General features: G+C 43.6%; 2 protein-coding genes across 4 annotated transcripts; one reads left to right on the top strand and one right to left on the bottom strand.

Moving 5' to 3' along the window:
* Positions 1 to 10,087: 10,087 nt before the first annotated feature.
* On the top strand, positions 10,088 to 30,917 carry RAP1A (RAP1A, member of RAS oncogene family; the record flags this gene model as incomplete). The annotated part of the gene is given in 7 exon segments (NM_001261638.1): positions 10,088 to 10,171; positions 14,641 to 14,709; positions 16,742 to 16,798; positions 21,759 to 21,899; positions 22,775 to 22,918; positions 27,585 to 27,700; positions 30,849 to 30,917. Coding segments are annotated over 6 exon segments (555 nt in total). The 3' UTR covers positions 27,672 to 27,700; positions 30,849 to 30,917.
* Positions 30,918 to 40,815: 9,898 nt separating this feature from the next.
* Positions 40,816 to 57,324, bottom strand: INKA2 (inka box actin regulator 2). 3 transcript variants are annotated; one of them, XM_015148291.3, is made up of 3 exons: positions 57,122 to 57,324; positions 48,261 to 48,461; positions 40,816 to 45,743 (listed from the first exon to the last, which is right to left on the bottom strand). In XM_015148291.3, exon 3 carries the CDS (start codon positions 45,741 to 45,743, stop codon positions 44,907 to 44,909), a length of 837 nt encoding a protein of 278 aa, XP_015003777.1. In that variant the 5' UTR covers positions 48,261 to 48,461; positions 57,122 to 57,324; the 3' UTR covers positions 40,816 to 44,906. The 3 variants fall into 3 exon arrangements, with proteins under 3 accessions (XP_015003777.1, XP_015003773.1, XP_028686240.1); XM_015148287.3 differs by lacking the exon at positions 48,261 to 48,461; XM_028830407.2 differs by lacking the exons at positions 48,261 to 48,461; positions 57,122 to 57,324 and adding an exon at positions 56,755 to 57,112.
* Positions 57,325 to 71,718: the final 14,394 nt, after the last annotated feature.

The raw sequence follows: 71,718 nt of genomic DNA, 5'->3' as shown, positions 1-71,718 counted from the left end.
TTTAGAGAAGAACATAAATGACCTGATGGAGTTGAAAAACACAGCACAAGAACTTCATATAGCATACACAAATATCAATAGCTGAATCGATCAAGTGGAAGAAAGGATATCAGAGATTGAAGATTAACTTAATGAAATAAAGCATGAAGACAAGATTAGAGAAGACAGAATGAAAAGGAACGTACAAAGCCTCCAAGAAATATGAGACTATGTGAAAAGGCCAAACCAACAATTGATTGGTGTACCTGAAAGTGACGGGAAGAATGGAACCAAGTTGGAAAATGCTCTTCAGGATATTATCCAGGAGAACTTCCCCAACCTAGCAAGGCAGGCCAATATTCAAATTCAGGAAATACAGAGAATGCCAAAAGATACTCCTCGAGAAGAGCAACCCTAAGACACATAATCGTCAGATTCAACAAGGTTGAAACCAAGGAAAAAACGTTAAGGGCAGCCAGAGAGAAAGATCAGGTTACCCACAAAGGGAAGCCCATCAGAATAACAGCAGATCTCTCAGCAGAAACCCTACAAGCCGGAAGAGAGTGGGGGCCTATATTCAGCATTCTTAAAAAAGAATTTTCAACCCAGAATTTCATATCCAGCCAAACTAAGCTTCATAAGTGAAGGAGAAATAAAATCCTTTACAGACAAGTAAAGGGTGAGGGATTTTGTCACCACCAGGCCTGCCTTACAAGAGGCCCTGAAGGAAGCACTAAATATGGAAAGCAAAAACCGGTACCAGCCACTGCAAAAACCATACCAAAATATAAAGACCAATAATGACACCATGAAGAAACTGCATCAACTAATGTGCAAAATAACCAGATCAAATTCACACATAACAATATTAACCTTAAATATGAATGGGCTAAATGCCCCAGTTAAAAAACCACAGACTGGCAAATTGGATAAAGAGTCAAGACCCATCAGTGTGCTGTATTCAGGAGACCCATCTCATGTGCAGAGACACACATAGGCCCAAGATAAAGGGATGGAGGAATATTTACCAAGCAAATGGAAAGCAAGAAAAAAAAAAAAACCAGGCGTTGCAATCCTAGTCTCTGATAAAACATACTTTAAACCAACAAAGATAAAAAAAAAAAAAAAAAAAAAAAAAAGACAATGGCATTACATAGTGGTAAAGGGATCTATGCAACAAGAAGAGCTAACTATCCTAAATATATATATGGACCCAATACAGGAGCACCCAGATTCATAAAGCAAGTTCTTAGAGACCTACAAAGAGACTTAGACTCCCACACAATAATAGTGGGAGACTTTAACCACCCCACTGTCAATATTAGATCAATGAGACAGAAAATTAACAAGGGTATTCTGAACTTGAACCCAGCTCTGGACCAAGCAGACCTAATAGACATCTACAGAACCCTCCACCCTAAATCAACAGAATATATGTTCTTCTCAGCACCACATAGCACTTATTCTAAAATTGACCACATACTTGGAAGCGAAACACTCCTCAGCAAATGTAAAGGAATAGAAATCATAACAGTCTCAGACCACAGTGCAATCAAATTAGAACTCAGGATTAAGAAACTCACTCAAAACGGCACAACTACATGGAAACTGAACAACCTACTCCTTTTTTTTTTTTTTTTTTTTTTTTGAGACGGAGTCTCGCTCTGTCCCCCAGGCTGGAGTGCAGTGTCCGGATCTCAGCTCACTGCAATTTCCACCTCCCGGGTTCACGCCATTCTCCTGCCTCAGCCTCCCGAGTAGCTGGGACTACAGGCGCCCGTCACTGCTCCCGGCTAATTTTCGTATTTTTTTAGTAGAGACGGGGTTTCACGTGTTAGCCAGGATGGTCTCGATCTCCTGAACTCGTGATCCGCCCGTCTCGGCCTCCCAAAGTGCTGGGATTACAGGCTTGAGCCACCGCGCCCGGCTGAACAACCTACTCCTGAATGACTACTGGGTAAATCACAAAATTAAGGCAGAAATAAATAAGTTCTTTAAAATCAATGAGAACAAAGACACAATGTACCAGAATCTCTGGGACAGAGACACAGCTAAAGCAGTGTTTAGAGGGAAATTTATAGCACTACATGCCCACAGGAGAAAGCAGGAAAGGTCTAATATCAACACCCTAACATCACAATTAAAAGAACTAGAGAAGCAAGAGCAAACAAATTCAAAAGCTAGCAGAAGACAAGAAATAACTAAGATCAGAGCAGAACTGAAGGAGATAGAGACACAAAAAAACCCTTCAAAAAATCAGTGAATCCAGGAGCTGGTTTTTTGAAGATTAACAAAATACATTGCTAGCCAGACTAATAAAGAAGGAAAAAGAGAAGAATCAAATAGACACAATAGAAAGTGATAAAGGGGATATCACCACTGATCCCACAATAGTACAAACTACCACCAGAGAATATAAACACCTCAATGCAAATAAACTAGAAAATCTAGAAGAAATGGATAAATTCCTGGACACATACACCCTCCCAAGACTAAACCAGGAAGAAGTCAAATCCCTGAATAGACCAATAACAAGTTCTGAAATTGAGGCAGTAATTAATAGCTTACCAGCCAAAAGAAGTCCAGGACCAGGTGGATTCACAGCCGAATTCTACCACAGGTACAAAGAGGAGCTGGTACCATTCCTTCTGAAACTATTCCAAACAACAGAAAAAGAGCAGCTCCTCCCTAACTCATTTTATGAGGCCAGCATCATCCTGATACCAAAGCCTGGCAGAGACACAACAAAAAAAGAAAATTTCAGGCCAATATCCCTGATGAACATTGATGCGAAAATCCTCAGTAAAATATTGGCAAACCAAATCCAGCAGCATATCAAAAACCTTATTCACCACAATCAAGTCGGCTTTATCCCTGGGATGCAAGGCTGGTTCAACATATGCAAATCAGTAAATGTAATCCATTACATAAACAGAACCAATGACAAAAAACACATTATTATCTCAATAGATGCAGAAAAGGCCTTTGATAAAATCCACCCCTTCATGCTAAAAACACTCAATAAACTAAGTGTTGATGGAACATATCCCAAAATAATAAGAGCTATTTATGACACACCCACAGCCAATATCATACTGAATGGGCAAAAACTGGAAGCATTCCCTTTGAAAACTGGCACAAAACAAGGATGCCCTCTCACCACTCCTGTTCAACATAGTATTGGAAGTTCTGGCCAGGGCAATCAGGCAAGACAAAGAAATAAAGGGTATTCAGATAGGAAGAGAGGAAGTCAAATTGTCTCTGCAGATGAGATGATTGTATATTTAGAAAACTCCGTTGTCTCAGCCCAAAAACTCCTTAAGCTGATAAGCAACTTCAGCAAAGTCTCAGGATACAAAATCAATGTGCAAAAATCACAAGCATTCCTATACACCAATAATAGACAAACAGCAAAATCATGAGTGAACTCCCATTCACAGTTGCTACCAAGAGAATAAAATACCTAGGAATACAACTTAGAAGGCATGTGAAGGACCTTTTCAAGGAGAACTACAAACCACTGCACAAGGAAATAAGAGAGGACACAAACAAATGGAAAGACATTCCATGCTCATGGATAGGAAGAATCAGTATCCCAAAGTAATTTATAGATTCAACGCTATCCCCATCAAGCTACCATTGAGTTTCTTCACAGAATTAGAAAAAAACTGCTTCAAATTTCATATGGAACCAAAAAACAGCCCATATAGCCAAGACAGTGCTAAGCAAAAAGAACAAAGCTGGAGGTATCACACTGACTTCAAACTATACTATGGGGCTACAGCAACCAAACCAGCATGGTACTGGTACCAAAACAGATATGTAGAGCAATGGAACAGAACAGAGGCCTCAGAAATAACACCACACATCTACAACCATCTGATCTTTGACAAACCTGACAAAAACAAACAATGGAGAAAGGATTCCTTATTTAATAAATGATGTTGGGAAAACTGGCTAGTCATATGCAGAAAACTGAAACTGGACTCCTTTATTACACCTTATACAAAATTTAAGATGGATTAAAGACTTAAACGTGAGACCTACAACCATTAAAAACCCGAGAAGAAAACCTAGGCAATACTATTCAGGACATAGGCATGGGCAGTCTTCATGACTAAAACACCAAAATCTATGGCAACGAAAGCCAAAATCCCATAAATGGGATCTAATGAAACCAAAGAGCTTCTGCACAGCAAAAGAAACTATCAGCAGAGTGAACAGGTAACCTACAGAATGGGAGAAAATTTTTGCAACCCATCCGACAAAGGGCTAATATCCAGAATCTACAAGGAACTTAAACAAATTTACAAGAAAAAAACCAACCTCATCAAAAAGTGGGCAAATGATATGAACAGACACTTCTCAAAAGAAGATATTTATGCAGCCAGCAAACATATGAAAAAAAGCTCATCATCACTGGTCGTTAGAGAAATGCAAATCAAAACCACAATGAAATACCATCTCATGCCAGTTAGAATAGTGATCATTAAAAAGTCAGGAAACAACAGATGTTGGAGAGGATGCGGAGAAATAGGAACACTTTTACATTTTTGGTAGGAGTGTAAATTAGTTCAACCATTGTGGAAGACAGTGTGGTGATTCCTCAAGGATCTAGAACCAGAAATACCATTTAACCCAGCAATCCCATTACCGGGTATATGCCCAAAGGATTATAAATCATTCTACTATTAGGACACATGCACCTGTATGTTTATTGCAGCACTATTCACAATAGAAAAGACTTGGAACCAACCCCAAATGCCCATCAGTGATAGACTGGATAAAGAAAATGTGGCATATATACACCATGGAATACTATGCAGCCATGAAAAAGAACGAGTTCATGTCCTTTGCAGGGCAGTGGATGAAGCTGGAAACCATCATTCTCAGCAAACTAACACAGGAACAGAAAACCAAACACTGCATGTTCTCACTCATAAGTGGGAGTTGAACAGTGAGAACACATGGACACAGGGATGGGAAGGTCACATGCCAGGACCTATCGGGGGGTGGGGGTAAGGGGAGGCATGGCTTTAGGAGAAATACCTAATGTAGATGACGGGTTGATAAGTGCAGCAAACCACCATGGCACACGTATACCTATGTAACAAACCTGCACTTTCTGCACATGTATTCCAGAATTTAAAGTATAACAAAATAAAGTGATTATTGATATTGTTGGAAAAAAAAAAAAAAAGGTAAAAGTGTTGGCTGGGCATGGTGGTTCACACCTATAATTTCAGCACTTTGGGAGGCCGAAGCGTCTTGAGCCTTACTTGATGGCCTCTTCGATTATGTTGCCCAGGCTAGTCTCAAACTCCTGGGCACAAGTGATTCTCACTTTTGGGAATCTGAATCGTTTGAGACTAGCCTGCGCAACATAGTGAGATCCCGTCCCTGCAAAAGAGAGAAAAAGAAAAAAGAAAATTACCCAGTTGTGGTGGTGCATGTCTGTAGTCCCAGCTACTCAGGAGGCTGAGGCAGAAGGATCACTTACTTGAGCAAGGGAGGTGGAGACTGCAGTGAGTTGTGATTGTGCCGCTGCATTCCAGCCTGAGCAAAGAGTGAGACCCTGTCTCAAGAAAAAAATAAAAGTTAGAGTTTATAAAGAAGACTTGAAACCAAAAAGTTTGAGAACTGAACTAAAGTAACCTAAAATGGTAACTGTTTAGAGTAGGTAGGGATTCTTAATCCAGGGTTCCCAATACTCTCATAGAAAGAAAAAATATTTGTATCTTTTTTTTTTTCCACTAATCTCTGAATGAAATTTAGTATTTCTTTCTATTTTGAATGCAGGCAACAAAACACAGCAGTAATATTAGCAGTAATTGTGACTTTGTTACCAATAGATGTTTTTTCCTGTATCCATATTTAAAGATTGTTTCTTGAAGCAACATATAGTTAGGTCTTACTTTTTTATATTGCCTTTGAATTGGAATGTTTAGACAATTTGCATTTAATGTAATGATGTGATTTCCTTTCAATTCTGCCATCTTGCCTTTTGTATTGATCCCAATTTTTTCTTTGCTATTTTTTGCTTATTTGTTTGCATTTTTCATACATTCTTTTTGATTGAGTTGAATTTTTTTTTTTTTACATGGGATCTCGCTCTGTTGTCCAGACTGGAGTGCAGTGGCATAATCTCAGCTCACTGCAACCTCCGTCTCCCGGGTTCAAGCAGTTCTCCTGCCTCAGCCTCCCACATAGCTGGGATTACAGGCGCCTGCCACCATGCCCGGCTACTTTTTATATTTTTAGTAGAGATGGGGTTTTGCCATGTTGGCCAGGCTTGTCTGGGACTTCTGACCTCAGGTGATCCATCCACCTCAGCCTCCCAAAGTGCTGGGATTATAGGCGTGAGCCACCACGCCCAGCCTGAGTTGAATTTTGTTTGTTTGTTTTTAGTGGTTGCTCAGGGACTTACAATATACTTCTTTAACATATGACAATTTACTTCAAAATGTGCTGTATTACTTCAGATATAATCTAAGGACCTTCAGTATTCTCTTTCTCTCTCTTCTACTATTGTAATATATTTTACTTCTACATGTAAACCCAGTGATTATTATCATTTTTGCTCTAAGTGGTGAAATTACTCTTGTGGCTGGGTGTGCTGGCTCATACCTGTAATCCCAGCACTTTGGGAGGCCAAGGTGGGAGGAGCCTTTGAGCCCAGGAGTTTGAGACCAGCCTAGGTAACATAGTGAGACCCTTTGTCTACAAAAAAAGTTAGAAACGTTAGCCAGGTGTGGTGGTGCACTCCTGTAGTGCCAGCTGCTCAGGAGGCTGAGGTGGGAAGATTGCCTGAGCCTAGGAATTTGAGGCTGCAGTGAGCTACAGTCGTACCACTGTACTCCTTGTACTCCAGCCTGGGCAACAGAGTGAGACCCTGTCCCCCGAAAAAAAAAAAAAAATTCTTCATGATTTAAATGTATGCTGGTGAACTTTTTGCCTCCAGCTTTTTTTTTTCCCGCCCCCACCAGGAGGATGAAGTCTGGGAAAAATCTTTTACTTCCATTTCTTCAACATATATTCATTGTATTTATTTTTCTAGGTTGACCGGATTTTTCTTTGTTTTATAGTTCCATTTTCTTGTCTTGCATAGCTTCACAAGAAGTCTGTGTGTGTGTGTGTATTTTTTTTTTTTTTTTTTTTTTTGAGATGGAGTCTCACTCTGTTGCCCAGGCTGCAGTGCTGTGGCTCAATCTCTCGGCTCACTGTAACCACTGCCTCCTGGGTTCAAGCGATTCTCCTGCCTCCGCCTCCCGAGTAGCTGGGACTACAGGCTCATGCCACCACGCCCAGCTAATTTTTTGTATTTTAGTAGAGACGGGGTTTCACCGTGTTGCCCAGGCTGGTCGCAAACTCCTGAGCTCAGACTATCCGCCCACCTCGGCTCCCAAAGTGCTGGGATTACAGGCGTGAGCCATCGTGCCTGGCTGAAGTCTGTATATTTTAACTTTGTTTCTATGTAAATTTTTTTCTTCTGGCTTCTTGTAAGATTTTCTGTTTTTGACAGCTTTTCGGGAATTTGATTATTCTGCCTCATTTTGGTTTTCTTTGTGTTTATACTCCTTCAGGAGGCGGGCTCATTGAGTTACTTGGATGTGTAGATGTGTCTTTTTTTTTTTTTTTTTTGAGACAGGGTCTCTGTCACTCAGGCTGGAGTGCAGTGGGACAATCGCAGCTCACTGCAACCTCTGCCTTCTGAGTTCAAGGGGTCCTCCTACCTCAACCTCCCAAGTAGCTGGGACCACAGGCACATGCTACCACACTCAGCTAATTTTTTGTATTTTTGGTAGAGATGAAGTTTCACCATATTATCCAGGCTGGTCTCTAACTCCTGGCCTCAAGTGATCTGCCTATCTTGGCCTCCGAAAGTGCTGGGATTACAGGCATAAGCCACTGCACCTGGCCAGATATATCAGTTTTATCAAATTTTGAAAATGTCATTATTTCTTCAAATGCTACCCCTGCTCGCCATTCCAGTTACATATATATTATACTGCTTGATGGCTTGATATTGCCCTGTAGTTCTTGTCTTTTTCTTTTCTTTCTTATTACACCCCTAGTCCTTCTACCCTTGCTTCTTTGTTCCCTCTCTCCTGTCTCCCTTTCCCCTTCTCTTCTTTCCCCTTATTCTCATCACATTTTAGCTGCGTTTAAATTTGGGTATTTTCTATTACTGTGTCTTCAGATCCCCTGTACTTTCCTTCTGTGGTATTTAATATATTGTTAATACCCTCCAGTGATATTCCTGTTTCACATACTGTTTTTGAATACTGTAAGTTCTTTTTTTTGAGACGGAGTCTCGCTGTGTCGCCCAGGCTGGAGTGCAGTGGCACGATCTTGGCTCACTGCAAGCTCCACCTCCCGGGTTCATGCCATTCTCCTGCCTCAGCCTCCTGAGTAGCTGGGACTGCAGATGCCTGCCACCACGCCTGGCTAATATTTTGTATTTTTAGTAGAGACGGGGTTTCACTGTGTTAGCCGGGATGGTCTTGATCTCCTGACCTCGTGATCCACCCGCCTCCCAAAGTGCTGGGATTACAGGCATGAGCCACTGCGCCCAGCCTGAATACTCTAAGTTCTTTTTGGTTCTAATTATGTGTACCATTTTCTTCCTCATTTTTTTTTCTTTAAATTTTTGAGCATATTTATAATTGTTTTAGAGTCCTCATTGGCTAATTTCATCATCTTGTTTCTGGGATGGTTTCAGCTGATTTATTTCACTCTGGTTTCAGGTCACATTTTCTTTCTTCACGTTTCTATTAATTTTTTATTGGATACTGGACATTGTTAATTTTATATGATTGAGTGGTGGAATTTTTTTTTCTGCTTCTTTTAAAGAATCTTGGACTTTGTTTAGACAAGTGGTTGAGTTACACATGGACCAACTCCATCCTTTTGAGCCTTGTTTTAAGCTTTGTTAGGAAGCATCTAGAATATCATTTACTCTAGAGCTTATTTAGCTCTGCTACTAAGATAAGAGTCTTTTGAGGTTTCTAGTGAATTCTTAGTTTTTCAACAAGGAAGACTTCTAGTCAGAACCATATGACTCTGGGAATTGTTCCACCTGTAAATCTCTATTTATTCTTTGCCTTACTTTTTGAAGTTAGTCTGTGTGCTGGGCTTAGTGCTTAGCCAGACTCAAGTGAATCCTTATGCCGATTTCTGGAATTTTATATGCTTAGCTTCCACTTCTCTGGCACACTTCTAAGCTCTGCTTGAGTTCTTTCTCCCTTCACCATAGTCTGAAAAGTGCCTCTAGGCAGAAAGCCAGGGCAGGTTAGGTCTCACTTCATTTCTTTTGCATCTCAGAAATCACAGTCCTACACTGCTTGTTATCCAATATCTAAAAAGAGTTTTATATTTTTTTGTTCACTGTTCTGGCTGTTATTGTGAGTTGAAAAGTCTGTTTCTAGTTATTCCACCATGGCCATTGAAAATTATTTCCTGTCTTTATACCTTTTAAGATAACCATGGAGATAAAAAATAAAGTTTATGTTCCTTTTATTTTCTCTGGCCATTTGGGCCTTATGTCGTGTATTGCTAATAACTGCCTATAGTGTTTAGCAATTTCATCTGATCTCTTGTTCACATCTTTAATTATTTTCAAGATGACACTTTAAATGGTTCAGCTATAATACAATAATGAACAAAATAGTGTAGAATTACTGTAGAATATTTTAAGCAAGTAAAATAGCCTGTACATTATATTAAAGCTCATGAGTGAATATTTTTTAAAAGTACATAAGTTGTTTAAATGATAGCTTTGCAAAGAATTAGGTTTATCATTGTAGTCATAAGATTATCAACTGTTGGATTTAATCATCTTGTTTTTAATCAAAGATTCTTAGAAGTAATATGAACATAATTGATGCCTAGTCAAAGATGATCTTCAGTGAATTAAAATGTCTGAAAGTAATCCTATAAACTTATGTTAAAATCTGTATGGATTTTTGCCATGTAGCTTCTGTTGTCCATTTGATAGTCTTACAAGGAAAAAACAAAACAAACTCCTATATTTGATGTAGCAGTTGTACGTTATTAGGCTGTTAGTATGTTTCTTAATCTTTGATTTTTTTGTTTGTTTGTTTTTCAGATCGTCAGTATTTAAACAGATCACATCATGCGTGAGTACAAGCTAGTGGTCCTTGGTTCAGGAGGCGTTGGGAAGTCTGCTCTGGTAAGTTAGCCACCTAACTGTAACTGATTAGTATAATACAAGAAGAATTTTGATATTTCCTTGCTTTCAGACTTCTAGACACCAAAGAGAAAAAGTGGCATTATTATATATCTGGTATCTGCCCCACAAAGGACGGGAAATCATTTAATAACCACAGATATACACTTTTATAATGTTGGCTCATTTATTCTTACATTTATCAATTATTTATTGACTGTCTTACATGGCAAGCACCAGTGTTTATGATTCAGAGAGGAGTAAGATTGTTCTCATTTTTAAGGAATTTACATTGTAGTGGGGGAAACTGATTATTACAGATTCTATTGGGATAATTCCTCACCTGCTTCCACTCTAGACTTACATGGAATGAAGGTCATTTTTTGTGTTCATGCTGTTTTTATTTAGTAAATAGTTACTGAGCTTCTACAATGTCAGATTCTAGGGTCACAGGAGTGAACAAAAACAGTCATAGTTTCTCATGGAGCTTGCATTGTAGTGGAGGAGATGTGATAAATACACAATTAAACAAAGAACTCCTTGGTTATACTTGTGAGAGAGATACTCTGAAAAAAAAATACGGATTAATTTAGAAGAAAGGCAGAGTGGATGTGGGAGACAAATTGGGAGTTAATACAGTATACCAGATCATTGTTTATGGAACCTTGGATTAAAACCATGGCAGTGAAGAAGAGAGAAGAGAAGTAGATGTTTGAGGATTGAGTAAGTGGTAGAACTGACGTAAGTTGGTGCTAGATTGATACGGGGACTAGGAGAGAAGGAGCTGTCAAGGATGGCTCCCAGGTTTCTAGTTTGAGCTACTATTATGGATGGATTAAAAAAAGAAGGGAAACAGTGGAGAATGAGCAGTGAGAGTCCAAATCAAAGAGTCAAGCCAGATTTTATGTTTGTGACATGTTGAAGTAATAAAAGAGAGAGACCGGTGATATGACTTTGGGTGCCATCAATATGGTGATGATATTTAATTTCATGAGAGTTACATTACTGTTAGGTGTGTAAATTAGTGCCTTTGTCGAGAATGTTTGAGAATATCTGTCATTTTTAATGGCATATAACTTTCAATTCAAAGATTCCTTTTCTAAAAATGTAGCCCACATATAAGTTCACATGTGCAAAATGGCGTGGTCAGGGAACATTGCAACATTCTTTACAGTGACCAAGTGACCAGAGTCTGGAAACAACCTAAATGTGTTCCATTAAGGGGCTAGTTAAGTAAATTTTAATACATTTTCAGAGTAGAATACAGCCATTAGAAAGAATGCAATAGCTCTATATATACCAATATGTAATGATATCCAAGATGTATTACAGAGAAAAAAGGTACTAAACAGTGTAGACTATAATTTGTGTTTTATATTAAAAAAAGTGTAGGCTGAGGGCAGATAGCTGTAAAATCATAGAGTATCTCTGCAAGGTTAAATAAGCTATGGGTAATATCAGTTACTTTCTTGGGAGTGGGACTGGATAGCTGGGAACAAGGGTGGTAGATAAGCTTAGTTCACTGCATAGCCTTTTATGCCTTTTGAATTTAGTGCTATGTCCATGAATCACCTTTTCAGAAATAATTTTGGAAAAAAATCCACAGGAGTGAAAGAGGTCTAGGGAGATACTAGAGAGAGAAGAGCAGAGCCCAGTACTGAGCTCTGAGTACCTCTCAACCTTTAGGAAGTGGGTAGGATTGGAGGATCTAGCATAGAAGGTGTCTTTACTTGATTGCTCAAAAGTCAAGTAAAAAAGAGGAAAGAGATGATCAGAGAGCATAGAGGTAGTGGGACATGGTAAAGAAAGCAGCTTTAGTCAGGTCATGTTGCCATAAGCATAGTGGGGTGGGTTGAAGAGCAAATGAGAGCTGAGGAAATGGAATATAGACATTTGAAGAAGCTTGATTATAAGAGGAGACAGAGAATGGGGGCAGAAGCTGGAGAGATATTGGGGTTAAGGGAGGTTTTTGTTTTTGTTTTAGAATTGGAGATAGTAAAGCATATTTGTATGCTGGGGCAATTCCTCTCCACTGGAGAGGAAAATGAGGATACAAGAGAGGAAAAGAGATGATCCAGTACAAAAACCTGAGGAATAAAATTATAATCTATGTGAATCAATGAATGAGATGTCCCTGAAAATTAAGACAGAGGATAAGTTTCAGAGGAGTAGTAAAACATTACTTTTAGTAAGAAAGAAATGAGAAGTGTTGGATTGTTTTGCATTTGTGCAAGTCTTATTAATGTCTGGTTTATAGAAGGCACATGGGCTCTTATGCCTGCTTCTGTATCCAGTCTCTTGGAATAGCAAATGTTCTACTTTGGAAGATTCCACTGTAAACTTATGAGAGAAGAAGAAGAGTACATCTTAGTATTGTTAGGAAGATAGTTTGGCCTTGGGGAGCCTCTGTCTTGGACCGTATTTTGAGAACCTCTGTTCTAGCCTAAAGCATATTAGGAAGCCATATTAGACTGCCTTTTTTTCTTTTTTCCGCCCAGGCGGGAGTGCAGTGGCGAGATCGCGGCTCACTGCAGGCTCCGCCTCCCGGGTTGACGCCATTCTCCTGCCTCAGCCTCCCGAGTAGCTGGGACTACAGGCTCTCACCACTGCGCCCAGCTAATTTTTTTTTTTTTTTTTTTTTTTTTTTGAGACAGAGTCTCGCTCTGTCGCCCAGGCTGGAGTGCAGTGGCCGGATCTCAGCTCACTGCAAGCTCCGCCTCCTGAATTTACGCCATTCTCCTGCCTCAGCCTCTGGAGTAGCTGGGACTACAGGCGCCCGCCACCTCGCCCGGCTAGTTTTTTTTGTATTTTTTAGTAGAGACGGGGTTTCACCGTGTTAGCCAGGTGGTCTCGATCTCCTGATCTCGTGATCCGCCCGTCTCGGCCTCCCAAAGTGCTGGGATTACAGGCTTGAGCCACCGCGCCCGGCCTTTTGTATTTTTTAGTAGAGACGGGGTTTCAGCATGGTCTTAATCTCCTGACCTCGTGATCTGCCTACCTCGGCCTCCCAAAGTATTTTTTTTGTTGTTTTGTTTTTGAATCAGCATCTTTCCCTGGAGTGCCGTGGCATGATCATGGCTCACTACAACTTCAACCTCCTAGGCTCAAGGAATCCTCCCACCTTAGCCACCCAAGTAGCTGGGACTACAGGTGCATGCCACCACCCCTGGCTAATTTTTAAATTTTTTTTGTAGAGACAAAGTCTCACTACGTTGCCCAGGTTGGTCTCAAGTTCCTGAGCTCAAGCAGTCCTCCTGCCTTGGCCTCCTGAAGTGCTAGGAGTACAGCATGAGCCACTGCATCCAGCGTAGACTGTTTTTTATGTTTAAATTATGTGTCATACTTAGAAGATGAGGTGATTAAATCCTTGATAAAAGTGATTATTAAAGTTTTTGTTGTGATTTTATCTTGAGTTGCCTTTGAATAATAGAAGCTTAGTAGGAGAAAGAAGTTTGTTTACTATATTTGAGTTAATCTCTTTAGCTCAAGCTAAAATAGTATATCAAATACTCCTCTGAGTAATTTAAGTGTAGATGACCTTAGTCCACATTCTTACCCTTGCTTTTTAGGCAACAATGTACCAGACCCTGTTTTAAAGTTATCTAGGCAATATCTTAAAACCATCTTCTGTACTTTTTTCACTTACTGAATGATAAATACGTATTTTCTAGTATGTGTTTTTAGATGCCTTTAAGATAAAAGTAGGTAATATCTGAAAAAGACGAATGGGCAGTATTTTCCAATGGAAAAAGTAAGGCTTTAGAATCAGGAAGATGTATGTTTGAATCTCAGCTGGCAAATAGGAAGAATAACTATTTCTGGGATGAAAGTGAAATTTGAATGTGGTTATAAATTAAAAGTGGCTAGCTTAATGTCTGGAACATAATAAACATTCAGTAAGTTTAAATTTCCCTTTCTCTTTTCCACCACAATTTAGAAAGGCTTTAAAAAATTTAAGCCAGATGCTGCTTGAGGTCCCAGCTACCTAGGAGACTGAGGCGGGAGGATCTCTTGAGTTCAGGAGTTCAAGGCCAGCCCAGGCAACATAGCAAAGACCCTGTGTTTTAAAAAAAAATTAGAATCTTTGTCACTTCATTAAGGGCAGAGGGCATGGGATAAAAGTTACTATAGATATACAAAGGGGCAGTAGGAGTTAAATACTGATAATTTTTCATCTTTTAATTAGTTCAGATATGTTATTTGTATCCTTGTATTTTAAAACTTAATGTAATTAACAGTATTATCGTCAGTATTGATGACAGCTTTTAACATGACTACCTCCTTTCATAATAAATGTACTCTTAATTGTGGTTGTATCCTTATATTGAAAGATAATGATATACTTTACATTTATGTGTTTACCCAGAATTTTCACATAATTTCAATTAATCATCATAGCTTGTGAGGTTAAGTAACATTCAAAGGAGTTTTTTCTTTAATTTTTAAATATTTCTCTTATTTTTTTTCCCCAGACAGTTCAGTTTGTTCAGGGAATTTTTGTTGAAAAATATGACCCAACGATAGAAGATTCCTACAGAAAGGTAAAATGTGAAACTTGTACACACGTTTACAAGTAGTTCCTTATGATGTTAAAATTTGATCTGTACATTTGCTTTTTGAAAATAGTTTTGAGAAATGATGCAAATGTTGTGCATATGTTTTTAAAAGTTTCATCAAGACAGAATATTTATTACAGAATACTACTTCGATATTCAGAGCTCTATGTTCTGTTACTAATTAGTGACTTGTTCCTTAATGTGGACATTTTCCAGGTGGGGAATATTGCCACATATGAAAAAATTACATATAAATAGTAGGTGTGTTTTCAACTTACTCTTTTGTTACCAAAAGTTAAGACCACCTTTATGCTTGAAGTTATCCAGTGACTAAACATTTTTATTTTTGTTTAGTTTTATAAGTTTAAAGGTATTTCATCTTTAGACTACAAACAAATTAGAGTCTGTGTAATACTATAATTGGGTTACATGCCATACATTTGTCAAACCCACAGAATGTACAATGCCAAAAGAAAATCCTAATGTAAACTGTGGACTCTTGGTGATAATGATGTGTTCATGTGGGTTTATCAGTTGTAACAGATGTACCACTCTGGTGCAGGATGTTGATAGTGGGGTGAGGCTATGCATTTGTGGTGGCAGGGAATATGTGGGAAATCTCTGCACCTTCCTCTCAGTTTTGCTGTGAACCTAAAACTGCTATAATAAATAAAGACTATTTAAAAGGGAAAAAAAAATAGATACTTGGTCTTGACAAAAAATATTCTGTAGAAGACCAGCTAGAGTTGTGGAAAATTTTCAGTATTTTACTTGTCAAATATATTGGGTGGGATGGGGGTTATAAAAGGCTAGTAGCCAAGGATTTTTTTTTAAAAGATTGAACTTTAATAGGAAAGGATTGCTTTTGAAGATGTTTTTAGAATTTACCTTTAAGAGTGCTGTAACTTCTGTTGAATTAATATGTTAGTTCATGAAGCACTACTAGCAGAGCAGTTTCATTGTCTTCAAATTGGAAACAAAATTATGCTCTAGATACATTGAGAAACTGTAGTCCTAATTGATTATTCATTGAGCGTTCCCAGTTACACATTTTGCAGATTATCACACTTGTCCCATAAGTGGTGGGGGGGATGAGTTTGTGGTCTGACCAGTGGTGCCCCTCATCAATGTCTGATCTGACACAGAAGCAGAGTTTAAAATAGTCTTTAGGTTAGCACATTTATTTTTAGAAGACAGTATTGCTCTACTGAAATTTCCCCAAAGTAAGTTGCTAGTTAAAGCTTTAACTGCAAAGCAAGATCTGTACCTAAAATTCTAAATTACTAACTTTTCTTAATCCCTTCTTTATTAAAATAGTTTTCCACACAGTTGATAGTTGATACTTTCTTTAGACCAACCTTCTCTTCTTTTATAAGATCAGTGGGTAAATAGAACTCAGTGTATAAAATTTCACCTTTCACATAGAGCTTTTCTAGAAAAGTGCCTTAGTCTTGAGGACTGTTTTAGCTCATTGCTGTTTATTTGAGTACTCCTGTGTTTCTTTTATGTCTTAAACTCAAATTTTACTATGTATTAATTTTCTGCATGTTTTAGTAAAATTTTAACAACTTGAACATGGTAAGTTGGCAAGATTTTTTTTTACCCCAAAATCTTGTGTGCATTTTGAGCCATTTAATATTTTTGTACTTTGTTTTCTTTGGAGATAATATAAATAGGCATATATACTTTTTTTCTGTTAGAACTATACTTGTTTGTTGAAGTTTTCCTTAAATTCCAAAATACGACTTTTGCCTTTATTAAGAACAAATAAGAATCATTACAGAGGTCAGAAAATATCTAAACTCAGCATTAACCATCTTGGCTTCTGTAATATGAATAGCCTGTACTTGAGACCGCTGTTCTTTATTGTGGTACCAAGTTTACCCCCAGCCATACAGCATACTGCTGGAGAAAGGCTTTGTATTTGTTAATAGATAACTTTGATGGAAGACAGGAGAAGAAAACAGAATGAGATTTTGATGTTACTTTTTAACTTTTTCTTTTTTTGCCCCCACAGCAAGTTGAAGTCGATTGCCAACAGTGTATGCTCGAAATCCTGGATACTGCAGGGACAGTAAGGATGTTTTCTCTTTTTTTGATAGATTTTAATTTGTGAGCAGGTTTTGTCATCTGAGTAGGTTTTGTCATCCAAATAATTCTGAGTAAAAGTAATCATTCTGATTAAGAAGAAATTCTCTGAACATAGGGATTCTTAAGTAATATGAAATCAACTGTAATGTAGTTAATGCTTACGTATCACAAAGTTCAGCTGTAATAATCTGTGTGTTGGGTTTCTTCCTACATTGAGGTAAGGATTATGCTATCAATGATTTTTTTAAATGTATTTTAAATTTAGAGTTTTAGCTAATATTTGTATTTCTGTGGGTTTAAATAAGACCTTGTCTTTTGGCACCATAGTCATTAATTTTTATAATTTTTTCTTTTCACTAGCATTTTGACATCTCTAGGGGTTGGTGACAGATACATGTTTTCTGAGGAAGGCAAAAATCTTCCTCAGAAGATTTAGGATTACTTTGAGCCTCCTTTTTCTAATCTTTAAATGAGTATAATGATATTAGTATATCATAAGGTGTTTGTGATAAGCAAATGAGATAATAATTATAAATCATTCGGCATAATGTCTGTTACACAGTATGGAATTGTGTATTTGCTTTTATTCTTCTTATCTTCAGTAATACCATCACCTTTATAATTTTTTATTAATAACTGATGGTTTCCAGTTATACTGCCACACAAAATACATACATGAAGCAATCTTTGCTTTTATTTGTTTATTTTTCTCCATACACATAGACTTGACACATTAGGCAATTCCTAGCTTTAAAATGGATGGGTTCGTCTTTTGTTTTTCTTAAGAGACAGGGTCTTGCTCTATCGCCTAGGCGAGGGTGTAGTGGTGCAATCATAGCTCACTGCAGTCTCCTGGGCTCAAGCAATCTTCCTGCCGCAGCCTCCTGGGTAGCTAGAACTACAGGCACGTACCACCACCCCCGGCTAATTAAAAAAAAATTTTTTTTTAGAAGTAGTCTCTCTGTGTTGCCCAGGCTAATCTCAAACTCCTGGCCTCAAGTGTTCTTCCTGGCTCTCTTTCTGAAAGTGCTGGGATTATAGGTGTGAGCCATGGCACCTGACTGGCATTCTTAAATGTGATAAGTTGTTTAAAATTCAGCACAAAATTTTCTACCGTAATTTTTATAAATGATGGAAACATTTCAGATAGTCCAAAAAAGCATGTAAGCAATTGGAGTGATATTATACAACAATATAGTACTAATTATACTATATTTTTCCATGCTTAAAATTGATCTTAACTTTTAACAGGGACCTTTGCCCTCACAGCAAGCTTCTGGTAAAGACCTTCTGAAACTACATCTTGTATCAGCTGAATCAAGCTGTCTCTCCCTCTCCCACCCTCCTCCTCCCTGATGTTTTTAGCTTCTGAATCAGCAAAATTCCCCTTTGTTTCCAGAAACCCCAATAGCTAAAAAGAATACTTTCTACTTTTTTTTTTTTTTTTTTAATCACATCCACAGTGTATGGGCATTCTTTCTTTTTTCTCTGTCCAAATTGTAAGACGGAAGTTCTCTATCACAGAGATCTTTACTTTGTGCTATCCAATATCGTGTCTGTCTCCCATCATAGCACTCAACATGCTGTGTTATAAGGCCTATTTGCTTGTTTGTGTCCCTGGTGCCTTGCATAAAACTTTGCAAACAGCTGCTTAATCTTGTCTCAGAATCACTCCTTACCCTTTGAAGATTTTTGCTCTCTCACACATAGATAATTTACTACCCTGGCTTGGCCTATCAGTTCCTTAATGCCCATCCTACCTTTAAGGCATTCATACCATGGTTTTACCCTAGATTGTGTGATTACCAATATATAATACCTCCCTAATCTAATTTCCAAGCTTCTTATCCTCCACTACTCACTACTTTTTTCTTTATCCATCTCACTTCCTCTTTTTGTTTTGTTTTGTTTTGTTTTTTGTTTTGAAACAGGGTCTCTCTGTGTCACCCAGGCTGGAGTGCAGTGGTCTGAACACAGATCACTTCTGCTTCAATCTCCCAGGGTCAAGAAATCTTCCCACCATCACCTCCTGAGGAGCTGGTGCTACTGCAGGCGCACACCACCACACCTAGGTGTTTTTGTTTGTTTGTTTGTTTGTTTTTTGTAGAGACAGGGTCTCACTATGTTGTCCAAGCTGGTCTTGAACTCCTGGACTCAAGGGATCCTCCTGTCTTTGGCCTCCCAAAGTGCTGGGATAACAGGTGTGAGCCACTGCACCCAAGACATCTCATTTCCTTTAGTGCCCTTCAACTTCATTACAACCTATAATCCATTTATCCTAACATCTTTTTATTATCCCTTATATCTTCAGCCCCCTCTGCATATAGCTTCAGGTCCACGGTCCGTCCATCATTTATAATTCTCTTGAATATATCCTCAACTCCCTTGACTTTTCAGCAGCCTTTGACTCAGTTTATCACTGCTTTCTAATGTAAAACCTTTATTCATTTGGCTTCCAAGAAACAATACTTTTCGGATTTTCTCCGTCTCATTGGTTACTCCTACGTCTCCTTTCCTAATTCCTCTTTATCTTCCCCACCTCTTAATGTTGGAGGACCTCAGGGTTCAATACTTGCACTTCTCTTTTCTAACAACACTGCTTTGGAGATCTTTAGTTGCTTGGTTTTAAATACAATCTGTATCCTAATAAATACTAACTTTATAACTCTGTCTGTATTAGGCCGTTTGCATTGTTGTAAAGAAATACCTGAGGCTGGATAATTTATGAAGAAAAGAGGTTTAATTGGCTCATGGTTCTGCAGGCTATACAAGCATAGCTTCAGCATCTGCTTCTGGTAAACACCTCAGGAATCTTACAATCATAGTGAAAGGCAAAGGGGAGTAGGTGTTTTACGTGGCAAGAGCAAAGAGAGAGCGGGAGATGCCACACACTTTCAAACAACCAGATCTCATGGGAACTCACAATCGTGAGGATAGCACTAAGCCATTCATGAGGGATTTGCCTCCATGACCCAAACACCTCCCACAGGCCTCACCTCCAACATTGCGGATTACATTTCAGCATAAGGTTTGGAGGTGACAAACATCCAAACAATATCCCTATCTCTCATTTCTTTTCTGAACTTCAAGCTCTTATATCTAACTGCCTCTTGGTATCTCTTTTTGTATGTCTAATAAGCATCTCAAACATAACATGTCCAAACTGAACTCCTGATAGCCTTTCCCTGACCTGGGTCTTTCCATTCTTTCCCATCTCAGTAAATAGTACCCTTTTAGTTGGTTATGCCTGAAACCATGGAGTCATCTTTGACTGTATTTTTTGTTATATTCTGTGTACATCCAAACTCTCGGAGAACCCTATTGGCTTTACCTTAAAAGGTAGGGCTACAACATTGTTAGTAGATATTTGTTGTGAATGGATGAAACTTGTAGACTGTCCTTAAGAAGGAGGTTGGCATTCTCAATAGGAGGGGACACCAACCACAGCAGTTCTGTAAGGACTTTTCTTAAATTGGATTTTCAGAACTCAGGTTGCCTGTTGCAAACCTTATCAGTGAAAAATCCAGGAAACTCCCAGTTTTTACATCTTTCCCAGAAAATACACTGGCAGCAGTATAGGAAGCTCAGCCATATTCCTGTGGCAGACCATAGACGAATTTGAAGCTGAAGAAATGGTTGAGTGGTAGCATAGCTAACTCCCTGGAATACAAGAAAGAGTACGTCAGCCAGGGTAGAACAACCAGAACTATTTTAGATGTAGTAGACAAAATAGAGTTGTAATGGTCATGGGGAGCAAGGAAGCCAAGGCAGCAACAAGCTTAAGAAACCTTGTGGATTTGTCTTTTCTGTTTAATGCATCCAAAGGTAAAAAGATCCAAAATGTGTAGTTACTTAATATAAAGACCCAAGATGTATACATTTTTAATATTCTACCATATGTGCTTTTAAAATAATATATATAAAACACTAAAACTTTTCTAAAATAAGATTTTGTCTTGTATTAACCTCTGTAGTTACAAATGCAGTAATGATTGTCACCAGATAAAAGGAAGTTTAAAATTAAATAATTTTAATTTGGCATGACTAAAGCTCAGTGACTAAATGTTAACAATTAGTAAATTTAACTGAAAGCTATATGTCATTGCACTATTCTCACAAAGTGGGAAATGAAAATACATGAACAAGCTCTTTTTTTTTTTTTTTTTCCCCAAGACAGAGTTTCACTCTTGTTGCCCAGGCTTGAGTGCAGTGTTATGATCTTGGCTCATTGCAACCTCTGCCTCCTGGGTTCAAGTGATTCTCCTGCCTCAGCCTACTGAGTAGCTGGGACTATAGGCGTGCACCACTACGCCCAGCTAATTTTGTATTTTTAGTAGAGGCAGGGTTTCACCATGTTGGCCAGGCTAGTCTCTAACTCCTGACCTGGGGTGATTGATCCGCCTGCCTTGGCCTTCCAGAGTGTTGGGATTACAGATGTGAGTCATTGCCCCTGACCATTAACAAGTGCTTATAAAAAGAGTTTATTGACTGTCAAGATGATAAAAATCTTGCTATGCCATGGGAATAGTAAAAGAAAGATGATAAAATCTGCCAGTAGAGATATTGATGCTGGATGATTAAGTCATAGTTCAGTATTGGGCTTATACCTCAGATTGTTAGCACCTGGGCAGTAGTTGTGTCATAAATTTGCAAATAAAATTATTTAGGATCAAAATTAAGATCTGTTTCTAAAAAATTATATACAGTTCTAAATCACACAAAAGCAAATTAAAGTGGTTAAGAATTCCTTTTTAATTCTACAGTTTACTGTCATTGTTTCTAGTCACCTCAGAGTTGCTGGAAACTGTGTTAAGTCTTGTTTTCTGTTAGGATAGCAAGTAATAAAAAATGTAGTTGCTCACTTGTACGTATGCTGTTTTGAATTGTTCCAGTATACATTCAAAAAATTCATATATTTATAATTGCATATTTTTTAATCATAGGAGCAATTTACAGCGATGAGGGATTTGTATATGAAGAATGGCCAAGGTTTTGCACTAGTATATTCTATTACAGCTCAGTCCACGTTTAATGACTTACAGGACCTGAGGGAACAGATTTTACGGGTTAAGGACACGGAAGATGTAAGTATTTTTTTTCTCTGTTAGGTGTTATGCCATCTCGCTGTGGCCAAATAAAAAAGTGCCTGTTTTCTCTATCAGTAGAGGATTTGGAAGCTACCTGCCACATGCCTGAAAGAGCCCCTGTGACCAAAAAAAAAAAATTTAACTTTCAAAATTAACCTCGAAATTATGTGGTGAGATGTTTAGAAAATGAGAACATGTGTAATAAAGTACTCATTGTGCTACAGGTTAAAAAGTGCAGTAGGGGAAAAAGAGGAGCCAAAGAATACTTCATAGAAGTGGGAACTAAGTTGAGCTTTGAAAGATGGTAGTTGTGTCAGAAACAGTGTTCAAAGAACATTATTAAGATCCATAGTGGTATGTTTTTATTTCTAAAATTTCTTTGGCATAATTCACACATTACAGTCTACCTCCCGGGCTCAAGTGATCTTCCCACCTCAACCCCCTGAGTAGTTGGGACTACAGGTGTGTGCCATCCTGCCTGGCTGATTGTTTTTGAATTTTTTAGTAGAGACCAGGTCTCACTATGTTACCCAGGCTTGTCTCCGGCTCCTGAGCTTAAGAAATTCTCCTGCCTCAGCCTCCCTGGGATTACAGGCATGAACCATTGCACCTGGACAGCATTATAGTCTTAAAATAATTTAGTGTATCTATGTAGTGGGATCTCTTTTATTTTATTTTATTTTTTTTTTTTTTGGTCTCTTCCTTCTTCCTTCACCTCTTCCCCTCAACATACACTTTTTGTTAGTACTTGATGAAGCTTGCAGTCCCAACTAATGCATTTTAGTTGGTGGCAGATAATTGCTTATTTATTTTTTTAAAAGGCTAAGTAATAAGTATGTTATTGTTCATTTTATGTTTTTTTCTTCCCACAGGTTCCAATGATTTTGGTTGGCAATAAATGTGACCTGGAAGATGAGCGAGTAGTTGGCAAAGAACAGGGCCAGAATTTAGCAAGACAGTGGTGTAACTGTGCCTTTTTAGAATCTTCTGCAAAGTCAAAGATCAATGTTAATGAGGTAACCTACAATTGCTGGGCAGCACAAACAAGTGCCTTTTTAGTTTGCTTTAAGTTAACAGCCAAACTTTTAAGAAGCATTTTTTATCTTTTAAGCAATCTTGATTCTGTCATTTTATAGGAAACACTAATTCCTAGAAACTATATTTTTTAGCTTACATAAGGTCACTTTGATGGCTGTATGAGGATACTTAAATTTACCTTATTTTGAAGCTAAAATGAAAGAATGTGTATAAAATCCTGCTAAGCCTCTAAGTGATATGCGATAAAGTGGTGTGTAAAAATTATTACATCACCCTTATATTTTAATAATTATTTATCCAGATGCATAAAATAGGTTGTAAAGTCAGTTGGAAAATATGTTTTCATGGATATCACAGAATAATGTTCTGAGTCTTACTTCACCTTTGGTGCATGACTCATAAGTGGGTAATCTGTGTGAGTATGGACATGTACCTGGAATTCACTCAGTCCTTTAGGCCTGATACAGCTGATGCACAAGGCTTTTGTGCGGGGCATGGGGGTGGGGTCACTGAGTTAAGCACTCCACTATCTTGAAAACATAGCTGTGGACAAGAATACTTAGCAAATAAGCTGCATGCCTGGGTGTAAAGGGCCAACAGTATGCTAGTTTACTGGGCCCCTAAAAATTTAGTGCAATTTCCAACTGTCCCCACCAATCAACCTTAAAAAGTTCCCTTGCTTTTGTTAACTTTACCATAAGCCTTTAAAAAAAAATAAAAACAAAACAGAGTGGGTGTCTTTCCTGCCCTTGCATTTGCCATTTGTAGCATTACAGGTAATCAGTCAGAATTCAGATCACTTAACTACATAGGTGAGAGTGAGAGTGAGAGTGGGTTAAGTTATGAATCCTCTGTTTTTGCTTGCTGTTCTCTCTGACCTGTGGTTCTGCTGGCCACTTTTTCTTGACTAATATTATGCTTAGAGACTATTATCTGACTTTTAAAAATGACCAGGTTACTTTAAACACCTGGCAGGTAAAAAAAAAATTAAGCTTGCGTCGGCTTCTGTATTTTACAGATAATCAAGAGTGCCCAAGCTTGCTTTTTTATGTGAAACAATTTTTAACAAGTACATAGAAACAGGAAATTTATAAATTGTATTTACTCAGCAAATATTTATTGACTATTATGTGTCTGGCCCTGTGTCAGGCCCCCAGGTAATAGTCAGACAGACACTATTCCTGCCCTGAAGAAGTTTGCATCCTACTGGGGAAACAAGTCTTTCAGCAATAATTAAAGAAAAAAAGTGATTTTGATAAAGAATGTGTTAGAAGTGGTGAATGTGTTTGGCTAGCAGAACAGTGATGTGAGGTCACTATCTACAAGATAATTGGCCTTAAGGGATGTGGTTCCTTGCTGTCCTTGTCCTTACCTCCGTGGGACCCACCAACCAAGTTCGTCAGGCTCCAGGCTCCGGTGGGGCTGGGTTGGGCCTGGGTCCAGTGCATAGGACTTCTCCCTTTGGGAGCCAGAGGACAGTGCACTACATGTTTGTGAGAACCTACATGCTGTTAAACCTTCCTGCACGCTATTAAACTTCCTCTGGATTAGTTTCCAATGCAGCAGAGATACTTTTTCATAGCAGTCTTGTTAAAGCAGAGAGTTTATAAACGAGGGTTTATAAAAACAAACAGAAAAACCATAAAATGAAATGCATTAGCCATCTCAAGAATCTTTACTTTTTGGAAAACATACAAACTTTATGTTCAATTCTTGAGTGGGGAGAATGGAGCAGATAATTTTAGTTTCTTTTAATATTTTTCTCTTTATAACCTGATAATCCAGCTACAGGATTTCTTTGATAGTTAATAGTTCCTCACACAACTTTTGCCTTGTAAATTTTTTTGTGATTTTTGAATGCCTGAATTATAGAGAGATACTTTCAAAAATTCACCTCTTGGCCTTAAATTTGAAAACAGACACAAGGACATACTACTTGGCTGAAGAGCCCCCTAATTCATTCATATATATATATATATATATATATATATATATATATATAAAACTCTTATTCACACCACTTTTCAATGTTTTAAAGTAGTATATGGCTATACCAGAATCACAGTAGTCTTAATCAAGAATTAATTGTTCTTTGCTGAGGCTGGAATAGTAATTGGAATCAAGACATCCCAATTTAGGAATGGGAGAGGGATTGAGAAACTCTATTCTGTGTTCCCTTTAGATTTTTCTATAGTTCAGAGAGATGAGGAAGAACCTAGGCTGGGGCCTTTCAGCATTTCTAACCAAATATTATAGTTCGAACTTGCCCTCATCACTGAACCATCTGCTGCTGTGAGGTAGGCAATGTTTTCCAAAGAAATAATTTAGAATAATACTACAAACATTAGTTACCTTTCTGTATAGTACCAGAAACCAGAAACTGGCTAGTATGAAGAAACTGAAATAGAAACTACTTGTAATTTTTATTAACTTACTGTTTTAGTTTACTTTTATTAATTTTTTATCTTATAGCTTATGCATTGAGTGTAGGGAACTAATAAAAGCTCATTTGTGCCTTAAGCACATTGAGTTCTTGAAGTTTTCAGAGTTTTGAAACAACTTGGACTTTGGAGTTGTAAAACAGAAACTACAATTTTGTTTATAAATTCTGTTTTCAGACTTCTTTTAGAAATAAGATAACAGTTAAATGATTTGAAGAGGATGGGAGTGGGAAGAATGGAGCAGAAAGAAAAGAATTTAAATGAGTCACTTTTATAGCTTTTGGATAAATCATTCAGGTTTTTTTTCTTTTTAACAGTTAATTTAGTCTTGTAGTCTGGACCATTTAAAAAAGTAAATAGGCAATTATTTTAAAGAAATACAATTATTTACCATCTATCTTAAAATACATTTAGATTGATAATTTAAAAATATTTTACTCTTAAAATGTACTCAAAAGATATAAGAACAATAAAAAAGAATTTGTTCACCCTTCATCAGATTCACCCATTATTAAAATTTTGCCACTTGTTTACAGAAATTACACTTCTTTACCCCTAAATATTTTAGTGTATGTATCCTCAGATCAAAGACATTGTCTTACACAACCACAGCACAATGATTAGAATCCTAAAAATTGATGACACAGTCTGTGTTTGGTATATATTCAGATTTTACCAGTTGTCCCTGAGATGCTCCTTAAAGCCAGTCCATTTTTTAATATATTTCTGCAAAGAACTATTTATTCCAGGTTAGTATCAATAAGGGACTTATATGATATTTGTTTTTATTCCAAATCATTAGTAAGTGTTGTATTTCATAGCAAAGCTTATCTATTTCATGTTTTAATACTTTGGCATCAGAATTAAAATAATCTGCTTTTATGAGATAAGTAGCATTGTATTTTTGTCTTTGACACTGCACTTTTCATCCAAAAATGAATCCACAGGATTTATTAACAAATATTATTTGGGCTGGGCACAGTGGCTCACATCTAAAATCCTGGCACTTTGGGAGGCCGAGACAGCCAGATCACTTGACCTCAGATGTTTGAGACCAGTCTGGGCAACATTGCAAAACCCTTGTCTCTACGAAAAATAGAAAAATTAGCTGGGTGTGGTGGCGCACGCCTGTAGTTCCCAGCTGTTCAGGAGGCTGAGATGGAAGGATCGCTTGAGCCTGGGAAGTGGAGGTTGCAGTGAGCCGAGATTGTGCCACAGCACTCCAGCCTGGGTGACAGAGTGAGACTCTGTCTCAAAACAAAACAAACAAACTAAAACCCACAAATATTTGTTACTTCAAATCAAGGATTAGCAGACTTTTTCTGAATATTTTTTGCTTTAACCAAAATTAACATAAAAAAAGACAAAAATCATGTGCCTCTGCATGTGATATCTTGAAAGGGGGACAGTATCTCTTCTGTCCTATTTTAGACAAAAATGTATAACCTGAATCTAATCACGAGAAAATCTCAGATAAGCCCAAATTGAGGGAAGTTACTAGCCTTTATTTTTCAGAAATGACAATGTCCTGAAAGGCAAAGGCCAAGGAACTGTTCCAGATTTTTAAAAACTAAAGTGAGAGGAAATAAAATGCAGTGTGTGATCCTGAATAGATCTTGTCCTTGGAGGGGAAAGTTACTATAAAGTACATTATTGGGGCAATTGACACAAAATTGGAATTTGCTGTGTAGTTATACAAAATAATATGTCAATCCTTAAATGTCTTAAGTGTAATAACTATAATGTGTTTATGTAAGAGAATATCCTTGTTCTTAGGAACAATTTAACTATCAAGGACTTAATAGTTAAGGTCTACTCTCAGATGATTCAGAAAGAGTGTGTGTGTGTGTGTGAAGTAAAAGTGGCAAAATGTTACGAATTGGTGAATCTGGGAAGAATATACGAAGTTGTTGGTACTATTTTTGCAACTTTTCTGTAGGTTTGGAGTTTTCACTATTTTTTACTACCAGTTTTTTCTTGATTTGATGTCGAATATCTAGGAGCAAGGGCCTTTCCTTCATTATAAATAGGTAAGTCCTGCTTTTTACCCTGATTGAAAGTCAGAGCCTTCTAACAAATCTGACTTCCAAAGAAAGAAGCAGAATACATATCTAAGACCAGAATAGTACCTACCAGAGTTGTTTTGTGGAACAAAGTCTCAAAAGTTGGTCGAGTAAGTACTTTTTTTCTTGTTTTTACTTAGATATTTTATGACCTGGTCAGACAGATAAATAGGAAAACACCAGTGGAAAAGAAGAAGCCTAAAAAGAAATCATGTCTGCTGCTCTAGGCCCATAGTCAGCAGCAGCTCTGAGCCAGGTAAGATGCTAAAAGCAGAAGAAGTGCCTTTCTCGTCTTCTTATTTTGGTGTTTTCCAGACTTTAGCTACTTTCCATTTCATCTGTTATGGTATTCCTAAGTGTCTGTAACTTGTAAATGTGATATATAACTTGTAGGTACAGTCATCTTTTGGATAACTTGCCCTGTCCCTTTGAGATTCTAAGCTCTCTGACAGCAAGGACCATGTCTGTTTTTCCTTGCCACTGTGTCCCCAGTGCCTGATACAGAGTTGGGTATTAAAAAATAGTGGTTGAATGAATACAACGCCTTCCTAGATGACTCCCAAATTCATTCTGAATTGAAGTGAAACAGTAGTTGCTCTGAAATAAAAAGATGTAAGTGCACATTTGGTGAATTATCCCAAAGTGAACACACCCATATATAACAACAGGAGTCTCCCTCCTCCAAATTAAATTAAAACTCTGCCCTGATTTCTAACTCCATGGATTAGTTTTGCCTCTTTTTGAACTTTACATAAACAAAAACATAGTGTATTTTTCTATGTCTGGCTTCTTACACTCCAAAATATGTTTTTGAGAATTATTTATGTTAAGTGTAGCAATAGTTTATTTTTATTGCATGACAGTACTGGAAGTGTGTTTCTGTATTCTGCTGTTGGTGTTCATTTAAGTTCTTTCCTTGAGGGAATTAGTATGAATAATTCTGTGCACATTCCTATATGTCTTTGTGCACATGTACATGCATTTCTGTTGGGTATATATCTAGGAATGGAATGGCCAGATCATATGCTATACATATGGACGGCTATAGTAGATACTGCTAAAAAGGTTTTCAAAGTGGTTGTACCAGTTTACACACACTCCAACGGTTTTTGAGTTCTACATCATCCCCAAAATTGATATTGTCAGTCTTTTAAACTTGACCCATTCCAGGGGATATGTGGGGGTATATCAGTGTAATTTTGGTAGCCATTTCCCTCTCTGGTATGCGTCAGCTTCTTTCAAATAAAGGTTTTCTATTTAGGCTTCTAAGTATTCGTTGACTTTACCATTTTAGTTTCCACTAAATGACCCCATTGGAAAGAAATTTATGACAGCATTTAAGCTGACTATCAAGTGAGAGACCAGGATCTGTGGGGACTGTTTTCTTTAATTTGTATTTGTATTTAAATCCCCTGAACGTTTCTACTTCATCAGTTCTATAAATAATACCATAAAAGATTATTTTCATGGAATGGATGTATTACGTAATTTGATGCTTATTACATGATTATTACTAAACTTGGTCTCCAGTCGGAGTAAACTGGTCCCACTGGAGAGTTGGTTACAGTAACTCTTGTAAGTCTCTTGGGTCCATTTAGTAGATTATCCGTTAAGAGCTCCCTATTAACTAATATGTGCTTCCTTAGAGATATGAATCTCTCTCTTAAGGGAAAAACACCTAAGTAATTATAGCTCCCTTTTTAAATGAAGGTACACAGGAAAAATGGGCAGAAAGGAGAAAAGGACCTGGGGATTATCTCCAGTAGTCAGATTTAGGAAAGACAGCATCTGGCTAATGTTTGCTTTAGGCTTTTAGTGAAATCTTAATTCAATAACTTTTTTTCTTTTTTTGAGACAGAGTCTCGCCCTGTCACCCAGGCTGGAGTGCAGTGGCGCAATCTCTGCTCACTGCAACCTCCGCCTCCTGGGTTCAAGCGATTCTCCTGCCTCAACCTCCTGAGTAGCTGGGACTTCACCATGCCCAGCTAATTTTTATAGTTTTAGTAGAGACGGGGTTTTACCACATTGGCCAGGCTGGTCTCAAACTCCTGACCTCAGGTGATCCGATCCACAGTGCCTGGCCTTGATTCAGTAACTTTAAATTATCAGTTCTCTGAAAGTGATTATTAAGATTACTGGTGTATGTGTTTGTTTAGGTAAGGGTACAAAGATAGAGAAAATGAAGATTCCAGTTCCAGTTCTTAAATACTATGTTACTTAACTCTCTTATAGTTGACTGACTCATTGACAGCTCATTAATATGGCTGGTCCTAGTTTAATTTTCAGTTCTCACAAAATATCCTTTTAGCTTTTGTTAAAGGAAAAGGTGCCATCTCCTGGCCTATTATGATTTTTAAAATTCATTTATACACACCCAACAATGTGACAGTCCCTTGTGAGTTTTACCTTAGAGAAGATAAATCTTGACCTAGATCTAGAATAAGACTTTAGTCCTGCTTGCATAAATTCTTAGACTGTGATGTGTGATAAAGTTGACTTAATAAGTCATCCAAGATCTCTGTGGATGTTCGATAATACCAAATAATACGTGACTTAGCAATCAGACTACTTTACATCCATTTTACTGTGATTATAGACTTGAAGTGCCATGTTGTTCCTGTACTTTTAAAAGTACTGAGATACAGGATAGATTTAAATAGAAATTATAAACGTTTTTAGTAAGAGTACATGAACCCTGAGGGCAGCTTATCTAGTCCATAGCCTTTAGGCAAAATTGTATTGAATCATGTTAATCTCTTTTTTATATGTCCCAGTTTTAAAGACATCTGAGAGATATTCATCATCCGGATTCTTCCTTTTACCTAATTCTTGTCTGTTGACAATAAGACTAACTTTGATTCTTGTGCCCTTCTGCCCATAGTTTAACTTTGATTTAAACTATGGGGATTAGCTCTTTCTGTATCATCCCTTGCCTTAACCTGTATTAAAAATGGTAATTCTAATATTTAATCATAAAATGCTTGAATAAAGAATGTCTTATGGAAAGTTTATGGAGGCAGGTGTCCTTTAGTAAAAAAGGAAACTAAAAATAAGACGGTAATGAGATAGAAAAAATATCATTGTTTTCCTCTGTACAGACAGGATTGTCAGATGTAATGGGAAGCACTAAATATAATTGAGTATAACTAAGTATAACTGAGGATAATTCAAGTTGATCAGTTATGGACTCCTCTCTTGTGAACTTCTATTTTTGATTTTTTAAAACATTTTTAAAGGGAATTTACAATAGCACTGTTACTGTAGCTGTTTAGCATAATTTAGTTCTCCAGGTAAAATCAGCTGAAATCGCTTTATTTTATTGGATACCTGCTTGTTTAGTACCATTTTCTGACATCAAGAGATTAACCATACATATATGTATATCTGTATATCCCATGTCTTAGATTACAGGAATGAAGAACTGTTGCCTAATTGGAAAGTGCCAGCATTCCAGACTTCAAAAAAAAAAAAAAAATCTGAAGAGGCTTCTCCTGTTTTATATATTATGTGAAGAATTTAGATCTTATATTGGTTTGCACAAGTTCCCTGGAGAAAAAAATTGCTCTGTGTATATCTCTTGGAAAATAAGACAATAGTATTTCTCCTTTGCAATAGCAGTTATAACAGATGTGAAAATATACTTGACTCTAATATGATTATACAAAAGAGCATGGATGCATTTCAAATGTTAGATATTGCTACTATAATCAAATGATTTCATATTGACCTTTTTATCATGATTCCTCCCTATCAAGCACTAAAAAGTTGAACCATTATACTTTATATCTGTAATGATATTGATTATGAAATGTCCCCTCAAACTCATTGCAGCAGATAACTTTTTTGAGTCATTGACTTCATTTTATATTTAAAAAATTATGGAATATCATCTGTCATTATATTCTAATTAAAATTGTGCATAATGCTTTGGAAAAAATGGGTCTTTTATAGGAAAAAAAAACTGGGATAACTGATTTCTATGGCTTTCAAAGCTAAAATATATAATATACTAAACCAACTCTAATATTGCTTCTTGTGTTTTACTGTCAGATTAAATTACAGCTTTTATGGATGATTAAATTTTAGTACATTTTCATTTGGTTTGTGTGTTTTTGTTATTGTTTATAGATTTAAGGCCTTTATTTTATAATGACCACATTGTTTTAAATGCGACAGTAGCTCCTTTCTGCCTAGTATCTGCAGAACACTGGCTTTAAACTATACTAAGTAACTGGTGATTTCTCTAGGAACAGACGTCGCACTTTCTGTTCTAAATATATTTATTCCTACTATACAGTAAAATACATCAGATAACATAGAATAGTTTTGTATATTCTCTCTTGATCTTAAAGATTGTATCTTATTGAATAAAAATCCCACTGTATATTATTTTTATATATAAAAAGATAAGTTTAATACTGTATCAGGGTTTAACTTTTACTATTTCAGATCTTCCACAGCTTGTAATTTCATCAAGGGAATCCTTTTGCATTGTTAATTTGTTGGGTGTGAGTCCACCAATGAAGTGTTATGTGAAAAATTTCAAACTTGCTTTATAATAGATTGAATAATTTGAGAAAAATGAGGGAAAGTTAAAACACATAAAAGGAATGTGTTACTTTTGCTTAAACTACTTATGAAATAGTATGGTAGTAGTAATATGGAAGAAATTGCTAAGTTAAAATTTTAGCTTCGTGTATAGTGGTGCTTTTTCTTTTCCTTCCCAGTTATTTTTGTCTTTACAAAAGACAGGGCTTAAGTAAGACATGGACCCAGGGTGATACTGCTTATGTAATCTCTATAAAGAGACGTAGAACAAAAAGCTTGTTAGCCTATTAAGTTCTGGAAAAGGAAAGAAACAAGCTTAGGAAACCCTGTGCCTCGTCCTCAAATATTAAGGAGGAGACCAGTCCTAGAAAGTCTAAGTAATTGCTCAGGGATCTCTAGATACTGTCTCTTTGCAACTAGGTATGAAGAAGTGTTCATGTCTTGCTGAGATTTTCCAGGCATGTGGTCAGCCTGTCACTTCCTAAATTGAAATTTTAAAATCAGGTTTCAAATGTTAAGCTCTGACCAACCTGAGAAAATGTTTTGTTTTTAAAAAACTGAAAACTTGTTTTTGTTTTTGTTTTTAGTTTTGAATACACTTAGTTACTTAACATTTCCCTTCTACTCATCCAATTATGCATATGTCTGGGATTGAGGGGCCAAAACTAGAGTGAACTCTAATGAAGCATGAGGGCCAGTTGTCAGGTCAGGGTGGCATCTTTTATTTTAAGGTCCTCTAAAGTCATTCTGCTTTAAAACACCCCTCAAACATTTCTTTAAACTTAAGATCATAGACAGACATCTCATCAGCCAGTAAAACTTTCTAAATACTACCTTGTCACATCTATTGTGTATTTAACAGATTAAATAGAAGTCATTTGATAAGACTCCAAGTCTCAGTCTGCTTGACTAGTAGCATAAACTCAGTATCTTCTATTTTAGAATGTGGTGGAGAAAGATGATAATTAGATTCCTTTGTCACATCTTATACAATCTACTTGGGTTAAAGGTGGAACTTTCAAGAAAAATGCCTTTCTAGCACACAGTGGTATTCAGAGCAGAACCAGCTGAAGTCAGATATGCAAGGAAGTCTGTGGTTGCTGAGCAAGATGAAAAGGTATCCTGTTAGAAAGTGAAATAGGTGTGTTTTTTTTATTGTCCTAATGTGAACTCCTTAGTCTTGGTTCCAAAGGGAAGGGTATCTGAAAATAAATGTATTTTTATAGCTGAAAAAAGAGTTTCTAGGATATTGTATGAATGTCAAATGATAAATATCTAGAAACTGATTTCATATTAGTATGTGTGACTATTTAAAGTATAATGACTTTGGTTATATGAGTGACACAGAATTAAGGAGGCTTGATGCCATAGTTCATAGTTTGCTTGGTATCCCTGAACTGTCTACTTTTAGAAATTAACAGTAAATACACAATCCAGCTGTAATCTTACCCTCCACCAGGGGGAGCATCAATATTGGTTAATACTTTTTTTTTTTTTTTTTTTTTTTTTTGAGACAGAGTCTTGCCTTGTTGCCCAGGCTAGAGTGCAATGGCTCAGTCTCGGCTCACTGCAACCTCTGCCTCCTGGGTTCAAACTATTCTCCAGCCTCAGTCTTCCAAGTAGCTGGGATTACAGGCGCCCGCCACCACGCCCAGCTAATTTTTGTATTTTTGGTAGAGACAGGGTTTCATCATATTGGCCAGCCTGGTCTTGAACTCCTGACTTCGTGATCCACGCCCCCCCCTCGGCCTCCCAAAGTGTTGGGATGACAGGCGTGAGCCACCGCGCCTGGCCCAGTTAATACTTTCATAAGCATTGAAGTAACTAAGTCCTAGTACATAAACACTGCGTGGTTCACAAAGAGGCATAGAGACACTCTCTCAAGAGTTTACAATCTAATTGGGCAGGGAACATACTACAGTTCATCAAAGATATGAATAACACCATAGTTTTCCGAACTGTGGCTACATGGGTAATTAAGAACTTTTGGTGAAATATGGATGTGTGTGTTACTCTTTTCTCCCTACAATTATGAACTAATCTGTGTTTGGCACCTTGATTTGCCATCATAAATGGCCACCATTTACTCCTCACTGAAGTAATCCTCTTCTTTGAGGTTATAATATACTTGGAAAGTTAATACTTAGAGAAAATACTGATCTTTATTACCAACTTTATTAAAACAGGCTTGGAACATTTTTCTCCATAGAAGAATAGTAATAAGACATTCTACATTTCCTGGACATGGCCAGTTTAAAATATTTTGCCCCCTTACCCTCGTAGATACACATGTATTTGTCAGTTTATGTGCCTCAGTTTTGTCTTAGGGACTGAGGGACAGAAAGAGAAATAAGGAATACCTTGGTGTTTTCCTTTGTAAGCAATCACAGCAGAATGCTAGAAAACATAAAATATACTCTTATAAATTGTATGTGTGTTGAAACCAAAGTGTAAAGAAATTGTCAGGTATTTGGAGGAAGAAAATAATTTGTAAAATAAGCTTTTTAAGAATTTGGATTTTGTACTTATTTAAGGTGCTAAATATGTGTTAAAATATCCCCTCTTGAATCAGCTCCAGGCTTAAAAGGGCAGAGTGGTTTGGATTCTTGTCCAGGGTCTGGAAAGAGCTCATCTTGCCGAGAGGGAAATGAATGTGAGCTTTGAGGCAGTCTAACCACCCAGCTTTTAGTATTTATGTTCCCCAAAATGTAAAAACTGTAAGTTATTCTTGAAAATGTAGTCCAGACATTACTTCGATCATGGATTTTACTGCAATTTCATCTTGGGTTTGTTGAATGTGCAGTCCATTTATTGCCCTGTCTTGCTTAAATATTCTTGTTGAGAACAGCTGGAGGCTTTGACTGGGTTCCTAGTTCTGTTTTCTGGGAAGGCAACATGGGTTCTGTTTTGTAGACATTAATGAGCTTTAAACGGGAATTGGGGGATGTATGTTCTTTGGGCATGCTGAGAAGCAGCCTCCTGTGGTTCTGGGCCCAAGGTGTGACATACATTTCCCACTAATTGCTTCTCTCAAGAAGCAAGAGATTGGCTGTTCCTCTTGAGGAAAAACCTTAATAAACCTTCCCATTTTAAACAGTGGTGTGACTCTTATTTTGAGCTGTTGTTTTCAATGAATTTTTTTAAAGCTTAACCATGTTCAGATTTTTGTGCTAAATGTTGTAGGACATGCAAATCAGAACAGGACATGATCTTATGGGCCCTACCAACAAATATTCATTGCACTTCTGCTGTATGGCAAGTGCTGATCTGCATGCTGGGGAAACAACAGTGAACAGTACAGACTCGGATCCCTTTCCTCATGGAGTTTTTATCTTTAGAAAAGGGTCAAAGACAACTGTTGTGTAATGATAAGTGCTTTGAAGAATTAAGTGGTGTAAAGGGGCAAGAGTACTAGGCAGAGGGAATGTGGTGGTAGTAGTTTAATAGCTCATTGAAGTTGATATTTAAGTGTTCAAAGTGAGCAGCCCATGCAACTGCCTGTGGGAAAGAAGGATTTTCCATTCCTTGGGGAAAGGATCTGTGCCAATGCCATGAGGTGAACATGTGCCTGATGTGTTGAAGACTAGCACGGAGGTCAGTATGGATGGAGCAGAGTGAGCAAGTGGGAGAAGAGTAGTAAAAGAGAGGTAATGGGATTGAGTAGAGGGAAATTTCCCACAGCATTTACTCTGTGTTGAGTCCATGGAAAGGATTTCAGCAAAGGGTATAATGTGATCAACTATAATATGCCATCAGGAGTGCTCTGTTGAGCTGAGAATAGCCTGTATGAGGACAAACATGAAGCCTGATACCACTTAGAAGACGGAATCATGTGAGGAACGGTGATTTGGACCATAGGGGTAGCAGTGGAGTGGCTATATTCTAGGTGTATTTTGCAAGTGGAGCCAACAGGATTTACTGACACATAAGAGTATAATAGGAGTCAAGGAAGAATCTTAAGATTTGGGCCAATAATCAAGTGAAGATTATGACAGGAGCAGATTGGAAGGAGAATGACGAATGGGCAGGAGTTCCATTTGAACCTACTATGTGTAAGAAGTGTGTCATGTTCCAGAGATTTATAATAGGCAGTTGGATACGAGTCGAATTCAGCAGAAGCAGTCTGGAGAGAACATTCAATATTTTAAAACATGAAGCTATATAGGATCACTAGGGTTGAGTGTGGATAGAAAAGAGGTCCCTGAGGAATTCTATCAAGAGGTTGAGAGATGGAGAGGAATTAGCAGAGAAAGACATGGAGGGCACTGGTGACTTTGATGGACTGTCAGTGGAATGGTTGGGGACAGTGTCTGGAGTAGACACAGGAAAAAAGGGGAAGAAAAACATTGGAGACATCAACCATGGATTGCCCTATTAAGATGGGTGAAACAGTGCTTATTTCTGTGCTAAGGGGGATGACCTATTGAGAAGGAAAACAGTAAGCTAAATGGGTGGAGTCTAGTATCAAAGTAAAGACGCTGACTCAGGAGTGTAGGTGGGCATAGTTGCAGGAGGGAAAATGGTATGTAGGTATAGAGAAGGTCTCAAGGAAAGTAGTATGAGATGGGACAGATGTTTTCTGTTCTGGGAGAAATTCCTCAGAGGGCGTTTGAAGTAGGCCTTTAAGAAAGGGTGGAATTTTCAACAGGTGAGAGTAAGGAAGAATATTACAGGCAGATTTCAGGAAAAAAGCAAGTGCAGAAAACAGAAATGAACAAGAAGTTATCTAGTTCCATCTGGTGTTGGGAAATGTGGAAGGAATTAGGCTGGAAGAATACACTGGGGCCATGTCATGGCTGGCCTTGAAACAAGAAGTTAACTAGTAGGTTGAATTAAATATCTAGGGCGTAGGAACCACCTCAGTGAGGCTTGGTGAGGGCAGGGATGGAGAAATTTCAGACCTGAGTAGGATGAAAATCACAGTTGTAAGGGTTACTGTGTATGAATTCCGATGGTTCTCTCTTCATTTCTCACTTCATTTCCCCCCTTTCTCTAATGAAGATGACCTCTAAGGCCATGACTCTCAGACAAATGTTCCACTTAGAAGGGAACCAGCATTAATTGTTTGGCCCTCAAAGATGTTAAAGAAAATTGAAGAGAAAAATCTCTTTTTCTTGCCCCTGTATTCGTCTGCTTCACCTGACATGATTCTGCTCTTCTCAGACTCTTTAGCAGAGGACCTGGCTCCTACTGGGCAGGCAGACTGTTGGTATCCTCCCTGTTTTCCTCTCTACTCTTCAGGAACAGCATGAAACAGCAGCCCCTCTATCCCATCCTAGTGATCTACCATATCGTATTGAGAAGGCTTAGTGGGGACTCTTCCTTAATCCACCCCCATCTGTTAGCTGCCAATGTTCCCACCAGGATCCCATCATCAGACCTCTTGTGGGTGAGAGGAAGGGCACAGGCCACACTTCTGTAACCCTTAGCATCACTAATGTCTCCAGTTGCACAGGTTGGGGAGTTTGACGCAGCCACCAGGATCAAGGGAACTCTAAGCATGCAGCCTTCTCAATGGAAAGTAGGACTTGGAATAGTGTACTAGGCACTGGGACCTACCTGTCTTCCTTGGAGAGGGGATACATGTACATGGAGAAATTTACAGAAGATACTTGATCCTTATACTCCCAGCAGGGTCCTGAAGCCTAGGTCAGAAGCTTTGGAATTATTTGGGCCCTTGAAATCACTGACATAAAGCCTAACTGGGATACGAATTTTATTTTCTGGAATATGAATTGACTTAACAGATGCTTGGAACTTCAGAGCAAGAATTCTAACACCTGCTTAAGTCAATCTGGCCCATTGCTTACTATGATAACTCAGCTCCCTAGGCCAGTTGTATGGTGTGGGAGTGCAAGTGGAGGCCCTGGGCCAGGACAGGGAGGTGATCTGGGGGATGATACTAGCTTTGGCACCTCTGCTCAGGGAGCTGAGGCTCTGCAAAGATTTCAGTTGCCGTTACTCCATTTGGAAGAACTTCCGTTGCTGCTTTTTTAATGCCTATCTGCCCATCCCCCACCCCCCACTTTCCTACCTCTTCTACACAAATGACCATACTCCTGCTGCCTTACTGGCAGCTCAATCCCTGGTAGGGAGACAATGCCTGGAGTGTGGCCAGTAGTGGAGCCGGAGGCATGGAAGGCGCTGAACACCCAGCTCTCAACTTCCTTCCCCATTGCCCTGCCCTGACCCTCCCTCCATAATCACAATGATGGGAGGAGAATGTAGCAGACTCAATGTCCCCAGTGGGGCCACCAGCATAGCAAGTTAGAAAAAATCTTTGGGTAGGGTAAATCTGGGACCAGATGATATTGCTAAAAGGACAAGGAGATGAACCCAGCCAGGAAGACGAGTGGCAAGGGATCGAGGAAGAAAGGGAAAAAACATGGAGGATAGGGTAAAGGTGACTTCCTCTGGAATGGAAATTGGGACCCACTTGGGATTGAGTAGATGTGGGAAGTGGCTGTGATCATCTGAAGGGCCTGAGTTCTGGATAGCCAATAATAGCATGACAATGGGGACAGAGAGCTGAGTGGGAGGGGTGAGGATGAAGGCTCACCAGACGGCCTACATTAAAATAGAATTGGCCTGGGGAGCTAGGGTGGAGAAGCCAGAGCAGCAGGCCAGGGACAAAGGGGACTGCCCAACAGCTTGGAGAGGGTGCTGGGGACAGAGAGTTCTCCTGCTCTCTTGAAAGTGACTGACCACAGCTCCCCCTCTTCTGGAGAATGGGCTGAGGACAAGAGTGAAAAACAGGCTTTAGGAGGCAGCTAAGGAGGCCTTGACTGCTGGTCTTCCCTGAAGCAGGGGATGGGCTCAGCCCAGGGCTCAGTTTGAGAAGTGGAGGTCACATGGGAACCCTGTGCTCAGTACTAGAGGTACAGAAATGAATAATGAGTATTTGCCACCCAGGAGGTACAGCAACGTAGAGGGGAAGACAAACATGCACAGAAGTAACTTACAAAATAAGTACTGGCAGTGGGGGAACTGGATTCCTCAGGAAACAGCATATGCAAAGACCTAGTGGCATGAAAAGAACCCAAGCTTGGCACACTCAGCCCATCACCTTGGAGGGTAAAGTGGGTGGGATCTAATTGGGCAGGACTGGGCTAGACACCAGGGAAGACAGGAAACAGGATGAAGTGACAGGAGCTCGCAGACAGATCCCGCATTCAATCGTCTGTCCTTCAGACCCTGAGCAGGAGGCGGCGGTGGGGCAGGTGGGGCTCAAGTAGAAGCATGGGAAGGGGCCCAAGTGAAAGCTCAAGGCGAGGCAGGGGGAAAGCAAGGGAACCACAGGAAAACAAAACTTGATTCTTCCTTTGGATGAGGACAGCTTCTCCTGCAAACTAGCAGCCCCCAGGCAGCCTCAGATGGGCTCCTGAGCCGCCCTTCCCTGGCCAGTTGAAGGAAGCTGGGGTTATCACATTCAGAGTGGAGAAGACTCAAAAAGGGGCAAGGCAGACAGCCCAGAGCCAGGTCGTGGTGGGTAGAACCAGAGAGAGTGGGGGTGTAGAGTTCACAGGAGCTGGTTTTTGGCAGTGTTTCTGGTATGTCCCTGTAAAGGGCCAGTATCTTGAGGCACAGGCCCAGAGGGGCATATAGGTGAATAGGTTCTGTGAGTAGAAGCCAGGAACTGTGCGCAGCTGTGGCCTGAAGCCAGGCATAGAATTCTGCTCTTTCTCCTCAGACAAAGATGCAAGGAAAAGGGAAAGCATGCGGTGATTGTTATGGTTCCCTTGTCAAATGAGTATTGCCCCAAACTGTGTTCAGGGACACACTGCTCTTCAGTGTCCTCTCCGACCAGGAACACAGAGGCACTTTCAGGGGACAGTGTGTGTGTTTGGTGGCGGGGACGAGGAGGACTCCAGTGGGAGAGAAGAGTGTAAGAAGGCAGGGACTTTGTTTCGGGGACATTGGCAAGGCCGACTTCATTGTGGTGCCCGTGCATGTACATGTGTGCTCCAGAGCTGTGGTATGTAGATCTGGGGCTTAGAGGGGGTGGACAGAGTGATATGTCAGGACTCACTGAAGGGTAGAGAGCCAGGAAGTAAGTCCTCTGTCAAATCCAGAGGGAATCTGGAAGAGAGGCTTCATCATACTGTTTATTTTAGGGGTTGGGTGGAGGAGGCAGAAGGAAAGCAAGGGACATCCTAATAATCGTGCTAAGGGGATGACTGCAGTTTGAGCTTCTTACCCCTAGGCCTTTCTGGCTCAGTCACCCTTTCTCTGGCAGCACCAGCCTGAGCCCTGAGACCTCTCATGAAGGCGGGCTTCACAGATTCCTCCATCTCATCAGGAGGGAATGGATTTTAGGAGGACAGCCACAGCACCTTTAGGCCATTAGTTTCCAGGGTGGCTGGAGGGCAGGAGGAAGGGAGCGATGTGGGGGCTGTAGGGGACTCTGGCAACTAGGGCTTTAGAGAGCAGAAAGAGCAGACCAGAGGCTTCTCAAAACCACTAGGACTTGGCACCTTCAACTCTTTACCCCTTGCCAAGAATTTGAGGTCCTTAAGGGTTGACTGTGAGGGGCAGCTAGGGTGTAGTGGGTGGGAATGTTTCCTAGAGCAGGTCCTTAGGCCGTCGGGTCCTCAAGCACCTTTTCTCCAGCTCAGCCCTTCCCCACCTCCACACCCCCTGCCTCCCCAGTACATGTCATCGTTTGGGGAACACTGTAAATTTGCCATTTAGCAAATAGCCCATCTGGGTGGGTAGTATTTTTACAGTGTACAAAAACATGTTACCTATTGTCTTCTCCGATCCTTGCTACAATCCTGTGGGATATTAAATCAATATAAATATTTTGACAGAAGAGACCAACGCTCAGAGAAAGCATTTTTTTTTTTTTAAAGCACTTTTGCCTTGGGTGACATGGTTAGTGCCTCTACTAAGGTGATGGGTAGTCCAGTATCTGCTGAGCTTCCACTTTGGTCCATGCAGTGCTTGGACCCTAGGTGCATTATGTCCTTTAAATCTCACAGCAGCCCCACATTATCACCTTTCACAGATGAGAAACATGAGGTTCAGAGAGGTCAAGCAACATGCTCAAGCTTCCGCAGTGACAGAGAGGGCTCTCCAATCTTAACTCCAAGTCTAGTGCTCATACCATGGTGCTGGCAGAAGTGCCTTAACTGCACTGCATGGGGAAGGCACCTGAGGTGGGTTCTGGCTGCTCTGGAGAAGGTGGGGACAGGCTGTGTCTTGCTCTTGTCCAGGGCACAAAGGAAATGATGGTGTGACTTGGGAAAGTCCCAAGGCCCCGGGGAGGAGGTGGGGATGTGGAGAGGACACAGCAACCTTCCTTGGGACAAGTTTGGGTTCAGAGATCACCCTAAGGGGTGGGGCACAGGGGAAGTGTCTGAGGGGGACGGAAAAGAGAGGTCCCAGGTCTGAAAGGTTGGGAAGAGAAAGGGAGGAGGGAGACCAGGCAGGCCCCACTAGCCATGCCCAGCAGGGACTCTTTTCTGTTCCCTGGGCCACAAAGAAGCAGGTGGAACCCTCCACAGATACCTGGGCCAATCAGGTGGCCCTTGTACCTGCCGGGGAAGTGGGCCAGGTGCGGGGTGGGGCTACATGTCAGGGAGGGTATTAAATGAGCTTCTAGCTCATTTGCATGTCCTAATTAACCACAAAGTGCCCCCCCAAAGGAAGAATTAAGCTGTCTGATTTCTCTCTGCTTATTTCCACTATCTCCTCCACATACACACTGCTTCCCTCTCCCTACACCTTCCTGTATACTTAGGCCCTAGGCATTCACATTCACCTCTTCCCTCCACTACAGTAAAATATAGCCTCTGTCATTGCCGTGGCAGGTGTCCAGGGGGAAGGGAAAAGTAAGTCTCCTCCATTGGACAGTCAGCATGCCATTTATGATCCACGCAGGACCATGGATAATATGGGAGGACAGATTTTGCTCTTGTTCCTCTTGATTTGGCTTTGGAACAGATATGGACAATTAGTGGGATCGTCTGAAAAGTACAAGATTGCAAGTCAGTTGGAACGGATTCAATCCCAGTTCTACCACTATGTGACCCTGGACAAGCTGCTTAACTTCTCTGAGCCTGTCCATGTAAAACAAGAGCAACCGCTTTCAGTGTGTAGTGAGAAGGAAATAACAGAGGGGAAGGTGCTGGCACCTGTAAATCAAGTTGACAGCAAGTGTTGCTTCCGAATTTTTTGTTCTGGCCCAAGTTGAAATAAGTTTTCAGTCCCCCGAGTCTCTTCTGACTAACCAATGGTTCAAAGTCTGCTTATTTTCCACTGCATCCGTTTGAGAGCAGGAGTTGGGTCCTTTTCATTGCTCTGTTCTTAGCTTTCTATAACAACGCCTGGTGTTGGGAGGTGTTCATAAAGTTTTGTTCAATTTATCCAAACCACTGTGACCAGTCCACGAAACAGGTGAATTGTAGACGAACGTCCAAGAAGTACCTTGGTTTCCCATAGACTCATTCCAGACTTGGAGCTGGTGGCATCTTGAATAATATGCTAGTTGGCTTCTCCACCAGCCAGCAGCCCATGACCTCCTCCTCTCATGATTCAGTAGGTGGAATCTTCACATGCACTTTGTGTGTGTGCGCACACACACACACACACACACTACCACCACCACCTCCACCATCTCCACCTCCAAAGGCAGCCACAGCAAACGTTCCCTCACTCAAAACTGAAATGTTAGTATTCTCTGGGAAGACACAAAGGATTTGCAAGGGCTGGCTCCACCAGAATGGGCTTGCTCAGTTGGCAAACTCCAGGTAGAGAATTAGCAAGAAAAGGACAGGGGTTTTGGAGCCAGATAACCCAACCCTCTGTTTAAATCTCTGTCCTTTCCTTTGCTAGCAGCCTAATCTGGGCAGTTTACATGACCCCTAATAACCTCCATAGATGTGTCTGGAGAAGAGTGCCTTCTAGGGTCATTCTAAGTTTGAGAGATGTGCACACTACCTGACAGATAGATAGTAAGTGCTCAACAAAACCCAAAAAGCATGAGCGCCTTCCCCCTCCTGTAGCTCCCCCACCAAAAATGAAACATCTTACCATTTGCGTAGGATTTGAGGGTGACCCTAACCACCGCGGCTGCGCCCCCATAACCCCATCTTGAGCTCTGCCCCTCTCTCCACTCTCCCCAGGGATCCAGGAAGCAAGCAGAAGAGGCTTTTCTTACTATTTTGCCTCTCCAACTGGCTATTAATGCTTTGAGGGTGGGAAGGCATCCTGCCCCTAATTGCAGCTGTCACACCCCATCAGGCTGTGGGACAATTGGCGGGAGGCAGAGGGGGCAGTGGGAGGGTATGCCCTCCCGGCTTGCTCAGCCCAAGAGAAGATCCACATTGTCTTTTCCCAGCCAGTGAGTGTTCCCTGCTGGAGTGGGAGGGACAGTGGCTTCCCAGGGTGGTCCTAGGCGGCCCTCCTGGGCCACGTGCCCAGAGCGGCTTTAGAAAAACCGGAGCTGAGCTGCCACCTTGCCCTTCCCCCCTCCGTCCGGCCGCCTCTGGGTGAGGAGGGAACAGGAGGCCTGGGGCTGCTGCGTCTAGTGAGGCGGCGGCCACGGAATGGAGCTAGGAATTTTATAATCAAGTGGCTATTTCTTCTGGGTTCACCTTTACCTCACTGGTGAATTGACTGTTCTTTGACCCAGGTGGGAGTTAAGTGCAGGAGACAGGGGCTATGGGGTGCGGGGTGCTAAGAACTGTTTTTGTTGTTGTTGTTGTTGTTTAGACAGTTTTGCTCTGTTAGCCAGGCTGGAGTGCAGTGGCACGATCTTGGCTCATTGCAACCTCCCTCTCCCGGGCTCAAGCAATTCTCCTGCCTCAGCCTCCCGAGCAGCTGGGTTTACAGGCGTGTGCCACCACGCCTGGCTAATTTTTATATTTTTTAAAGTAAAGATGGGGTTTCACCATGTTGGCCAGGCTGATCTTGAACTCCTGACCTCAGGTAATCCGCCTGCCTCATCCTCCCAAAGTGCTGGGATTACAGGCGTGAGCCACTGCGCCTGGCCTGCAGGGCGCTACGAACAGTTGGGGAGGAGTGTGTAACTCCAGGGTCCAGCTTCTACTCTGCAGTCAGGCCTAGGCTCTTCTGTCTCCTGGCTGCAGTTGTTCCTGGACAGGTAGCGTATCTAGGCTAGTTTCCTTATCTGGAAAATGGGATCATGCCTGCCTGCCTCACTCACTTTCAAATGGGACCATGGAGATGAAAAGGCATTCAAACGGTCCAATGCTATGTCTACATCCTTCCTCCCATGTGCATGGGGGAGTGTCTAGGGCTTCCCCGGCTGTTCCTTACACACCGTACTCATTTAGCTCATTTTCTCAGGGTCCAGGTATGGACTGAAACCTCCAAGGCAGGAAGGGATGACCGGTCGGGTTTTGCCTCACTGCTGCTCCAGTCCCAGGAGGCCCCGGGTTCAGTCCCTGTGCCTAGAGCAATGTCTTGCCAAAGAAGCCAACAGAAGGTTGGGAGAGCCATAGACAGGTCTTTATTCGGGGGCCTATCTGGGAAACCTGATGCTTCAGGGCTCTTTTCCATACAGAATGTTCAACGGAGGTCTTCGGGGGCAGTGGAGATGTCAGAGGGATTTTCTGATCTCCTCCCCTGCCCTTACCTACTGTCACCTCCAGCCCCAAAGTGAGTGTGTGCATGCCAGACAGACAGACACACACACACACACACACACACACACAGAGCTCGCTCTCCAGCTACTTTTACCTGCTCCACCAGCCAGCCCCCAAGACAGCCTCTCCCAACCACATTCCCTTCAGCCCAGAGCCAAGAGCTCTGGCTTCTCCCTGCTTTCTGGGGGAAAGGAACTTGGAGTTGGGCTTTCGGGAGCCATACCGCCCACCCTCCCTCCTCCCCAGGGGCCCAGCACTGGGACCTGGCCCTTTCAGGTTCAGTCAACTTTCTGTCTCTAGGATTCAGACCCAAACAGCTGTGTTAATATCAAAGCCTGAGGGTGAGGGCTCCAGGGCCTTGGGGCAGCTTGTCGGGGGATTCTCCCCTCGCCTGTGCTCCCCGGTGCCTGGGAAGGGGAAATGTCCAGAGCCCTTGGAAAGGCTCCGCTTCTTGACTTTCTGTAAGCGGCCGGTTCGGGGCTCAGGGACCATGGGTGTCACCCAGCCTGGTTTCTCCTTCAGCAGCCGGTCACGGTCAGGCCGCACACTACGCAAGAACTTCTTAAAGATGTTTGCTGTCAGGGCAAACCTGCGGCCCAGCTCCTGGGGCTGGCCTTTCTCTCCTTTGGGTTCACGTGCCCCCCCAGTCTCACCCTTCTCCCCACCCTTCTCCAGTTCTGGCAAGTCTAGCCAATTGCCCACCAGGTCAGCAAAAACGTTGTCCCCTAACACCAGAGGCTGTCGATTCCGGCCCCGGGACATCAACGTGGAGGTCCAGTCATCCGGTTCCACTCGCTCTGGCCCCTGCTGAGCACAGCTTTGATGTGGCTGTGTCCTGGGCAGGGGAGCTAAATCCCTTCCACAGACACTCCTATGGGATGGAAATTTGGTGCTGCTGCCAAGAGAAGGTTGACCAGAGGGGGAACAGACTGTGGGCCTGGCAGGACCCCTGCCACCCTCCCAACAAGGATGCTCGCGCTGGGTCCTGGGACCTTCAGGGCTGCCTGGTGCAGGACCCCCTCCAGAGATCTCCAGCTGTTCCAGTGCTGTCTGCACCTGGAGAAGCTTCAGTTCTTGCAGTGCACCCATCATGCAGTTCATCTGATCCTGTAAGCCATCACCCACCTCCTTCATGGACATCTGCGAGGGAGAGAGAAAGCATGGGGCCTATGAGCCACAGGGGGCAGCAGTGCCTCTCCCAGCCCTGAACCTGGGTCCCCCACTGAAACATGCACTTCCAGGGTCATCCAGCCTGCCACCAGCCCCATCTCTCTATAGCCTAGTGCAGTGCAGATCAGTGCTGGGTAAAGGAAATAATAATGGTAGCTAACTAGCTAAGGCAGGCACTGTCCTGAGAAGGCTCCCACCACCCCATACACACAAACACACACACACACACACACCCCACACACATATTTCATCTCCCCAACTACCCTATGAGGTAGTGACTAGTACTGTTCCCATTTCACAGGTAATTTGCCCAAGATAAGGTAGTAAGAGGTGGGACTGAGATCAGCCTGAAGTGCACAGAGTTGTAGTGGCCATCCTCATCCTTTTTTGAGTCTGAGCTCTCTTCCTCTGCTTTGTAACAAGAATTGTGCTAAGGACTCTATGTGCTTCATCTCATTTCATCTTTATATAGATCCTATGAGGTTGCTATTTTCTCTTCTTAACAAATGAGTAAGCTGGAGGGGGTGAAGTAACTTACGTAACGTCACACAGCTCATAGAGCTGGGACTCAAACACGGTACTGTCCCACTCCAGATGCTGTAGTCCTAACTACCAAATAGAGGTTGAACATCCCTACTCCAAGAATCTGAAAGCCAAAATGCTCCAAAATCCAAAACTTTGAGACACAATATGACCGAAAGTGACAAATTCTACCCTGATGTCACGTGGTAAGTGGTAGCCAAAACACAGTCAAAATTCTTTCATGCACAAAATTATTTAAAATATTGTATAAAACTACCTTTGGATTATGTGTATAAGATGTATATGAAACATAAATTTCATATTTAGACTTGGGTCCCATCCCTAAGGTATCTTCTTATACATCCCTAAGATATTATATATATGCAAATATTCCAAAATCCAAAACACTTCTGGCCCTAATCATTTCAGATAAGGAATACCCAAACCTATACTACCTCGAGACTCGAGATGGCTGGGCAGTGGAGCTAGGCTTTTTTTTTTTTTTTTTTTTTTTGGAGACAGTGTCTTGCTATGTTTGCTGGGCTGCAGCACAGTGGTGGCTACTCTCAGACACAATCATAGTAGACAGCAGCCTCTAACTCCTGGCCTCAAGTAGTCCTCTGGCCTCAGCCTCCTGAGTAACCGGGACCACAGGTGTGTGCTACCTGCACCCAGAGCTGGACTTTAAGGCTACTCTGTCCTCTATAGGACAGTGAAGAAGGGCTGAAAAGGGCATTAGGAGACAAGGAAGAGCTCCGATTCCCCAAGAGAAAGGGTAGGCCTGGGGTTTCCTGCAATTGCTGTTCACATCTGACTCGTCAGAAGGGAGACAAGGAGGCCAGGAAACTCCTGTTTGCTGAAAACCCAGTGCTGCTCAGCCTGCCTCTCCCTGCCAAACACCTGTCCTCTCTCAGCTGTTCTCAGACTTGGCTTCAACACTCTTCCTGCCTTCTCAGCCCAGTTGGCTCTGCTGCCCTGGCCAAGCCAGAGTGGGATGCTGGGGGCCAATTCTCCCAGCCCCTTTGTGGGTGTCTAAGGCCTGAGTCCCGGCTGCCAGCTGGAAGGGGCTGAGAGATTGACTTGGGTGAGGGCCGAATTTGGAGGCTGCATGGGGGCGGGGGGACTGTGTCTGATAACATTCACAAGGTTCCCAGTTCCTGGGCCCAAGCTGCCTTGGTCCTGCCAGCTCCCTCCCCAGCTCCTGATCAAGTTACCAAAAGCAAACCTCCTGTGCGGGGACCATCTGTTTCTTAAGCCCCCCAGAGACCCACGGGATCATCTTACCTCCCAAGCTTGTCTTAATGCATAGAGCTAAACGCAGAAGGTGGAGGGATCGGAAGGGCAGGCACAGAGGCTCTGCCGGGCTGGGCTACAGCTGACCCTCTCAGGCTTCTGGGTCAAATCCTCCCCTGCCAACCCTGGCCCTGCTGGGGATGGGAGATTCCAGCCAGGCTCTCGATAAGCCAGCAGAAGCAACACTAAAGAACCGTGGAGGGCTGACTGCCCTTGAGGGCAAGGAGGCCTTTGCTGGGGCGTGGAGATTGCCCATGCTTTATGCACTTTCCCCAAGACAGGCAAGAAGAAATGGCAGTTCCAGGCCCTGACAGCCCTGGGATTTGCCAGAGTTTACACCATTTGAGTGGCGGCGGTGGCGGCAGCAGCAAGGGACACGGAGCCTGTGGGACAGATGCACATGTTGACAGCCCCTCCCTCTGGCCTCTTTGCTTCTACTCTCCTGACCCCTTCCTTTTGGAAGCACTCAGCTACAGCTACTAAGACCTAGAGCAGAGTCAGAGGAGACTCTAAGCCCCAAACCAAACTCAGCTCCTCCCTTGCAAGCTGCTTCTCCCTCTGACTTCCCTATTCTCTCCCTTCCTCCAATACCACTTTCCTTGTCTTCCCCACCTAGAGCCTCAGTCATTTTTGGCCTCTCCATTCAACTACCCCTGCTCCTGTCCAACTTACTCATGTTGGATTTTTCCTCCCGCAAATGTCACATATCTTTCCTTCCATCCTCAGGAATGCTGCAGAAGCCTCCTAGACGGCTTCCGAACTGCCAGACACCTGGGCACCTGATCAGTCTTCCCAGCACACATCTTCTGTCATCTTCATGGCTCTCCAATGCCCAGACTCAAATCCAAACTATTTGGTCCTGCAGTCAAGATCCTCCAGGACAGAATTTCAACTTTCAGTTCCACGCATATCCCTACTCCCTGAGACATACCCCCCATGCTCCTGTTGGAAATCTTCTGTGATATTTAATATGCTCTTCTCTGTAGTCCTGCCATTTATGTACTCACCCCATGTCCTCTATGCGTTTAAATGCTCAGTCCCTTGTGAAATATGTATTGAGTATCTACTCCTTGAGGACAGGGGCTGAGATCTATACATCAGCATGTCAGCCCAGAACCTCGCTAGCACCTGGCACTTGCTACATACGCATAAAACATATATTGAATACCACTGACCACCCCAGATCACCCTCCAGGCTGCTTGCTACCCTCAGATAGTAACTCACTACACAGGGAGAAAGAGCCAGGGCTGCTTCCCAAGGTTTCGTTTCATCCAGAGGCAAGGAGTCCGAACTGGCAGGCTTCCTTCCAGAAGGCTAAACCCAGCCCAGGTCGGAGGTAGAGGGAGGAATGAAATGACCCCATTCAATCTCTTCCAGTGTGGAAAAATCCAGAGGAAATAATGCTGACATTTTGCACAGTTTTCCAGTGAGAATGAATGTGTGGGTATGCATGAATTCAAGCTGCCCATAAAACAGAGGCCCTATGTAAGTAAGCAAGTGCTGAAACTGCACCCATCTGCAAAATAATATTCTGTATTGGTTAAGAACTTGGGTTCTGGAGACAATGGAACAAAGTTCAAATCTCAGCTCTGCCATGTAGTAGCTGTGTGACCTGGGCAAGTTATTTACATTCTGTTTTTCAATTTCTCCATTCTTTTTTTTTTTTTTTTTTTTTTTGAGACGGAGTCTTGCCCTGTTGCCCAGGCTGGAGTGCAGTGGCACAATCTCGGCTCACCACAACTTCCGCCTCCTGGGTTCAAGCAATTCTCCCACCTCAGCCTCCCAAGTAGCTGGGACTACAGGCACAGGCCAGCATGCCCAGCTAACTGTTCTGTATTTTTTGTAGAGACAGGGTTTCACCATGTTGCTTAGGCTGGTCTCGATCTTCTGGACTCAAGCCATCCTCCCACGTCAGCCTCTCAAAGTGCTCGGCTAACAGGCGGAAGTTACCGCACCCAGCCAAATTTCTCCATTCTTTAAAATGGGAATAACAGTTTCTGCCTCATAAGCTATTGTGCAGATTAAGTGAGGTAATGTGTATCTGCATGAAACCAAGAAAGCATTAGGTGAATTCTGGCTGTTAATTTAAGACTTCCCATGTACTTCCACAACATTTCTTCCTTGGTGAAACTTAGCACATAGTCATGACAGGATTCCGTTCCTTATATCTGGTCTAATCAAGGAGAAGCACAAGGAGAAGGTCCTGTTTTTCCCTCCCCACCTCTGCCCCATGCAGGGGCTGGGAGAGAAGGAAGGGAAGTCTTGGCACCCTCCTGCCCACTCCCAGCCACGCTCAGCCCAGCCACATCCAGGGTGCCGACGCTGAAGGGCAAGAAGGCATCTGGGAGAGGGATGAGAAGGGAAGGAGGAGTTGGGGGAACCTGGGAGGACCACGGCAGTGGTGGGGCAGGAGTGTCAGCTGGGTCTTGACTAAGAGAGGAGCCAGCAGAACAGCCTTTCCTGGCTGACCCCAGGGGATGCCGTCACCCAAGGAGGAAGAGTCGGAGGCCAAGCTTGGGATCTGCCTTCTTCTTCCAGAGCTTGGGACCCTCTCAGGTCCCCGGGCTTCCCTTGCCTCGGGACCAAAAGGAGGAAGAAAGGGGATAGTGAGGCGGGTAGAGGAAAGGAGAGGGGCCAGCTCAGATAGACAAAATCCCGAGCAAACATGAGTAGCTCTAAATCCATCTCCAGGCTGCAGGGTGCAGAGTTCCTCCGGAGCCTCTTAATGTCTTGGAGCCTCAGGTTCTTCCTCAGAACAGGCACCAAATCATACCTAACTTGCTCTCAGGTGTCAGCTGGGAGAATTCACAGGAAGGTCGACCTGGTCCTGATTAGTTTGAGGGGGAATGGATCCAACAGCCACCTCCTTTTAACCCACCCCTAGTCTCTCCTTTCTCTCTTTCTCTCTCTCTCTCTCTCACACACACACAGAGAGAGAGAGAGAGAGAGGGAACCAACCTGCTCCACCATCAAAGGTAAAACCCTTAATAACCATATTCCAATGAAGATTGTGGGAATCCCTTCTGTGAAAAGCCAGGAAAGGTCTTCTCACCAGCTCCTTGCCTCCACACCACCCCACAGTCCCTCCCCCACCCTCAGCGTCTCCGGAAGTCTGCATGTCAAACTTCAGTCTCCACGGCTGCAGTTGAAACCAGCCCCTGGGTTCCTCGCTGTATGAGAGCTGTAGCACGACAGGCACCCGCCTGGTGTTTGTGAAGGGCCCCACACTCATCTGGAGACCTGACTTACTCGGCCACATGACATTTGGGCAAAATCGCCCACCTTTTGGGCCTGGGGTTCTGAACCTCAGATGACATCTCCTGGTGTCAGCACTAGCCCTTTTCTCTGCACTGCCTGATCCCCACAGCTAAACTCTGAGGCCAGGCAGGTGGAGTTATCCCCACGTAATGGATTAGGGAACCAGGGGGCTGGGAGGTCCATCTTCTCCCTCAGTGTTTCCCAGCATTCCTCCCCAGACCTCCTTCATGATTTTCCCCGTATCTACACAGGACCTCGTCTCCATGAACACATCTTTTATCTGTTTCTGTAAATAGTGTACTTATGAAGGAACTTGTGTGAAGTGTTTACACTTGCCGTAGACAGATGGCACCTATCAACACACATCTTAAACTGAAAGCTTTCCTGGAGTATCGCCTCCATCATCCTGAGCACCACCAGTGGTTCCTGGGGTCTTGAGGCTTATTAGTGAGAGACCTGGGACCCCAAGGCTGGCTTTCGCACTCCAGGCCAACGAGCTTTCCATGTCATCGTAACCTCTGACCTCTTAGTCTCCTGGGATTGTTGTGAGAAGAAACCAGGGCAGCCAGCAGGAAGTGCAAAGGGCAGTTACCACCAGATGGGGAGGAAGAACGTGAAGTCATCCTTCTGAGGGGCTCCGAGGCCTCCCTTTCACTAAGTCATCTGAAGAGGGAAGAGGAACTGCCTGCCTGGGGTTGGAGGGGAAGATGCGGTTCAGAACCAGATCCCACCGTCCTGGACTTCCAGCCCTGAGCCCCACAGAGGTTGTGTGGGGTCAGCTGGCCATGGATAGCACCCTCCCCCTGGGCCCTGTTGGGGCCCTTTGTGGTGAGGGAGGAGCAGGGATGGGAAAATGTGACGCCAGCATCCTCGGCTCCCTTCCCAATCCCTCCCCTGGGCCCCGACTGATCCCGCAGCTGTGCCGTCCTTCCATCCATCTCACGCCCTCTCCCAGCTCAGCCAGAATCCTTTGACACAGGCTCCAGCTTTGCCCATGAGCCTGGCTGTGTGCCCTGCCTCACTTCCCCCACCCCATTACTCACAAGATCCCCACAAAGTTCCTTTCAGCCCCTGGGGAAGCTAGGAGGAGGCTGAGGGCCGGAAATGGGAAAAGCCCCACTGTGCCAAGTGGCCCATTCTCCAGCTCAGTGAATAGGGACCTTCACAGCCCCTCACACTTGGCTGGAACTCTCAACAGGAAGGTAAAGTGGAAACTGTGCCAAGAGCTGTAGGAGAGAGGAGGGTAAAGAAAGGAGAAAGTGAGGGCTGTGAAATGGATGGACCCACTTTCCCAACAGAACCATCTATGGGGGTCACACGCTCAGGCAAGGGGCAGACAGATGGAGAGGGGATTCCAATGCTGCCTCTTCCTGCAGCTTGCCTCTTAGTCTCCGCAAGCCCTCTTCCCTCTGACCAGCTTTAGCTCCTCTCCATTGCAGTCAATCAACTTCCTCGAACATCCAAGGGACCTCAAGAAGAAGTTACCTTCTTTTTTTCCTTTCTGGTTCAGGCCTTCAGTATCTCTTGGCTGACTCTTGTAATAACCTTCTAACTCATCCTCCTGCCTCAATTTCCTCCCTCCCTCCACCTCCACCTCTACCCCATATCACCTTCTGGATCCCAGGGCTGCTCTCCAATGAATACAGAAAAGGCCAGACTCTTTAGCATGACATCCAGAGTGTGTCCACGACAGCTCTTTCAGCACTGTTGCCCACTCTTTCTCTGCATTTTACCCTGTGCTCTAGGCAAACTCCAGCTGCTCTTCAGACATCCCCACCACTTCAGCTTCTGTACCTTTTGCTCATGTTGTTTCATTATCTGCCTGGATTGCTGTTCTTCTCCTGTGCGTGTCCCTATGTATCCCTCAAAGTCTAGTTCCAATGCTACCTCTTCCAAGACATGAAGCTTTCTCTAATCTCCCATTTGGAGTTTACTTCCCTCTCTCAGAGCACTGAACCTGTGCTTGTTACATAACACAATTCCTCTATTTCTGCCCCAGAGGTCTGCATACATGTACCGGTTGAGAACATAAGCTCTGCAATCAGACTGGTGGGGTGTGAATCCTGGCTCCTCCGCTTACCAGCTCTATGACTTTAACCAAGTGACTTAACCTTCGCATGTCTTTATTGACTCATTCATAAAGTGAGAATAATGAAAGTACAACTTCTTAGTGTTGTTTTGGCAATTAAATGACATCATAAATTATATGTCTGGCATATCGATGTTAACATCAAGTAATGTTATTATTATATCTTCTATTAAACTGTGTGTTCCCTGAAGACAGGATCTGTGTCTGTTTGTTTGTAATGATAGTGCCAGTGCCCAGTAAATGCCCTAAACACAGTATGAACTCAATAACATGTTCTATGAATGACTCTTACACAAAACAGTCTGATCAATCCATCATCAACAGTTTACCAAGTGCCTACGACACATCAGACACTGTGCTACATGTGAAGGACATACAGTTGGTGAGGCACTTAAATTGTCATTTGATCTTCACAGTAGCCATATAAAGTAGGTATTTTAAACCCCCATTTTAGAGATGAGAAAACCAAGGCACAGAGAGGTTAAGTAATATATTAAGGTCACACAGGGCCATGATTTAAGTTGAAGTTGGTCTGACCCCAAATCTTATACTCTGCATTCTTCCCGATGACCACACTGCCTAACTAGTCACATAGTCATCTTTCCCCAACATTAAACATCAAAGAAGATGCATTATGAGATCCTTTGCAAAAGCTTTTTTCTGCCTCAGGAAATTTGCCTTTTTGCCCCAAGATCTGAAGGCTGTTCCTACTGTATCTTCTCCATTTCCTACTTTTCTTCTCCTTATTTTGCCTTTAGGCCCCAGTCCTTACCCATTTGCCAGAAACCCCTGAACTTGTGGCCACTAAAAGCTAGAGAACTGCTTCCCCATGCCTCAGCTATGACAGACATTCTCAGAGATGGCCTCCTGCAACCTCTCCCTCCTCCAGGAAGCCTTCCCAGCCTGGCTGTACTTCATGAGCTCTGATCACTCAGCCTTTACGCACTCTATTTGTTCTACACAGATCTGAACTCACGAGGGATGCCCTGTGAGCATCATACATCTGCCTCGTCTGTGTGCCTGTGTCTACCCCACTTATTGGCAGCCCACAAGGGAGCTGTGTGTATGGAACAGCTGGTCCCAAGGCCTGTGTTCAGGCAGGGCCCCTCTTTGGCGGCTGGAGGGAGAAAAGAGATGTGTTCCCTGCTGAGCTGTTGCAGCCCCAAGCCCTCATTCTAATGAAGAACTGTGTCAGCTGCTGCTACTTCTCCTGCCACATTTCATCCCTGAAACCCGATCCCCTTCCCTTTGCAGGCAGAAGGAAAGGGCCAGCTCTCTACTTATCAACTAATTGAGCCAGGATCCCCAAACCCTCAGCCTTCTCCCAGCGCTCACCTGTTACAATGACATTTTCTGCTTCAGGGAATTGGGAAGTTCCACTACTTTGGTTTTCAGAAACACACTCTTCTTGTCTAGATTTTCTGGGCCAAGGACAGGGATAGGATGCAGAAGGGGAGCATAAAACACCCTTGACAAAGATAATTTCACAACCTGTTAATGTTTTGTTTTCCAGCAGGTTTATCCCACAGTGTCTGCAGAGTGTGTGATTCTTGAGAGAAATTTACTGAAAGAAATGAACATAGAACTTGACCAATATTACAGGAGGCCATGCCTGTGTAAACGTGAACTAAGGGCAGAGCCAGGCACACAATGTCTTCCGGGTGGCAAGGGAGATCCTGCCTGGGATGGGCCATTTGCAGTGCAAAAGCTCCCTAGCTCATGACAGAAACCAACTGTATTCCTTTCCCACCCCATTGTGACCTAGGGTATTAAGTCAACACCAGTCACAAGCAAGCTGCATTGAATTCAATCCCTACTGTTCCTGGGCAAGGCAGCCAAAGGGCTGACCCTGGGCTAATTCAGCTCTAGTTTCCCTTTTGCTACTGTTGGGGATACTAAGGCACTGAGATTTGGCCCAGCTACCTAAGCACTGAACTGAGGTGTCAGGGAGCAAGTGACACTCTACTAGCTCTGTCTGTCCTTCTGCTCTGTCTCCTCTCTGAGCAGGCTGGCATTGAGGAGGGGGCGGAGCACCATGGGGGGTAGTGCAGAGCTCTCCCATCTGAGTGTCATTCTGGGATCCAGGCCAGGCATTTGGCTTCCTCTCCAAGAGAGTCAAAGGCTGAAGCTGCTCAGACAAAGGGCCAAATGAAAGCTAATGGGGCGCTCAGTGACTTCAGCCTCTCCCTTTCCTCCTCCCAGGCATTGGGGGCTCAAGTCCTTGGCAGGAGGGGGTGCAAATCAAGATGTGAAGCTCAGCTCAGTGCAGATTTCTAGTTGCCTTTTTTATTCTCCTGGCATCCGTAGTCTCTGTCTTCCTCCCCTCACCACCTCCCACCTAGAGTGCTGTAAAAAATGCAAATCAGCAGGATTTAAAAATTCGAGCCCATGCCAGGAACACCCACAAACCCTCCATTAAGGCAGATCCTGAGGTGGGTGGTGTAGTCCCCAACTCGAAGCACAAAAAGGAGGATTCTATTAGATTCTTTTCTCAGCATGGGTCTTGGACCTCAGACATTATCTGTGATGACCTTGAGCTTGCTTTCTGGTACTGCACACATAAATGGGAAAAAATGAGAATTGTGTATGTGTACGTGTGGGCTGGGGCCAGCCATCCCAATCTGGCATGAGAAGCATGTGCAAACGACTATGGGAAGGGGCATGGTGTAAGTTCAGAAGAACAGCAATGAATATTCCTGTCTCTCAAGAAGTATCTCTCTGAGTCAGTAACTTTTGCATCTGAGTGTCACCACAGAAAGGGCTCCAGGAGGAAGGGCTAGAGAGAGAAATGATGGCTGATGTGAGCAGGCAGACCCTGGAGTAGGACTGACAGGAAGAGTGGCAGGGTGACTTGGTCAGGAAGCATCAGTGAGAACACCTGCAGTTTCAAACTCTGCCCCCACCCCCAGAGCTGGCCCCTAACACACTGCCAATTTCCTTCCCAAGCAGGAAGAGTGTAGCCTTTGCAGGCAGGAGTGGGAAAGGCTGTCACAGAATCCGGAGAGCCATAAGCTGGCCCTTTCTAGATGCAGGTCTGCTGTTGTGTGGCCTGGGTGCCCCTGGCTCTAGAAAGTAAGAAGAAAGAGGAGAGCAGAAAAGTGAGACTGAGAAGAGTCGACTCCAAGAGAGACAAACTAAAAGAGATAAAAAGAGACGAAAGGCAAAGACACAACAGAGCCTCGTGGAAGGAGAGATGGGCAAAGCAGAGATGGGGCTGTATGTGCATAACATTTGCCTGAATTCCGGTGGGTGAAGGAATAAGAAAGATGGCAGGTGGCGTGGGGGCGGGGGTAGTGGTATATGAAGCCAGTGAGAATCAACCTGGCTCTCCCTAACATAGCTTTAGCGGACACCACTCCCCCGACTTCGGTGATATTTCCCCCTCCCCAGACTGAGTTACTTCTCCCCCTCCCTGCACTCCAGGGCCTCCGAACGCTCCCTGTGCACTCCCCAAGCCCAGACCTGACATCTGGCTGGGCCTCCGCAGCTCCCGCTCGCGATCTGCCAGGCAGAGCCCCTCCTCCAGCGCAGGGCCCTCCCCCGCCTTTCCAGCTGCCAGCCCCCTCCCTGCTGGCAGACAAGCCCAGGCAGACAGCCGGCCAAGCCTGCCCCCGCAGCCGCGCCAGCTCTGCCAAGCCCAGCAGGGCTGGGGGCCCAGGGTGGTACCGGCTCCCCTCGAGCTAGCAGTCCCGCTGACCTCGTGCCCGGGCAGGGATCAGGCCCCAGCACCCTCCTCCTCCCCGCGCCCCGCCCGCCGGCGCGCTCCAGGCCGGCCTGCGCAGCCCAGCACCCGGGCGCCCGCGTCTCGCTCCCCAGACCTTGGCTCCCGCGCTTTCCGCGTCGGCGGTGCGGGGGCCCCACTGCGTCCGAGTGCCTGGCCATCTCTGGGCGTGCACTGTTTTCTCCCTGGGGTTCTCTGTGTCACATTTCAGCCTGGTTGGCTTGCTCCCTCTGTCTCTCTGTCACTTGTTCTTGTCTCATCACAAATCTTTGCTCAAAGTTTCTTCGTGGCCCCCTTTCCTGAGGACAAGCCCGGCTCTCTGCCTGCCGGCCCGCGTCCTCCCCTCTCTTCCCTGGCCCTCCTCCGCCCTGCTTACGCACCGGCCCCCCGGGTGCCCGGGCGGGGACCAGGTGCCCGTCGGGGCGGAGCAGTCCTCCCTGCCCGGGAGCCAGCTTCGCTCTTACCAGCTCCTGTTTGAGGCGACGCAGATAGCAGTCCATTTCCCTGCTCTCCATCGTCATGCGCCCATTTGTCGGGTTCGGTTCAAACAGAGAGTGCCCGGGTGGGACCCCGGCCCCACTGGAAACTGCGCGCCGGGCGGCCTCCCCGCCCCTGCGCCCGTAGCGCTAGCCGCGCGAAGCTGAGCCTGCGCTGCGAGCCCGGGACTTAGAGCCGCTTCCCCCGCGGCTGGCAGCGTGCGGTCGGTGCTGAGGGCGGAGGGAAAAGTGGGACAGCCAATGAGAATTCAGGGGGGCTGTCTTCAGCCAATGGGCAGGGCGGCCGGGGGGCCGGGCTGGGCGGTCGAGGCCGACCCTACCACGGTGTTTGCACAGGACCCGGGCGCAGCTACTGGGGCTGGCGGGGACACACCTGGTCCCGGCCAGCGCGGCGGCGGACATCGTGATTCCAGGCCGTACGGCGGCCCCCAACGAAGCACATGACCCTCGTGTGGTCATAAAGGGAGAGCACATTTTTACTGGGAGGGACTGGGTAGCGGTGTCATGTCAGTAAGAGGCAGAGTGCCATAGTGTCAGTCCCTTTCCCCAAACTCCGATCAGGAAGGAAACACCCCCACCCCCTCCGCTGCCATCCCCAGAAGTCCCTCAGAAGCTCTTTTCTCCCCGAAGAGGACCCTGGGAATGTGGCTCCCGCCTCACTCCTAGAGTGAGGTCCTCGAAGCCCTGCCCTCTCAGGCGGAGCAGAGACGCCGCCGCTTGGCCGGTTCACGCCTATCACACAAAGCCGCCGAGGGTCGGCTGCGCCCCTGGCAAGGCTGTAGGGCTGGGGATACTGAGTATGATAGGCGAGGTCCCTGCTCTCAAGAACTTACATGGGGAAGAAGGGGAGGCGAGATAAACAGGTAAACACACACACACGGTAAGCACGGTAATTTCAGACGATGATTTTTATGAGAACATGAAACGGGGTAGGGGATGTGCCTGTTTTCCCTGGGGCCTTCACCGGGGTGGGCAGGGAGCAAGCCTTTCTCTCCCCAGGGCTCGGCGTCAGTCAACCTAGCTGACGCTCTGGCCTTTGGCGAAGCGCTCAAAGGCTGGGATGCTCCGATGTTATTCGAGCCGAACAGGAACCGTTCGAGCGCCAGCCAGGCCCTGGAGGATGAAGTTGCAGCCGATGGGCTCCATAGGCCGATGGGCTCGGCAGACCGGCGGGGTTGCTCTTCCCAGCCCCAGCCCTGGACGCCCGGCTCCGCGTGCGCCAGCGCTGCTCCCTCCCAGCGCGGAGACGCCGCGCCCGGCCGGGCCAGCCGGGGACGGTGGCGCAGAGCACAGAGAGTAATTAGGCAATTAGCGACGTGTTGTTTCAAGGTAATTAACGGGGAAAAGTTTGCCCCAGGCAGGATTTGAGGTCTCTGAGTGGGACAACTGTAAGAACACCAGAGAAGGCACGAACGGTGCCGGTGCCGCGATCGGTCCGTCGGTGGCAGCCAAGAGTGCCAGATACGCTAACTATTGATAGATGCGCGGGTGGCTCACGCCTGTAATCCCAGCACTTTGGGAGGCGGAAGCGGGTGGATCACTTGAGGTCAGGAGTTCGAGACCAGCCTTGCCAACATGGTAAAATCCCATCTCCACTAAAAATACAAAGTTAGCTGGGCGTGATGGCCTATGCCTGTAATCCCAGCTACTCCGGAGGCTGAGGCAGGAGAATCGCTTGAAAGCGGAAGGCGGAGGTTGGAGTGAGCTGAGATCACGCTATTACACTCCAGCATGGGCAACAAGAGCAAAACTCCGTCTAAAAAAAAAAAAGACGGGGGAGAGAAGGAGGAGAGAGAGATACAGAGAGACATAGACACGTGGCGCAGGGAGGGAGGAGGGACAGAAATGGAGGGTCTGAAGAGAGGGAGGGTGAGAGCCAGAGAGAGAAGTAAATCTTTAGAAGAGTTTGCAGAGTCCAGTTGAATGGCCTCCACTTAACAACCCCATGTCCTCTGTTATACAGTAGCTCTTGCCCACAGCTTTCAGCCTAGCCCCAAGAGTCCTTTTGGGTGAAGCTGGGGCAGCTGTAGCCAATGCATACAGAAAAGAAAAAAGAGGCACAGGATGGGCTGAATTTGGTCAGTGACCGCTGGCCGAGCCCAGGCAACTCTGGCCCTACCAGTCTGAGCAGCATTGCCCCTCCTGCCTTTTCTGCAGCTGTGGGCAGAAATCCTCCAAGAGATCCCTTTCTATGGGACCCACCAGCTGTTCAGAGTGAGAGCCGCCCCCAAGGACAGAGTTGTGGTTTCCAGTCTCTGTCTTCAGTTTCCAGCTGAAGAAGTTCTGTAGTTGAATACCATGGGACTGGGATAGAAAGGACCCAGTGTTGACATATAGTCCACAGAGGGGGCCTTTAATGCGGAGAAACACCACAAAATGGTTCCCCAAGTTGAAGGGCCTTGCTTTGCTCCATCTCCAGTCTCCAGCACGGTAGTCAGATGTAAGAAACTCTAAGTAAACGTTTGTGGATCTGTGGCTGAAATAGTGTTTTTGTTTTGTTTTGTTTTTGTTTTCGTTTTTGTTTTTTGAGACAGTCTCACTGCCAGGCTGGAGTGCAGTGGTGTGATCTTGGCTCAGGGCAACCTCCGCCTCCCAGGTTCAAGCGACTTTCATGCCTCAGCCTCCTGAGTAGCTGGGATTACAGGCGGGTGCCACCATGCCTGGCTAATTTTCGTATTTTTAGTAGAGACAGGGTTTCACCATGTTGGCCAGGCTGGTCTCAAACTCCTGACCTCACGTGATACGCCCGCCTCGGCCTCCCAAAGTGCTGGGATTACAGGCATGAGCCACCATGCCTGGCCTGGTGAAATAGTCTTTAGGGTCCAGTGTAAGCCCCAGTTTTCTCCATCTCTGAGGCTTCATGGGCTGGAATCCACTTGGAAGTTGGGAGGCTGACTAGGGTTGAAAATCCAAAAGAAGTGGGCTGATCTCTTGGCAAGAACCTAAGATTGGGTGGTTAGGTCTTCTGTGCTGCTGACAACAGAGTATGACCTTGCACAAATGCTTTCCTTTTACTGGGCCTCAATTTCCCCTGCTTATGGGTTTAAACCTTTGTGAGTCTGTAACACTTTATACTCCTTACAAAACTCTCTTCTGGGTTGGACACAGTGACTCATGCCTGTAATCCCAGGACTTTGGGAGGCCGAGGTGGGCGGATCACGAGGTCAGGAGTTTGAGACCAGCCTGGCTAATACAATGAAACCCCATCTCTTACTAAAAATACAGAAATTAGCCTGGCGTGGTGGCGGGCGCCTGTAATCCCAGCTACTCAGGAGGCTGAAGCAGGAGAATCGCCCGAACCTGGCTAAGGCAGAGGTTTCAGTGAGCCAAGATCACGCCACTGCACTCCAGCCTGGGTGACAAAGCGAGACTCCATCTCAAAAAAGCAACTCTTTTCTGAAAACTAACTGTGAAGTAGTCAGGAGCAGGGGAATATTTACCCCATCTTGCAGATGAAGAATGTATTGTTAGCAAAGCCAGCTCACATTCCATCCATTTTCAGGTAGAGAGAGATAGCAAGAAAACAAATTGATAGTCATAATACCAGTGCAGAACTCAAAAGAGAAGTTTTAGACAAGTCTGAGGTGGTATCACTGTGTGGTTCCCACAAGACTTTGGAGGACAATTACTGTCTAACTCTGAAGTCCTTTCGTGGTGCTGGGCCATTGCAACTTACCTATTCCCTTGCTTCTGAGAAGGCCAATGTTACCCCAGGAGTGTGTGTGTGTGGGGGGGGTCTCTCTCTCGCCTTGTTCCTGAAGAGGTAACTCTCATCTGGGCAGAGCAGGCAGGTGGAAAAAGTAGGAAAAATAGCTGCCTTCTGCTTTTTATTTTTAAAAAAGGATTTAAGTGATAGAGAATAAAGCCTGTTGCCATGGTTATATAAACATGGATAAATATTTCTGGGCTGAGGATGGGGGCTGGGGGACATGATTCATTTTTGCTGAAGAGGAATCAGATGGCTCAGCCTCCTCCCTTCCACCCACCCACCCGCCTCCGAAACTCAGCCTGGAGGAAGGATGAGGTTATCTCATTCCAAATAAATAATAAAGAAATCAAAGCTCTTTAGACTGGTTGTGAACATACTTTCTTAAAGCTGTTCAGAGCTGGGGTGGAACCCTCAGAAGGTACGTGGCCATTTGCCCTTCACTGGTCGGCACTTTACCTGACAGAGAGGGTGCAGCTCCTGGAAACTGTGTCCAGTGCTGTCAACTCTTGGGACTTGGCTGCCTAACCTAGCCAGGGAGGGTGGCCCCCTTTGTCCCACTGCCAGAGCCTGAAGCTCCTGACACCTATCAATGAGCTCAAATGAAGAGGCAGAACCAGTTGTGTCCCAAGGGAGCTCAGATCCTACATTAAATAATGGAAACACCGCCATTCTCCTGGCTCCAGATCTATAGGATCTATGGCCCCCACCTGGAGGTCCCTATCCACCAGGTCCTAGCCAGCTCTGGAAGACATACCCGAGTGAGGCAGTGTCCAGCTTCTCATCTCTACTGGCAACAGGAGAGCTGGAGAGCACATCCTGGTGCAAGGAGAGAGATACCTGGTCACATAGCAGTCTGGAAACCTCATCATAACATCACCCTCCCAAGGGCAGGGGCCCTATCCCCAGTGCCCTCATTCCTTGCCCCTGACTGTGGCTGCCAACAACTATTATCCCAATCCCATCGCCCACCACATGCTGCCTGATCATCAACAGGAAAGGCTGACCCTAGAGATAAATACATGCTGTTGGAATGTGTTCAGATATCACTGCGGAACTGTTTCTCTCTAGGGAGAGGACCCTGCCTGACTGGCTGGCCCAGAGGTGCTGAGCAGAGACTGTGTACATGTCTGAGTGGGAACACATTGGGATGGTAGGGGAGGAACTGGACTGAGGCCCAGCTACTCTTGAAAGAATCCAACTCCCAGCTTTCATGACATCTTCCCTTGTCTACCTTAGACAGAGGACTGGGCTCCTCTGACCCTTATAAGTCCAATACCACGAGGGACAGCTGAGAGGATGAAGTGGCCTGTGTGTTGGGGAACCCTCTCAGTTCCAAAGGAAATAATCACTTTGGGTTTTAATTTAAAAAAACAAAAACCAAAACCTTTGGACTGGGCGGAGGAATCAAAGACTGTAGTCATAAAAAGCTCCATGAACTTTGGGTGTCTTCAAACAAAGGTTGTCATTCTCTTACAGATGGAGCGACTCAACCCAAAAAGGTTCGTCTGTATGGTGATGGAATGTGGTCTCCCAGTTTTCAGCATAGCACTAATTCAGCTATTCTACTCTTCAGAAAGCAGGAGGGAGGTGCCCTAAAGTGGATTATTGAAATGATGAAAGCCACTGAGGAAGTGAGTTCTGATGTTCCACATCCACGGAATTGCCATCATTTTTTTCTTTTTCTTTTCTTTCTTTCTTTCTTTTCTTTTTTTTTTTTTTTTTTTTGAGACAGAGTCCCGCTCTGTCGCCCAGGCTGGTGTAAGTAGCGCAATCTCGGCTCACTGCAACCTCCGCCTCCTGGGTTCAAGCAATTCTCCTGCCTCAGCCTCCTGAGTAACTGGGACTACAGGTGTGTGGACTACAGGTGTGTGCCACCACGCCCGGCTAATTTTTGTATTTTTAGTAGAGACAGGGTTTTACCATATTGGCCAGGCTGGTCTCAAACTCTTGACCTCGTGATCCGCCCACCACGTACTTTTGCCCATAGTGCTAACTCAGACCACCACTCTCACAACCTTTACTTCCTTATAAAGTCACTGGGCTTCAAGATCAGGCTATCAAGTATAGAGTTGCTGAAACTTCTTAGAGAGCGACTGAAGGAAGGTGATGGAAGAAGAAATAGCAGTATGGTATTTTGAGTAAAATTCATGTATGAATAGCTCCCAGGCTATCTCATCTGAACAGTTTTCAAGTGCAAAATTAGATTTGTCCAAATAATGAACAAGTAGTCTGTGGGCTGATACTCACTTCTATATGGAATAATTTGGAGCTATGGGCTTGGTGCTTATGATGCCTAAGCAAAGATCTCATTGCTACTTGGGAAGCAAGTATTTCCATTTTGCAAATATTTACTGGAAAGGCAAGCAAATATATATATATATAAAAAATATATATATAAAATATATATTATATATATAAAATATATATTATATATAATATATATTATATATATAAAATATATATTATATATATAAAATATATATATTATATATATAAAAATATATATTATATATATAAAATATATATATTATATATATAAAAATATATATTATATATAAAATATATATATTATATATAAAAAATATATATATAATATATATAAAAAATATATATATATATTTTTTGAAACGGTCTCACTCTGTCGACCAGGTGGAGTGCAGTGGTGTGATCACGGCTCACTGCACACTTGACCTCCCCTGGCTTAGGTGATCCTCCCACCTAAGCCGCCAAAGTAGCTGGGACTACAGGCACATGCCACCATGCCAGCAATTTTCTTTCTTTCTTTCTTTCTTTCTTTCTTTCTTTCTTTCTTTCTTTCTTTCTTTCTTTCTTTCTTTCTTTCTCTCTTTCTCTCTCTCTCTCTCTCTCTCTCTTTCTCTCTTTCTCTCTTTCTCTCTTTCTTTCTTTCTTTTTTGTAGAGACAAGGTTTTGCTATGTTGCCCAGGTTGGTCTTGAACTCCTGAGCTCAAGCAATCTGCTCACCTCAGCCTCCCGAAGTGTTGGGATTACAGGCGTGAGTCACCATACTGGGCCAGGAAAAGCAACTATTTTTGAACTACGAAGAACACGTGAAGAATGCCAGGGCACAGCTAAGGGAAATATGGTATTTGTGCAAACTAATACCGGTGGATGCAAACTGTAGCAGGAAGGAAAATGGCTCATTCCCAGGACTCTCCTGGGACATTCTGCAACATCTGACACTCCAGAGGCCCAGTGCTGGCTGCTCTGTAACCTTACCGTGGCCTGGAACTCAGAGCAAAGGCTCATTTTATCACATACCACTTGGCCATCTCCACTAGCTAGCTGTAAGCAAGGACCAGTGGTTGGCAGCTTGCCAGGGAGAGACATGTTAGCAAGAGGGAAAGAAAAGCCACCTGCTTCTCCTCCTGAGACCATGGGGTGAGGGGGAAAAGAGGTCACATCTCAAGTTTGGCTGTCTGCATATTGGCTTCTACCAGGCTGACTCTTAAGTCTCTTCTGCTGTTTTTCAGGAACCAGATAATTCGCATAGCTCTGATTAGACATCAACTTGGGGCATGCTAAACATTTCAGCCTGGACACCCTGAGAGGAGCCAGTGCCATTGGCGACAGCTGCTTCTGTGAGGGTTTTTGCTTGGCCAGAGAGGCAGGACCCTCTCCTTGGCATTTTGAGGAGCGGTGCTGGGTGGGCAGTGACTGCACTAGCAACAGTCTATACCAAGAGAAGGCCTCAAATTCCCAGAGAAGAAAGGCAGCGAGGCCAAGAAACATTGCCGCCGCTTAACAAGTGAAGACTCATAGTGGAGAATAGGAGCTGAACACGCGAAGGAGTTTGGGCTTTACTGCCTTCTCTCCTAGCATTGGACAGATCTTCTCTGCTGTGATTATTCTCCATGAATCATCATCCATAGAAAGTGACTGAGGCAATAGAAAGTGAATAATGAATCCCTCAAATAGGCTTTTGTGTTTCTGCCTGGAGGGTTTTGGAAATAACTTGCATCTTAATCTTTTCGACTTAGAATCATAGAACTTGGGAGCTGAAAAGGACCTTCATTAGGACATGTGGCCTCATAGAAAGACTGGAAGAAAAGATTTGTGGGTATGAGCCTCTGGTTCATCACTAAAAATGGGCATAGCCTAACATATATTGGAGGCTTTCCTTGTGTCAGCTACTCATTTATTCTTCCCAAACCTTGGGAGGCAGGTGCTGCTATTCCTCCATTCTGCAGAGGAGGAAGGGAGATGAGGAGACAGTAGATCACCAGAGGGCACCATGAGGGGTGTGCTGGAACCATCATGTGGAACTGGCCCTGGTTCCAGAATCCACATCCTCTCGGTCATTCTACTCCCTCATCAAGTGGCTTTGGACAAGTAATTTAACTTCTTTGGGTCTCAGTTTTCTCCTCTGTGATCTCTAAAGTTTTAAAATTGCTAACAGTCTGCATCTGCCACCCAAGCATGTGTTTTTACAAGTCAGAAAAGTGTAGCACAGAAATGTTAAGTGACTTGCCCTAGGTCACTCAGGTTGCTAAGGGCAGAATCAGCACAGAAACCCAGGCCCAGTGACCACTGCCCCCAGGCAAGACGTCCTTCCCTTCCACTCCACTTTGGCAGGTGTTCTAGGGGAATCCAACTCCTTGCCTTAGAGGAAACCTGTTCGATGATATCAGATAGACTGGAGATGTTACATTTTGGTGTGGCCAATCATAACACCAGGATGAGCTTAGGAGGCTGGTTATATTTGTTTATCTAAGTACCTCCAACCTGTCTGTCTGTCTGCTGTTTGTCTGTCTTTCTCAGGTCATGCATAGTGATCAAACCCCGCCTGGTAACCGTAGGGAAAGAGCATGACTGGTGTGTTACATCTATGCATGCCCCCAGTGGTATCTCCAGTTGTTTGTCCTCTTCATGCAAATATTGCCACCTTGTGCCAGCTCTCTCACCCAGCTTCCTTCATGACGACAGTGGTTGCAATTCTGCTCCTCTCTCCTCCTTCCCCTGTCCTTGGCTCCCTACGTCCAGAATCTGATCATTTACTGGTGTGCACCTGGGATGTGATGTGTGCCTTGGGAGGAGACAGGGCCCAACAGGATCTCAGCTGTGCTCTCAGTGCACACCACATTACAAGCATCCCCATCCCAGTCTCCTCCCTATTGAAAAAGAGATGGGAAAGGGGTGGATGTGTCAATAAACACACCATTGAAGGTATCTGAAATAGAACAAGGAAATCCTGGGTGAGGCATTATTCACAATGTGTATCCATATATGTGTGAGTGTGTGTGAGAGTGTGTGTGTGTGTGTGTGTTTATTTCAGACAGTCTGAAATGAGCTCTCACCCACTGGTGAGTGGAAAATTAGCTTTGGCAAGTGAAGAACTGGGTGACAGGTGAGGAAGCCAGCAGGGTATCAGTGTTATCCTTCTCCTATTGCTGTTTCTGTGTTGCTAACAACATCTCTCCCACCTCTCCCTGTTCCATGAAATGTAATTAGGTAGAGTAGAAATGACTTGGAAGGGCTTAGGCATGTGGGAAAGTGATATGAAGATGTTACAACGGCCTTGTGACCTTGTAAGCGAGCCATGTGCTTGCAGGTGGGCTGCGCTAGGCCAGTTGGGAATTAGCCCATGAAGCAAGCTGTGTGGTTTACATTTCTAGTGGGTGGAAGAAAAGATGGCACTCCAGGGACTAAGTCCTAGGAAATGCTGCCATCTGGCATAATGTTGGAGGCAGTGTGTGCCAGGACCAGGAGGCAGGAAATCTGGGTTCTTGGGCTGACTCTAGATTGGCCCTATAATCTCTAATGCCTCAGTTTCTCTAATTGTAAAGTGGGACAGATAGTCCCACTGCTACCTTCTTGTGAAGGTAAAGTATGCAAAGGCCCTTTGAAATGTCGAGAGCACAGTTCTAAATGTGAGGTTTGCCTGCCAAAGGAATTTGCCAAGCCTACTGGGAGGCAGCAGTTTGCTTCTGTGTCAGTTTCCACGGTCTGTGCTCAGACAGGTACTTAAGCATCTCACATCCATGAATCTTAGCTCCTATCTATAGTCAGCAAATAAGAAAAAGGGCAGGCTGATGCTCTGCTTCTGTCTGATCTTCTTACCAATCCTACCCTCGCCTCCCCTCCCCCTGACCTGATGCGATCATCTTGCTGCTCTCCCTCATCTGCTCTGGGCCTGTCAGTTTAATTTAACAAGGTTGTGGGAGAGGTTTGATTTAATCAAACCAGTTGCTGTATCCATCCTGCTCAGAGGTCCCTCAGTGTCACCACTGAGATTCAGATTAGACAGTGACAATTACTTCTTCTTTCCTAGCTATAGCCTCCCCCCTCCCTTTCACTCCCTGGAGGGAACAAGGAGGCAGACCAATCTCCTGGGACCTAAGAATAGATGCGGGAGGATCAAAGGAGGGAAACAGGCTCTGGCCTGAGAAAGCCCCTCTCCATGCCTTACATGGCCTTGTTTAAGGCTGAGCAACAGCCCAAAGGGTGGGGGGAATAGAAAATGTGAGCAAAGCTGCCTTGCAAAGGCTCAAGGCTGCCTGAGGACAGAGCTGTGCCGTTACTGATGGCCCCACAGAGATAAAACCAGTCTCCCTTATTGTCAGGAAAGTGGGGTGGAGGATGGGTAGAGAAGTAAGATAGCTGCATGCTCTATGTACTCCAGACCATGAGCATTTATTTCCAGGTTCTCAGCCTGGATTCTGGGGTCTCCGGAGCTGGGAGACAACCACAACAACAGGAAGGCGAGGCCCCATCCATCTGAGCTTCTGTGGCTCTGTTCTTGGTGTGGAAGCTGCAGTGACAAGAGGAGATGCCACCTGAGCCAGGGGCTCAGGGGCGGCTGCGTGGGTGTGAGGTAACTATGCTGTGGGTGTTGGCGTGTGTGTGTGTGTGTGTGTGTGTGTGTGTGTGTCAGCCAAGGCAGGGGAGTTTCTGGTGCAGAGAGTTCAGAATTCCAGAACAAATCTCTTTTGTTGTCATTTAACCCTTTCATTTCCCTCTCTTTTCAGGAAGTGGGTGCTCAGCACCTCTTGTTCTCCTAAGCAGCTCAGAGGAGAGACAAAGGCCTCTCCAAGGGGAGCCCTTACTTAGGGTGATAGAAATTCTTTTTCTTTTTGCTCCTTTGTGCCACATTCTTCCATTGGTCGGCAGGCAACTGACAGGTGTACCCCTCCCTGGGCCCCTTTCAGAGTCCCCCTCCCTGCCATTTGTCTCTCACCCAGATATCCAGCAGACACTACTATCCACAGGAGCTGAATATGATTAGCAGAAACCCTTCCTGACAGCTCCAAAGAGGATCCCTCAAATGCATATTCTATTGAGTGCATCTCATTGCTGCTGACAGCTGCTTTATCAATTAAATTCCACATTCCCAGTCTTCAGAGATGCCATGAACCTCCCTACCTAATAAATCATAGGCCCCTAGTTATTGTTAAATGTCCCATCAGTCTCTAATAAACTCCCTGCCAAAAGGGGCAGGTTATTTATTATGCTGCCTGGACAAGAATAAATTGGGCCCCTTTCTCAAAAGGAGAAGAGCAAACATGCCACCTTCCTCCCTAAAGACTGAGGCAGTGGTGTTAAATGGGACAATTAATCAACGTGGGCCTTGCGCGGAGAGGAATCTGGTCAGAAGCCTGAGGGAGGATCACCTGAGGTTCTCTTCCAAAAGCCAGTCAGGCAAATCCCGATGGCTGGGGGTGGCTGTGCAGTGGGCATGGGCTCAGGCTTTTGCTACTTCTCCCTCTTTCCTAATTTCTGAGGCTAGTCACCCCATAAGCCATGGGACACATGTAAAAAACGGATATTTTCCATGTTGGGAGGTAGCCAGCTAGGATTGGGCAGGGTCATGAAATAATACATTCTATCCAGAAGGGCAGAAGTTGTTTCTTGATAAACTTGATACAACATAAGTTTATAGATGGTGCCAGTTCACTACACAGATGGCTCAAGAATATAACAATGAAAGTATCCGTGGCCAGGCAAAGTAACTAGGAAGCAAAATCTCAGTTGTGCTTTGCTGGGTAAGCAGCATGTACATAGGGATGGCACTGGCACTTGGAAAGCAGTGTACCAACACCTAAAGTCCTAGGAACTGCTAGATCTAAGAAACAGTGTGTGTTGTGGGCCTTTCCATTACTTGTCTCATATTAGATCCCAAACCTAGGTGATGCTCCAAGGTCTGCAAGTTGGGATCCAAACTGCTCGGCTTTGCCATTATCCAAGCCCCAAGTTACATTTACAATTGCATTTCTCTTTACTGCTAAATAACACTACCCACCTTTGGAAGAGCATAACACACTCATTTTATATTCCTTATGGTAGCAAATGAGGTGCTCCTTAATATAGGGCCAGTATATCTCTGCATCCTTATGTCCAGGTCATTTCTGCCATACCTGCCTCCACTCACAGTAAAAGACTTAACTTCCCTAAATGACTATAGCTTTCATGCTTCCACGCCTCTACACAAACTGTTCTCTGTGCCTAGAATATCTTTCTGAGACTTGTCTGCCTGGTGAGCTCTCTTTCCACTCCCACTGCCTGAAGAACGCCTTATTCATCCTTCAGGATAAACTCAGGGTATCAGCCCCCACTGCCTCACAGGACTTGAGCTTTGTCTCCTGGTGCTGCTGCCTTGGCAGAAGTGCTAGACTCCAGGAATTAGGTAAACAATGATCTTGTATGTGCAGTTGTTCTCTCATACTTCCATATATACTTTAAGCAACTTTGATTTGGGGTGTGGAGGAGAAGGACATAGAGAAGAAAGCTATTGCTCTTTGAATACCAAAAGCTGTTTTCCTCAATTTCTCAGAAGTTCTCACTCTCTCCCACATGACAGCCACACTTTGAACAACTAAGGCCCTGAAAAAATGTCAGTACTGCATATGATTTTACACCAGCTTGTGTTACTTGCATATTTCATGCTTGGTCATTTCCCTAGCTGGGCTGTCAACTCTTTTAGGACAGAGGGTAAAAAGGGCCTAGACTTTGCCGTCAAATAGATCTGAGTTCCAATCCCAATTATGAGCTCTGTGACTTTGAGCAGATTAGTAATCTTCTGAGGAGTTACTTGAGGGCAGCATCTTCTTCGGCATCTGACACATAGAAGGCTTTTAGGATAAAGTCCAGACACTAGCCTGGCCTACACTTCATTCTCCTGCCTCATCAAAGCTTACTGTCCCATTTGCATTCTAAGCTCTTTTAGAATGTGCTATGGTGGTCCTCACCTCCAGACCTCCATTTTCCCCTCCTCTGTCACAAGGCCAACTTTGATTCATTTTTCAGATCTTACCGTAGCTCTCACTAATGTTAGGAAGATGTGGCAGAGGTTGTTAGTTGCCTCCAATGTCCTTTCCCCCTTCCTCTATAGTAATGGACCTCCTCTCAAATCAGTGTATAGCTGGGCATGTGATTGTCCGGAAAAATGACATTTCCCAGATTTTTTGTTTTTTTTTTGCAAGAAGGTACAACTTTATGGCTAAGTTCTTTCCAAGAAATGCCAGATAATGTGGCAGCTTTTGAGAACATTTCTTAAAAGGACTGCTGGCATGATGACCATTACCATTTCTACTTTCTATTTCGAGTCTTCTTCCTTCCTGCTGGCTGCAATGCAAACATGACGACTGGAACTACAGCAACTATTTGGGGACCAAGACAGAAGTCTGGGTGCTTGGGATCTTTGTGGACCAGGACTATCAGTCCTGCTTCCAGAATTCTCTACAAGGGCAAAATGAACTTCTATCCTGGGGAGGTAACCTCCTATTTTGAGGCCTTACTTTTAATCAAACCTAATTTTGACTGCTAAATCTTTCTTGGGTCCCCACATCTGGTTACCTCCTTGACTTCAGTAGCACCCTGCACTTTATACAGCCAATGAGGCCACCTGTTTGTGTGCATCTGTCTCCCTGAGTGCAGAGGCTCTGTTTACTTTGTTCTATTTTTGTATCTCTAGCACTTGGCTGATTTATAGGTGTTCAGAACATTTTTGTTGAATGATTAGAGATGTTTTGTAGATTGAATGCAAATAATAATATTTCCTACCTTGTGTTGCTCTGAGGGTCAAATGAGAAAAAGTGGCTTTAAAACCTTAAGTTTCCTTCCCTTCTTTCTGCATTCCCCCACCGATCCTCACACCCAGGGTGGGCCACCTTACACTATGCCTTCTTTTTACTGTTTTCTTTTCCTCTGGGTTCAGAAGCCTCCATTGCAAAATAATTGGACGAGATCATTTGAATCTTAACACCCATTCTGAGTCTAAGTGTCACTCTCATCTCTTCAGTTCATATGAATCTCTTCCTCCTCTAGCTCCCTGGAAAGGCTCTCCAGGTAGATGGAACAGCAAATACAAAGGTATTGAGGTGTTACAAGCCATGGAGAATTAAGCATTTGGGCTAGTTTGGTCTGGTTGGAGGAGGTAGGTGTGCTGCTCTGCCAGAGAAGAGACAGGGATCCCACTGTTATTTATCTGGGGGAGGCTGGGAGACAGACACAATCTAGCCCATTTCTGTATGTGTTATCCTGTGCCTTACCTAGTTATTAAATGATCTCTTGCTTTTGTGTTTTGTCTTTATAGTACTAAAAATTATGGTCAACAACACTGTTACAACTTTTGACTAGTGAGAAAAAAATTTTTGTGTTATTCACCATGGTTCCCAATAATTTACTGCAATATTTGTGTCTGTAAAACATCATAAACAACAAATGCAGCAACAGAATGCCTATAAAACTATAAATGTTTTCTGGAAATGCAGTCTTTTTGCTTTTCTTGGGATAATCCTGTGGTTCTTCAGTGGTGACTGATGTGAGTTCGACAGAACCACTGCTATGTGCATGGAGATCCAGCAGAGATTTTTGAGCAAGGTGTCAGCCATTCAATGTT

The sequence above is a fragment of the Macaca mulatta genome, chromosome 1 (assembly GCF_049350105.2).
Source record: "Macaca mulatta isolate MMU2019108-1 chromosome 1, T2T-MMU8v2.0, whole genome shotgun sequence".
NCBI lineage: Eukaryota > Metazoa > Chordata > Mammalia > Primates > Cercopithecidae > Macaca > Macaca mulatta.
This window is presented reverse-complemented; position numbering and strand designations above follow the sequence as displayed.

What these genes read in the sequence shown, in the direction of transcription:
- INKA2 (XM_015148287.3), bottom strand. Translation starts at nt 57,178, where the DNA reads ATGACGATGGAGAGCAGGGAAATGGACTGCTATCTGCGTCGCCTCAAA. An exon ending in GTCGCCTCAAACAGGAGCTG is followed by an intron (nt 45,744 to 57,121) that starts GTAAGAGCGAAG and finishes TCTCCCTCGCAG; the next exon opens with ATGTCCATGAAGGAGGTGGG.